Source organism: Triticum aestivum, chromosome 3D (genome assembly GCF_018294505.1).
Source record: "Triticum aestivum cultivar Chinese Spring chromosome 3D, IWGSC CS RefSeq v2.1, whole genome shotgun sequence".
In the NCBI taxonomy this organism is placed as follows: Eukaryota; Viridiplantae; Streptophyta; class Magnoliopsida; order Poales; family Poaceae; genus Triticum; species Triticum aestivum.
In genome coordinates, this window is record NC_057802.1 from 489569993 (window position 1) to 489640447 (window position 70455).

The 70455-nt window shown below is 47.7% G+C and overlaps 5 protein-coding genes and 1 long non-coding RNA gene across 6 annotated transcripts; all 6 read right to left on the reverse strand.

Annotated features, from left to right (window-relative positions):
- Positions 1-12363: 12363 nt before the first annotated feature.
- LOC123079914 (uncharacterized) lies at positions 12364-15755 on the reverse strand. The gene is made up of 4 exons (XR_006438148.1): positions 15243-15755; positions 13936-14509; positions 13140-13260; positions 12364-12647 (listed from the first exon to the last, which is right to left on the reverse strand). It is a non-coding gene; the product is annotated as an uncharacterized lncRNA (long non-coding RNA).
- A 2596-nt stretch (positions 15756-18351) lies between these two features.
- Positions 18352-22712, reverse strand: LOC123079911 (protein NRT1/ PTR FAMILY 5.10). Its single transcript, XM_044502742.1, has 4 exons — positions 22497-22712; positions 22194-22414; positions 19483-19973; positions 18352-19364 (listed from the first exon to the last, which is right to left on the reverse strand). Exons 1-4 carry the CDS (start codon positions 22609-22611, stop codon positions 18542-18544), a joined length of 1650 nt encoding a protein of 549 aa, XP_044358677.1. The 5' UTR covers positions 22612-22712; the 3' UTR covers positions 18352-18541.
- A 4122-nt stretch (positions 22713-26834) lies between these two features.
- On the reverse strand, positions 26835-29850 carry LOC123079912 (protein NRT1/ PTR FAMILY 5.10). The gene is made up of 4 exons (XM_044502743.1): positions 29670-29850; positions 29370-29587; positions 27884-28377; positions 26835-27809 (listed from the first exon to the last, which is right to left on the reverse strand). Exons 1-4 carry the CDS (start codon positions 29740-29742, stop codon positions 27020-27022), a joined length of 1575 nt encoding a protein of 524 aa, XP_044358678.1. The 5' UTR covers positions 29743-29850; the 3' UTR covers positions 26835-27019.
- Positions 29851-42574: 12724 nt separating this feature from the next.
- LOC123079913 (protein NRT1/ PTR FAMILY 5.10) lies at positions 42575-45642 on the reverse strand. Its single transcript, XM_044502744.1, has 4 exons — positions 45475-45642; positions 45173-45390; positions 43459-43952; positions 42575-43375 (listed from the first exon to the last, which is right to left on the reverse strand). The coding sequence occupies exons 1-4, from the start codon at positions 45557-45559 to the stop codon at positions 42616-42618; spliced, it is 1557 nt and encodes a 518-aa protein (XP_044358679.1). The 5' UTR covers positions 45560-45642; the 3' UTR covers positions 42575-42615.
- A 1987-nt stretch (positions 45643-47629) lies between these two features.
- On the reverse strand, positions 47630-49858 carry LOC123076393 (protein NRT1/ PTR FAMILY 5.10). The gene is made up of 4 exons (XM_044498670.1): positions 49774-49858; positions 49461-49678; positions 48551-49047; positions 47630-48474 (listed from the first exon to the last, which is right to left on the reverse strand). Exons 1-4 carry the CDS (start codon positions 49856-49858, stop codon positions 47700-47702), a joined length of 1575 nt encoding a protein of 524 aa, XP_044354605.1. The 3' UTR covers positions 47630-47699.
- A 6689-nt stretch (positions 49859-56547) lies between these two features.
- Positions 56548-58900, reverse strand: LOC123079916 (protein NRT1/ PTR FAMILY 5.10). Its single transcript, XM_044502747.1, has 4 exons — positions 58643-58900; positions 58292-58509; positions 57719-58161; positions 56548-57645 (listed from the first exon to the last, which is right to left on the reverse strand). Exons 1-4 carry the CDS (start codon positions 58794-58796, stop codon positions 56811-56813), a joined length of 1650 nt encoding a protein of 549 aa, XP_044358682.1. The 5' UTR covers positions 58797-58900; the 3' UTR covers positions 56548-56810.
- Positions 58901-70455: the final 11555 nt, after the last annotated feature.

The window sequence follows — 70455 nt, forward strand, 5'->3', positions numbered from 1 at the left end:
CAAACGGCATCACCGTAAACTCGTATAACCCATATCTAGAAGTGAATGCTGTCTTGGGGATATCCTCTGTTCGTACCTTCAGTTGATGGTATCCTGATCTCAAATCAATCTTTGAAAATACTTTAGCTTGTGCGAGCTGGTCAAACAAATCATTTATCCGTGGCATCGGGTATTTGTTTTTGATGGTGACCATATTGAGGGCTCGATAGTCTATGCATAGTCTCAGTGTCCCATCCTTCTTCTTGGCGAACAATACGGGCGAACCCCATGGTGAGGAGCTGGCTCGTATAAACCCCTTGTCCAGTAATTCCTTTATCTGCTTCTTCAACTCCACCAATTCTGAGGGTGCCATTCTATACGGCTTCTTATAAATGGGAGCGGTGCCAGGTGCTAATTCAATGCTGAATTCGATCTCTCGGTCTGGTGGCATACCTGGTAGTTCTTCCGGGAACACATCAGGGAACTCGCATACCACTGGCACTTTTCTTAATTCTGCGATGTCCATCTTGTTCAGTTTTGGTTTCTGTGATCGTGGCCTTTCTTGAGCGGAAACTCTTATTGTCTTGCCGTGATGGTGAGTGAGAATCACTGTCCGATTGAAACAGTCGATGAATCCTTTGTTGGTGGTTAACCAGTCCATTCCTAAAATGACATCCAGTCCTTTACTTTCCAGCACGATGAGATTCGCGTGGAATGGTAGTCCTTCGAACTCAATGACCACTCCCTGGCAGTAACCCTGAGCAATTTGCTTATTTCCGGGGGACTTGATGATCATAGATTTTTCCAAGGGGAGTATCGGAAAACCATGTTGCGAAACAAAACTCTTCGAAACGAACGAATGGGAAGCTCCAGAATCAAACAAAACCGTGGCAGGTACTGTGTTGACAGGGAACGTACCGAGCACGATGTCTGGGGCATTCTGCGCTTCTTCCCTGGTCACATGGTTCAAGTGACCCTTCCTGTGGTTGTTGCTGGGATTGAAGTTGTTGCGCTTGGGGGCTGGATTGTTTCCACCATTGTTCGGCTTGGGTGCCGAGTCTCTTGGCTTCGGGCACTGTTTAGCATAATGCCCTTGTTGACCACAAGCATAGCAGGTGACCCCTGGACGGTATGTGAACTCCTTGTCTCTGGCATGAAATTGTCCGACGGGTCTTGGCTCAGTAGCCGTGGATCTCCTCGTGTCTGTCCTTGGGACCTCAGTCTTGCCTCGGTTGCTGCGGGCAAGAGTCGTCTTGTCCCTCTTCCGCTTGCGGATATCTTCCAGACTACGGCGCTCATTCTCCAGGGTGATGGCCTTGTCCACCAGCGTCTTAAAATCCGGAAAGGTGTGTACAATCAGTTGGCATCTTAATGCTGGTGCCAGGCCGTCCAGGAATTTTTCCATCTTCTTGTTTTCTGTCATGTGCTCGTCGTAGGCATAACGAGACAGTTGGGTAAACTGGCCGTTGTATTCTGTGACGGTCATGCCTCTTTGCTTCAGGTCATCAAACTCTCTCTTCTCGATCTTTAGGATGCTCCTGGGAATGTGTGCCCCACGGAAGCCTTCCTTGAATTCTTCCCAGGTGATGTTGTGTTCCCTGGGGTGCATGTGTAGGAAGTTTTCCCACCATGCTGCGGCTGCTCCAGTAAGGTAGTGTGGTGCATAAAGCACCTTCTCATGATCTGAGCATTGAGCGATAATCAGTTTCCTTTCAATCTCGCGAAGCCAATCATCGGCTTCCAGTGGCCTGTCGGTGTGAGCAAAAGTTGAGGGGCGAGTCTTCTGTAACTCAGATAACTTGGAATGTGGTTGATAGGGTTCACGGTGGTTTCCCATATTGATGACATGGTTCATCATCTCCTGGTGCTGTTGCTGGCTTTGCTCGAAGATACGGCATACTTGAGATAGTGCCGCTTCGCTGTCCTGTTGGCTGGACTGACCCTGAGTGAAATTGTTGCTGGTCTGTGTTCCGTAAACCTCTTCTGGCTGATTGGGCATAGAGCGAGTCCAAGGGCGAGACATTTTTCCAGTCTGGGGTATCATTTGCAAAACCCATGAGAAAAACCGTGTAGCGCAGGAAAACCCTTGCAAAGGCAATAATCAAAAAGGCTTCAAGGTTTTCAAGAAACACAAATGATTTTCACGGAGAAGAAGTGCTTAACACAAATCTTACATGCGAAAGCAAACACAAGATACAGCACTCAGGTTGTGCATACACAATCCTGACATGTTATTAAAAACTAGCGTACTACTCCGGAAGGCAGCAAACACACCAATACAAACTAGCGTACAGATAAAAACAACACATCATACAAGCAGGCATAACACGCGGCTACTCGGTGCTCTCAGTCGGAGATGGTGAAGATCTCCTTCCCCTTGCCGATGGCAAGGCTCAGCGGTCCAGGAGAATCAACCTCCTCCTCTCTAGCTGGTTCCTGGCGTGCGACGCTGCGCTGCGGTGATGGTGCGGGGGCGACTGGCGGTAGAGCGCGTGCGGCAGGCGGTGCGGCTCTGACTGGAGTAGGAGCGATGACTCGGTCGAACTCCTCAGTGGTAGGCAGACGGCGAGCAGTGGCCAAAACGGCCGGTGCATACGAGGCTGAAGACGAGACGAATGTCAGAGGCGGCGCCGTGTGGAGAAGCTCCTTCCTGCTGGCAGGACCGCCCCGGACTAAGTCCATGCGGGCAGCCACAAGATCATCTACGAGGTTGTCGAAAGACTCCTCCAGAGCCTTGAGATACTCCACAACCATCTCGATGGCTTCATCTCGCTCTCCCCGATGGCAGGCGAACGCATAGTGGCTGGTGTAAGGCACATGGCATGGGAGGTAGCGGTAGCGACGAGTCTTCATCGTAGGAAGGATGTCCCGAAGGCGAGCTATCGCCTCACGGGCAGCCATCTGCATGGCATGCCTCTCCGTAGGCATGGCCCTTCCCGTAAAACGGAAATGGCGAGCAGCAGATCGTCCTCCCCTGAATTGCACCACAGCCTGGTGCATAGACACGTCGTCACTGAGCTTGTGCTGATAGAGTGTGAACTCCAGGCGAGCTGCTGGCCCGATCGCGAGCTTGGTGATGGAGACGAGGAGCTTGACAAACCCCTCGGGCACGTTGGTGAACACTCGATTCTCACAGCTGCTGCCAGCCATCTACAAAAGTAGGCAAAAATTCTGAGTAGTCATGTCATAAATTTTATGATGACCAACAGAAAATAGCTACAATTGCAAAATGCTGAAGAAGCACTAAAGACGCTAATAACCGATTAGCGATCGCACCTAGTGGCTTCCTACAGTCAGCCTGGCTCTGATACCAAGCTTGTCACGACCGGTTTCTCAATAAAATAATTATTGAGGAACCAATCCCTGTTACGGACCAGCGAGGAAGAATTCCTTCTCACTGATAGACAATATATTGGTCACAGAAGAAAAATACCAGGAGTACTAAATATAATATAAGGTTGAGCAGAGACTGCCCAACAATTTATTACATGCACGCCGATAAAACAATACGGCGGATAGGGTGGCAAACTACTAACTCACGATAAAAACGGTGGTGGAAATATCATCGCGAAGCGAGTGACATGATTCCGGAATACTACAACTCTTCGAGCGTCGGAGTGAGGCTCGAGAAGACTTATTGCGGGTGGCGGAAGCGTAAACGATACAAGTGACCAATATCCGGGATCGCGCAGGACTGACTGGGACTCCTCTAGGCGTCGGACGCGCTATCAAACTCTTCATCCAAGAGATCGCCTTCGTCAACATCTGGCCAAATCAACAAGCCAGGTGAGTACTATGAAAGTACTCGCAAGACAGTTCGGACATAAAGTATAACAAATGCAAACATGAAGCACATGAATAAGTTAACCTGAGCGATCAGACATAGAGATAATAAATACTGGGTGCCAAGCGAGGGTCTGAATGACGCCTCGAGCGGAAACTGCAGAATAGTAATGTGGGTGCCAAACGAGTGTCTGAAAGACTCCTCGAGCGGAAAATGCGGAATAATAATACAGGTGCCAAACGAGTGTCTGAAAGACTCCTCGAGAGGAAAATGCGGAATAAAAATACAGGTGCCAAACGAGTGTCTGAAAGACTCCTCGAGCGGAAAATGCGGAATAATAATACAGGTGCCAAACGAGTGTCTGAAAGACTCCTCGAGAGGAAAATGCGGAATAAAAATACAGGTGCCAAACGAGTGTCTGAAAGACTCCTCGAGAGGAAAATGCGGAATAAAAATACAGGTGCCAAACGAGTGTCTGAAAGACTCCTCGAGCGGAAAATGCAGAATAATAATGCCACAGTCGGGCGTCGGGGTGACACCACATAAAGGGCTTATATCGAAAGTGAGAAACGAGTACACGCCACAGTCGGACGTCTGCGCGACGTCACATAAAGGGCTTATGTCACAACTCATTAATACAATAGCTCGGAGACATAAATTATCACAAGCATGAGACACAAAATAAAGTTAGTCCATCAACTGGAATAACAATAAATCTGAGATTTTACCGCTTGAGCTTGTTCACCGGGGGCAAGATTTTCACACGGATAGATTTGGATGTAAAGTCTACATTACTGATCATGGATACGATGATTTGGAAAGAATTGACTCTGCAGAGTTTGTACTTAACCACAGCCAACGGATTTCAGTAGTCACGGGGACTAGTTCCGTCTACGGTGTTCTGGAAGGAACACGTCTAACCAGTACACACCCAATTTAACCATCCGAAGCCAGGGATCACCCTCGGCAACATTCAGGAAAAACCCTGAGTCGGGGAGGCTACAACCTCGCGTAGCATGGGATCAAATTTCTATACGCGCGCTATAAGGGGGTGCCCCCCCTCTCGGTCCCAACCGGAAACACCCATGCCCCCTGACCGAATGACTGGCTTTAATCCTGGGCCAAGGTACCATCATCCCGGCCTCTCTGTTTGGTGTGTACACGGAAAGAGGTTACCAACTTACTAAACCGTATCCTGGCAATGAGACATGTGGTAGCACGGAAAGGGGAAGGGACGATAACACGGCTCCAACCATGTTAACGTCGGAAAAGTCGGATGACACAAGGCTGGCATGCTACAACAGTACCACCTTGCTGCCCTTCATGTCACCACATGATTAGGCCACCTCTCATCAGAGGTCATCGCAATTTTGGAACATGCGGGAAAAGATCGATAACGTGGCTCCAACCACGTTAACGTCGAAGAGAGTCGGATGACGCAAGGCTGGCATGCTACAACAGTACCACCTTGCTGCCCTTCATGTCACTACATGATTAGGCCACCTCTCATCAGAGGTCATCGCAACTTCGGAACAACCGGGTCGTTGCCTTACAAGCAACGAGGTATTTATCGACACTCACATGCCACGCACAAACTTTCACATGAACATGCAAAACATCTGCCATATCAAATGTCCAAACATGCTTGCCTGGTTCGGAGAAGTCGGAGTCTAGCTCGGCGAAGTTCGCGGCTCCGTCCCCTCTCCCGGAACCTACGGCAATCACGAAACGGGGTACTAACGTGAAAACCAACACATGCACAGAAACTTTGCCAAATATTTTTCAAATAAATCCCATAAAAAACTAGACAAAATTTGGAGATTGACAGAAAAAGAATCACTCAAAAATACCTTTTCATTAAAAAGTTATAAAGGTTTCTGTCCAGGGACCTTTCTATAATGAAACAGAAAAGTTCCAGGGTTTTAACTGAGAAAACAGAAAACGCTTCGGCTGGGAATGCGCAAGCGCAAGGAGAAAACGTATTTTGCCCGAAGGCGCCAACAGAAAACGGTTCGGGGAAATAAAACAGAGGCTGACACGCGGGGCCCGCATGTCAGGTTTGAAAGCTCGCCGGCACCCGAAGACGGCGATGGACGCCGGCGTCGAACCACGGCGAGTTAGGAGAAACGGAGGGTACCAAGAGCTTCAGTGTCTTCTTCCGCGTCGGTGGGTGGTGGACTCGTCCAACGGGGAGCACCACGTCGACGGCGACACTATCTCCGGCGGACGGCGGTTCGGGTGAGGTTGGGGAACTCCGGTGGAGGGCTGCAAAGAACGAATTGAGGCGCGGGTCAGAACGGTTGATGCAAGGAGAAGCTACTGGCAAGAGAATGGGGGCTGTGGAGCACACACGGGGGCGAATCGGGCTAGATCCCGTGGCGGATCGCGACGGCCGGAGTCGAGGAAGGAGACCCCCTCGCGGCTCTTCCAGTGGCTGGGCGTGCTCTAGGGGAAGTGTAGGGCTGGTGGGTGCTCGAGTTGAAGCTCGGGGCCCCTATTTATAGGCAGATCGACGGGGTGGCCGTGAACGGAGAATCTCCGGCGAGCGATTACGGCGGAGCAGTGGGTTGGCAGGGGGTTTGAGCGGTCGAGCAGCATCAGTGGATGTTACTGGACTCGATTTGCAGCTGAACGGGGTTGGTCTTGGCGTAATGGCGTCTGCCCACGGTGAGGTGACCGCACGGGCTCAACGGCGGCAGAGAGTGCGCTCCGCGCCCTGGGGTTCACGACGAGAGCGGCAGCGCATTCGGGGGAGTGGACGGCCACGCGGCGGGCTCCGGTGGTTTGGGCGGCGCTGGGTGGAGTCGGCGGCGCCGTGTCTCCCGCTGGCGTCCGCAAAGCCGCCGCCGGCGTCGGTCACGGGGCGGCGCACCTTCTGCTGCTTGTCGCCGACGCCCGCAAGATGCCAGGCACTCGTGCGGTGCAGGAACGAGAGGGCGAGGACGAGGAGCAAGGCGACGTGAGGGTACTGGCGAGATCGACGCCCGTTTCTGAAGAAAACGACAGCAGCCACTTGACTGAACTCTGAACTTACTGAATCTTGACAGTGACCAAGCATTGCAGGTGTTCGACAGTAGGTTTTGGTAAAGAGATAAATTTTTCTGGAGCTGTAACTTGGTGAGACGATCACTCAAAGCACCCAGGGGCTGCCTGAATTTACTTGGAATTTTTGGAGAAGGTTTTGAATGAATTTCACCAAATTTGGCAAATCTGGTCCAAACTTGCAGCTGATGTAGTTTGAAAATTTTGAACTGGAGACCAGTGGATCTTCATGGTTCTAGGTTGAGGGTTCAAAGGACTAGGAGGGGAAAGAAGTTTGGTGGTAAAAGTCCAAACAGAAAATGGAGTTCCTTTGTAAATCTCCAAGAGGTAGAATAGAAGGCAGAAAATATTTGAATAGAATTTGAATGGAAAATAAATACATGGGGAGGTTCAACTTGCTGGATTTGATGTAAATCATGATCCAGAGGTGAGGGAGTGTTTAGGAGAGAGGATTTGCACTTATGCCATGGCAAGAAGGAATAGTTGAAAGTGGCAAAGTACTTTCCAAAAGCCATAGTGCAAATTCAAGAAAAGGTTTTCAAAAGTTATTCTCTCAAATGAAAAACATTTTGTCTTGAGCCCAAATGAAGAGCAAGAACTCCCCAGGTCAAAGGCAGATCTTGGGTGAATTCAAATAAAATTTTTGCCATAAAGAAAAATATTTGAGAGTGAGAGTTCTCTTGAAGAAAATTTTTAAATCACCCCCTTCAAGTCAAATAAAAAATCTTTTTGAAAAATTCAATAGAAACTTGGGTGTCACACCAAGTGCTGAAGAGGCATCCCAGGTATTTCTCAAGTCCAAACAAGATCAACTTGGCTATCTCATTCAGGCTACTTTGAGGATTGAGAAAGGTTTGGCCACCCTGACTCAAAATCAAGAGAGTCTTGAAAGGATTATCGAGACAAAGATACATGATCTAGATGTCAAGGTTACAGAGATTCAGACTTCTATGGAGAAGATTCAAGAAGAACTTGAGGACAGGAGTGACAAGACTACCACAAATGCATATCAGAGGGTGCCTAGAAGACAGAGGTCTGCGGCAGTGCCACTGACAGACACTAGGGCTACAATTTCAGCTCCTGCAGCCAGAACTTCAGTTGCCCCTCCAGTTGCAACTCCTCCAGCTCCACAGACTTCTTCAAATGCATTCGTTGCAGGACTGCTCTCACGCCACCTTCGCACTCCGGAGCTCCCGGGGATCAAGCTTAGAGAGCCGCATAACACTATGCATTTTCAAGCTTTTTGGTAACTTGTTGCCAAAGGGGGAGAAAGTGTATAGATCATAGGCTTCGAGAGAGAGTGTTTTGATTCTTTTTGCCTCTCTTGCTACTTATTTGCTTGCTTGTTTGGATGATACTCTATTTTATGCGTGTGTGAGATACTTGTATGGTCATGTGCTTGATCATATCATACTTTAATGTTCGTGCTTGGATGATGATATTCTATGATCATTCACATCTTGTCTTGGTGATGAGTGCATATTCCATATTCTATCATTTTGAGCGCTCCACCAAGATGTATGTGACATGGAAGAGTAACCCATGATCCTAATCGATTATGCATTTGCATTCAAAAGCAAATTTTAAATAATGCACAAATTTAGGGGAGCTCTTGCTTATCACATACTACATCTCAAAGCGACGATGTATTTCATTTTTGTTATCATTTGTCGAAGCTTTGATCTATATGTTGTCATTAATTACCAAAAAGGGGGAGACTGAAAGTGCAACTAATCCCTGGGTGGTTTTGGTAATTCTTAACAACATACAGCTCATTGAACTAATATTCTTTCAAGGTAATCATTTCAGAAAGTTCAATGATTGGCATGGCATGGACTAGAGATGTGGACCCCTCAAAATGCTAAAGACACATATTGGCAAAAGCTCAAGACTCTACATTTTCATTTTAGTGATCCAAGATCACATTGAGTCCATAGGAAAAGCCAATACTATTAAAAGGGGATGAGGTGTTGCTTAATGGCTTGCTTGCTTAAAATGCTTAGTGATATGCTCCAAAAGCCCTCAATCACTTTCTCATTTCCACATATGTCCTAAACCTAAAGTCAAACTCGGCCCCACCGATTTGATCTATCCGGCGCCACCGAGTTCATTTGACATAGCCATAGCCAGAAACCCTAATCAATTCGGTCTCACCGATAGGGATCTCGGTCTCACCGAGATGGGATTTCAAACTCTCTGTTTCCCTTCATAACGTTCCGGTCTAACCGAGATGAGCGATCGGTCCCACCGAGTTCGTAATGCAAACTCTCTGTTTCCTTTTCATAACATTTCAGTCTCACCAAAATGAGCGATCGGTCCCACCGAGTTTGCCTGACCAAGTCTGTGTTTGCTTATTACTGAAATCGGTCTCGCCGAGTTCATGTGATCAGTCTCACCGAGATGAAATTTTGCCCTAACCCTAGCGCATCGGTCTCACCGAGTTGATCATGTCGGTCCCACCGAAAAGCCTAACGTTCCCATTTTGAACCATATTGGTCTGACCAAGTTTCACTATTCGGTCCCACCGAGTTTGGTAAATTGTGTGTAACGTTTAGATTTTGTGTGGAGGCTATATATACCCCTCGACCCATTCTCCATTCGAAGAGAGAGCCATCAGAACGTGCATACACTTCCACTACTCATTTTCTGAGAGAGAACCACCTACTCATGTGTTGAGATCAAGACATTCCAATCCAACCATAAGAATCTTGATCTCTAGCCTTCCCCAAATTGTTTTTCACTCAAATCATCTTTCCATCATATCCAAATCTGTGTGCGAGAGTTGAGTGTTGGGGAGACTATCATTTGAAGCACAAGATCAAGGAGTTCATCATCAACACACCATCTATTAACTTTTAGAGAGTGGTGTCTCCTAGATTGGTTAGGTGTCACTTGGGAGCCTCCGTCAAGATTGTGGAGTTGAACCAAGGAGCTTGTAAGGGTAAGGAGATCGCCTACTTCGTGAAGATCTACCCAAATGAGGCAAGTCCTTTGTGAGCGATGGCCAGTGGCGGAGGACGGATTATTTTTGAGGTGGGGCGAACTCTTAAGCATTTAATGTGTTTGTTCATGCATTACAGCCGTATTAGTCTATGTTTAAAAATCCAAATATCTTATACATTTATGAATGGAGAGAGTATATTTTTTATGCAACTAACGACTACCAGGAAATTTTATTTTCAAATATGCAATTCATTACAAAAAATGCCACCAATCATTATATGTAGATGTAGATTGTCAAACCATTATCTAAAAAAATGACACTAAAATTCAAAACCAAATTATCTATGGCCATTATCTTTGCTAGCCATATTCCCTTCCCGTTCATGGTCTCCTACTGGCCACCGGCCTCACTCGCACAGTGTGCTGCTAATCGCCGGAAACGTGAGTACACGACCACGTCTGCATGCGCGCTCCTTCTGGCCGTTGGCCTCACACGCGCTTGGTTGGCCGCCGCGAACGTGCGAGCTCGCCCCTTTTTCGCTCGACTCTGGATCCTGGAGCTGGCGTTGGGACGATCGATTTTTTTTTTTTAGGTAAGTTGGGACGATCGATAGAGTGGATCGAGCGAGAGGCGTCGGGACCTGCTACTTGCCACGGCCCAGTTGGTTGGGTAATCACGGCCCAACAAAACGTTTCACGCTGATTTTTAAGCCGTTCTATTTTTTAGCAATCGATCATGTTATATATACGTATACACAAAACAGAAACGCCAAAATCAAGGTAGGGCGAGCGCCCAACCTCGCCCTACCGGAAGCTCCGCCTATGGCGATGGCCATAATGGGATAGACAAGGTTGCTTCTTCGTGAACCCTTTATGGATGGAGCCCTTCGTGGACTCGCGCAACCGTTACCCTTCGTGGGTTGAAGTCTCCATTAACGTGGATGTACGATAGCACCACCTATCGAAACCATGCCAAAAATCTCCGTGTCTATATTGCGTTTGCTCCCTCCAAACTCCTCCCCTTTACATTCATATGCAATGATTTACATTCCGCTGCTATACTCTTAGAATTGTATGTGTAGGTTGATTGCTTGACTTGTGTTAAGTTGCTAAAATTTGCGAAGACTTAAAATTAGGAAAAGGTTAGATTTTTATTTGGTCAAGTAGTCTAATCACCCCCCCTCTAGACATACTTTCAATCCTACACTCCTTTCAGTTCATCGCCGATGGGCGAGGCTGCTCTACTACAACGCACCACCCTCCTCCATCAAGACCATGACCTTCGAAAGCCTCGATTTACACCTTGACTAGCACAACGACAATGTGTGCCTCCGTGTCCCGCCATCACCTTTGACACGTGAGGCAGTGCCGATCCCGGCTAACCCCGAGGCAACTGGATCTTCATCAACCCACCAGTCCGCCCTATCATGCACTGGGCGACTCCACCACCACCTTCAATCGCACCGACCACCTGAACTACATTCCTCCTCCAGGGAAATCCGCTCAGGTGCTAGATCCAATCGGCAGCGACTTCCGCCTTCCCCGAGTCCTTATGGATGGGGCAGCGGGGTCAACGTCATCTTCCCGACACACTAGCAAAGATAGGAATTTCAAAGTCTCGTCTGAGCCCCTCGCCTACCGGCTTCCACGGTTTCGTGCTCATGGTAGGGACTAGAACCAATAGCCCCTAAATTTTCTTCTCTGCCAACTGCTACTACTAGTAAGGTACACGTGCATTGCACGCATGAGATTTGGCAACCAAAATATGAATAAATACCACATTACAGCATGTAAGCTTTGAGTCATATATGCATGATGTAGATGTTCATTTAATTCTTATAGTTCATCCCATTCAAAATCAATTAATTTTTATAAAAAAAGTTAATCTATTTTAAAATTCATGGAATTGTGCATTGTAAAGCATAAAGTAAAAACAAATAATGGCAATTCATCTAGAAAAAAGTTTGGGCAATTATAATACAGAAGATTCTAGAACAAAGGAGAAGTGCTTGTGTTTTGAGGTTTGTGCATTGTGCTCAAGTTCAATCATGTAGTCTTTTAGATTGTACATGTGGCAAAATCTGGTGGAATATATAGATAATATCCAACGGCTAGTAGTGCTCGGATTTGCCATCTCTACACCATCGGATTGGCAACGACCATCTTTCAAAGTTACTAGTGGTTGGGCCGCGCCTTTGCGCGCCTCTTGAGGCATTCTTGTGCGCCCCTATCTTTTCTCAGCACATTGGGCCGCCTTATTTGGTCCTCAATGTTGCTCCAGAGCGATTTTTTAAATATATTAGTTTAAATGTTAGACCGATCAATCCAGAATCAAAGATAAGGTCACCTGCGTATGTTGTAAGAGTTCAGATCATGCTTGATCAACCATATTTAGAAACTGAATCGCGCTTAGAGTGTAATTTAAAAATCTTACAGAGATTCATTAGGCCCCTTCTAACTTCTAGAGACAAGTTATAAGTGTACCATATAATAAGATTCAGTCATACTAAAATGGTTCAGTCATACAAAATTTTCGCATCATATGTATTCTTGGCAGTACCAATTTACCTGCTATTTTCAATCATGATAGTGGACAAACAAGGAAGGCTTGAACATATGATCTCGAAGATTTTCTATGAGTGTGTGAGGACCTGAAGGACCCAAAATATAACATCAGCTAGTTAATCAAAGAGGCCTGAATAGAATATGTCATGGGTGGCCTTGAGAAACTGGAAAAGACTATATCTGCAAATCTATTTCCCCATCGACCCCTTCCACAGCAGTTGCTATAGCACTGCCTTGTTCTGCTACCTTTTCCATTCTTGAAATTGCATCACAGAGGAACTTGGCAGTGTCCAACATGGCATTGACCACACTACAGGAAGATGCCTAACTTTGCCTGTACATGAAAGCCATATGACCAAAAATAAATCAAGAAGACAAGATAGAAGAGGTACATAAGAATGACAACAAGATGTCAGTATAAAACATGCTGGAAATTTCTTAACAGAACATTTTTTGTACTTCGAATTACATTATTCCTCTTGCAGTTATTGTCTTTGATTATTAGCCAAGACGTTAACATTACTCATCATGATCTGTCCCCAGTTCAAATTGACTCACATGATTTGTTTTCTCAAATATACGGTATCGTATCATAGGTTTATGGTCACTGTAACTTCGATTATTGAGCAAATACAGTCCTAGGATTACGAGAGCATGCTAACTTGGAACTGTTTAATGTGTTCATGCTAACTTGAACTGGCTCTCACCCATTATCAGACATGAGCAATCGATTAGTGCACAAAACTAATTAAGAACAATCTTACTGAAGGTAAGACTGTCAAGGGATACTACTGATTTGGGTAATGAAGAAAAATAACAAGCAGACCTTGGACCATCTTCTGCGGTGCCTCAGTGGACGATGAGCTGGACATCACAAAAACTGGTCCCACGTCAACATTCGATTCATCAGGCCTGAGACCCTCTGCTATCACTCGATCCGATATGACCTGCAAAAAAACACACAAATCCTTCATAAAACACACAGCTCATCAATAGAATACCTGATGCTGATCATTAATCCCATCAAATTCCTACAGAAAACCCCCAAACCTAAATTGTTTTACTTTTTGTTATATGTTTTGTTTAAACCCAGTCACTCTTTCCAGTTTGTCCTAAATACCGAAGCATGCCTGTCTCATACTTGGCATCCCAAGAAAAATTCAAGAGTAAGATTAGTCTTGATTTAGCCAAGAATCAAATGACATAAATATCAACATATTCACTTTGAAACTCAAGGTAATGGGTGCAAAGGGGCTAACGCAGATCATAATGAAAAGATGCATGAGAAGGACCTCTTGACATATATGAGGATATACCATAGGTTGTAAACAAAGTAGCAATGGACCGATAGTTTCTACAATCATCCTCGAAGAGGAACAAACTTGGTAGAGTAAACAATGAATTTATGATCTTTAGTCTTTACAACCTTAAAATATATTGATCTAAATATTCATAGACTGAAAGTCAAGTAGATTCCCTGCGACAAAATAAATAAAACATAGTAGGCGCAGTGAGTGGACAAACACATTAGCATGGTCAAAAGGAACATCAACATTTTAACATGCCTACAAAAAAGAAAAAATATGGGAGGACACTGTAATATCATGCAAACAAGAAATCACCTCAGATACTTATCCCTTTTCTGGAGAAGAAATGCATCAAACACCTGAGTTGTACAAACAAAAATACGAAATTAGCAACAACTGGTACTTCATTCACAATCACAACCTGCATCATTAAGTCTTGCTAGTCCTTAGAGCTAAAAGTACATATATTAGATTGGGAAGATCACATTCAGTTAATCCAAAATAATCAATGAACTATAAGAAAACAAATTCCTTGGGCAAAATGTACAGATAGTTTTAGAACTGACCAACAACCAACTAATGGGAAATCTAAGATTATGAGATGGTTTCAGAAGAAAATTTCTGTACAACAACCTTCTAGTACATGAAAAAGTTCCTAACATGTTAAGGTTTTCTTGTATGCTCTTCCACTAATATGCCTTTCTGGACATACTAATGAGAAAATTCAGAGGGAAAGCACCGCAAACCACAAGCTCACTTTTGTTTTCGTTTTGTTAGTGTTGCACATGTTCGTACCATGCATGCACAACAATTCCAAACATGTTACCAATCAAGATCACTTGTGTTGTCATCTCTTCCTGAAACTCACACTGATGGCTCGCCTCCTCAGCTACACATGCCATGTCAGGTTTCAGTGAGTACATGTAAATGAAGAAAAGGCCAAGAGCAAAGAAATAAGTGAACAGATGGCATTTCTTGAAGACACTTTTAACAAGGAACATGAAGGTATAGATGTAGAAAGAAGTTTTGGGTCTATCCTCACAAATAACCTGCAACAATTATTTAGAGTTGTTGTTTTTAGCAAGCACTATATCATTGGTCCAACTTTTCAAATTTTCTTTTGCATCTGTATCAACCACCAAAGAACAATCCGAAAAGGTAACATGAATGCACACCACCAGGCAATAAATCATGAATTGCACAGAAAAATAAGGAACAACTTTTGTGCATGCATTCATCAGTGGAGCAAAGAATGTCCATTGCTCCATAGTTATCCGCAGAACCTAAGAAGCATGAACTGGAAACCAATCTGACAGGCTCTGAAACCAGATGTCGATAGGACACACTGTAATCCTTGTAAAAGAACAAATCTTATTTTCTGCTACCCAATTTGATGCTATATTTGTCTCCTGACCAACGGTGGAAAAGAGCAAGGTACCAATAAAGCATGGAAGGCAAAAAAAACTACTTTGCAGGGACCAAGGACATGCCTAGAATCTATATCTATCCATCTCCTTGATAGTAAGAACGCAAGAGCAGAATACGCTATCAACCAAGACAAAGCACCAGAAATATATTCTCTACGAACGACCAAGTAAACAGACAAACAGATGAGAGCTCACCCTGCATAAACGCGAATGGCAGAGCCATGAGAACGACAACCGCAAGGCCCGCAAATGAGTAGCAGATAACATCACAAGTGCCATGATTCTGTAAAGCATAACACCTATTAAAAAAGTAAGAAATTCTAGGAAATGGCAACAGAGGAATTAATACAAATAAACTGCCAGCTTTCTAATTTTCAGGTCAGCAGCTAAAGGCCCACCCTAAATATACCATTATCTAACCACATGAGTAATTGCTAGGATGCTTCACACACAACATGAGATAAAATCATACCTACCCTACCTTTACTACATGCTCTCACTTCACTGCTTCATATACTGGACACTAAACTATTCAAAGATCTAGCATAAATATTGGCATTCAATAGTATGCATCTCAGATTTGATTGCAAATAATTTTATCTTCCATCTCTTTAATGGATTTTCAACAACAAAGTTATATCCTGGTATATGCCTCAAAAAGCAAAAATGAACAAATAATTTTCTGAACGCTAGCACATTCACATTAGAAAAAAGAAATGATGCATCGTATAACAGTATCAATGTGCTTCAATATCACTGAAAAAAATACCTTCCATCGCTTGATTTGCCCAGCGGTGAAAGCCATTCAAGATACAATATGTCTGAATCAACCGAATCATAGCAATAATCCAGTTCAATGTGGGAATATACCCGCGGAGAAGAATGAACATCCAAATATAAATGACAATCTCAAATTATCCAAATATCTTTCTTGAAACACATAAACTGAACAGGAAATCTAATCCCACCTCTCACGAAGTCACATGAAGTGGAGCAACCAATCCATATTTAGAAGTATTGGACAACAAAGAGCAAACTATTAGCATTACTCAGTAGATATATGGTACATCCTTGATAACCGAAGTTTCATCAGTATAACCTGTACATCAATAGGAACAAAATACGGAGTAGCTCTCAGTAACTCATCGAAACAAATCAACCGGTGAAAGCAAGAAACACTAAATTATCTGTGCAAAGGTGTAACTAAACAGAATTACTCTGGGTGAAATAAGAAGATGCATTACTAATACAGATAGCACATTCAGCATGTCATTCTCACAAATCATGGTGGGCATGCTTCCAAAACATTAGTAGTGATGCTTCAAAAGAAAATCACTAATGCATCTAATTAGTCTCGCCAACGCATTAGACAACGAGATAGACAAATGCCAGATAAGAGACGGCGAAAAGTTCCAGGGAATCATTCACAAGGATCGACAAAGTAAATGGGTATTGAAGTTGCAATTGTAGTTCAATGCAAACAAATTTTAACAATTTTAGTGTTTAAGTACACTTCAGGGCTCTTGCCACTAATTTTCAGCATACAAAAACTTACATCACTATCAGTCATGGCACCCCAATGAGTATCAAGAATTCGATTCATGGAGAAGCTTTCATAAGATTCACTGGATAAACATCGCCCTAGTAATAGCAACATAATAGTATATAAAACCAGCAACCTATCACTTGCCTTGTCGTGATAAGGAGATATGTGGAAGAAATTCAACAGGGGGTATTTAAAGAGGACAACGACTACAGGCACCGCAACAAAACTCTGCTACAAACTTGCAGGTCGAACGCGTTGCCATTGACGTCGTCTCCTTGTAGCTGGGCAGCTTAACCCTGTCCTTCTCTTCAAAGTTATCAGACCTCACTCGGTAAACTGGCCAGCCATCCGTCCCATCTACTGTGCAAACAACAGGGAGTAGATCGGATGAGATCTCACAAATAAAATGACCAATTCGATTTGGGCAATCGGCTTGTACCTTGACGACGGGGACCTGGCCGCCGAACATGAAGACAGTTCCCATCTGGAGCAGGAGACGGAAGGTGTCACGGATGTTGTTGGCGTTGAACTCCTTGAAGCTCCCGGCGCAGTCCCGCCCTGGAGGACGAAGGCGTGGCGGCCGGAGTAGCAGCGCCGGGCGACGGCCACGAGGCGCGCCCTTGGTCTCGCCGATATGGACACGGACGGATGAGGTTGTGACTGGTGGTGATGGCGGGATCCAGTCCGGACCGCCGGGGGATTGCGCGCTTGCCTCGGGGGAGGGTGTATTTGGGGGACGGCTGCAGCGGCGAGACGGCGGCAGGTAGGAGGAGGAGGAGGGGCGGCGGGCTGGAGAGGGGAGAAATTGGATCTTTTGCCCCACTTTACTTCTCTACTTGATCATTTGCCCTCCCTAAGAGGTGGGGTCCGGAGCCACTGTCATTGAGACAATCATAGGGATCATCCAACCCTTGTAAAGTGAGGCAAATCATCCAATCTCCCAGGGAGGCGCTCGAGGCGAAGGAGGCGGAGCGAGAGGGTTTTCCTAGATAACTTTTCCACTCTTTCCTGTTTTTATCTTTTTACTTTTCTGGCAACCCACGCATTCAACGTGGCAAGCGCTAGAAGGTGTCATTCACGCGACGGTTATATTCGCACGCTATACAGGGGTATAGACATCACTCATTGCCTACTCGAAGCGTTGCCGCTCCACTACCCAAAACAGGTAAAAATAATCAGCGAACATCATCTGCACAAACGTGCAAAGCACCAGAACCATAACGGGAACAGTTTCTACACAACTATTCAGGTCGCTCGCCCGTGATTCTCTGAACTCACCGTTGAGTACTGAGTGCAGCATTTACAAAAAAAAATGAGACCAACCCAAGGGCTAACCCTCGTTGGCTTTTTTTTATAGGAGAAACTCCGTGAGCACCGCGCGTCCGTGCCGGGACTCGAACTCGGATGGGCTGGCAGCAACCTCAGCTGCCCAGCCAACGGGTCGACGCCCCGTCCTCGAGTGCAGCATTTACCACTTTACTGAACAGAAGAGCTAACACAACATTTCAACGCATTTGCAGAGCACCGTGCAGTTGTGCGACATCGGAGAAACTTTATTTTCAAATTTTCAATGCAATAATTCGTTGTATGCTGCAGACCTCACAAATCGAATGGACAGACCGTGTGCAAACTGACATCTCACCTCAGGGCATTGACGCGCAGGGAAAACTTCCCTGCAGAAATTCTCATTGGATCCGGCAGTGTAACTGTTGAGGGACCTAGCGCTGATTTTGTTCAGCCGGCTGAAGCAGCAACGTCCAAGCAGGCCCGATCATTCGCCTCAACTTACGGTGGTGACTTTACGTATTTACGAAGAATGTCCTATTATATATGTACAACAGCCTAAAGCAAAGCTTCAGCCCATCTTCCAGATTCATGGACTCTGAAAAGGCTATGGGCGACAACCCATGGATTTCAGGCATCTCAGTTCCAGTCCCTTCGCATACCATCATTGTGCTGAAATGCCCTTTTTCTTGTGGACATACACTTGTGAAAAGTAAAGAAAAGCAGCCAGCCCGAGAACACTGAGCACGGCCAGAAGCCAGTAGAAGTAATCGAGATGACCGCGGTTTAGATTGTCCGAGAACCAACTATCTCCGCCGTTGCTGGTTACCCAGTCGATTGCGTACACCAGAATGCCACTGGCGAAGCTCCCGGCCCCGAGTATGCTCAGGTATAAGGCAAGGCCCATGCTGCGCAGATCCTCCGGCACTTGGTCATAGAAGAATTCTTGCAGGCCGACCACTGTGAACATGTCTGCCAGACCGGCCAGGACAAACTGGGGTACCATCCACCAAAAGCTCATCGGAATGGTCGCTTCAGGTTTGTCCACTAGGCCATATTCTCTGGCTATCCTGAGCCTTCTCATCTCCACAAGGGCCGCGACAACCATCAAGACCACAGAGATGGCTAGTCCAGCTCCAATCCTTTGCAAGGGTGTGATACCACTGGGGTTCTTTGAGTACTTTCTGGCTAGCGGAACGAGTATCTGGTCATATATAGGGATTGAGATGATGATTGACACGCTGATCAGGCTTTGTAGGGAAGCAGCTGGTACATGTAGGCTACCTACCCACCTATCTAGTGTACTTGCTTGTTTAGTGAACATCGTCATCCACTGGGCATAAACAACTGCATAGATCAGGCAGGTTGCTCCTATCGGAAACAACTTAAGCACTGACTTGGCTTCATCAGGGAAACATATCATTTCTGCATTATCCTTGGCTTCGCTGGATGTCGATGTTGGCATGCAGTGAGAATCATCAGGTGATCTTCCAATCAAAAACACAGTGTGCATGCACACACAAAACAGAGAGCAATAAAGTCAGTGTTTCTGAATAAAGAACGTCATACGGTGATACAAAGTTTCAGAGTTTAGAACAAACTAACCTCAAACACCATGATGCATGCCAGGTTCTAATTAATGATAAAAGGTATCTGCGAACCTCTCCAAATAGACTTCCATCACTTCTAACAGGGTAAAAGCGGTAAGTCCTGGTCCCAAGCCAGAAAACTGCAAGAGAAAGAGACATGACGACGCACGGGATTCCAAACCCATACTGCCAGCTTATGTTATCTTGAATGTAATTCAAGATTGAAACTGTAACAAGAGTGCCTCCATAAGTCCCAAAATACCACCAGTTGAAGAAGGAACTCCTCGAGGCATATTCTTCAGGGTCCTTCTCATCAAATTGGTCTGCCCCAAATGCTTGCACACAAGGTTTGTGCCCACCTTGAGCAAAGGCCACCATATACAGGGAGATGTAGAAGAAAGGTAAATGAGCAGTCGAAGTCGAGTATAGAGCAGAATCCATGCGGTCTCCAAATTGATTTGGTAGTTGTGTGGCAAGAATTGATGATAGCGTGAGCATGCCCAGGCCCTGGATGGTGGATTTAATTCAGTGAAGGAAGTATTTTAGCACAGTGATGCATAGTGTGTCAATCAAATAATTTTCCAAGTAGACTAAAAAAGGAAAAAAAATCCAGGCTATTACATGAAGGACAAAAGTTCTCAAGCAGCTACTATGATGCCTGAGTAAGTATTGCAGAATTTGTTTTGAGGAAGAATAGTAGGTTTCCTTACTGCGTGTATTTTTTTTATTATATACGCAAAAGGGTTTCCCCCCGCTTTATATTATAAAGCAACGACCACAGAGCAAAGTAACGGGTATTTTTTTAATTTGTAAAATATCAAAACTTTACAGGATATGTACAGGGAAAAGAAAGGGAGGAAATCCTAGAACAAGCCCCAAGGCCTCTAAAAATACAGATTACAAAGGGCTAACCCAGGATTGAAGATCTGAAAGGGATTTCTTCTTGGCTCTATATACTAACAGGGATATTTCTGCTTTGAACTTGGACCTGCATCTATAAAGGATTAGTGAAATTCCGTTGAAACTAAAGTTGTTAGTAGTCCAGATTGCCCAACTGACGAACATGATAATTTCATGGCAAATGGTAGCTGAATTATCTGCCATGTCTGCAATTATGTTCTAAATATCCATATTTTGAGGAGTCCGTTCTGTTAATGAATTTGTGAAGCTGTTTGATCAGTAGACAACCATTTTGCACCCTCAGGTTCGGGACAGCTAGCCCTCCTTGGCTCTTTGGCTTACAAACAAGATCCCAGGCAGCAAGAGGTGGATTTTTCTTTGGGAGATCCTTATCTCTCCATAAGCAATGCCTCGTGTACTTATCCAGCTCATCAATAACCTACTGGTAGATTTTTAGGGAGCTGAGATAAAATATAAGTAGAGATGAAAGCAGAGTTCACAACTTGAAGTTTACTTCCATAGCTTAGATCGTGAGCACAACTAAGGAGGCATAGAGAACTCCTTCCTGGGTTTGGTGGAGCTCAAGGGGAGGCCAAGGTAAGTGAATGGCAAGGACCCTGTCACCAGATATGGTGATGGGAATGATATTGGACTTGGCATACTTAACTCAGTCTAGTTGCCAGAGCAAATTTTCTAGGACAAAAATCCCTGAGGAATTCTAGTTCCATAAACTCTTTCTTAGTTTCCGGGAAGCAAATAATGGAGTAAAAAAAATGGAGCAACCAAATTCCTAAATTTTATTGTAAATATGCACCCATTTATCACTGGAATTCTTAAGATATTTCAATGCTATTTAGCCATGGGGGGAAAGGAGGAGGCACTAAACCACCCAAACCGTACGCTGGGGATTAGGAAAAACAGTGCTGAATCAATAAAGTGCAAGCTTGAGAGAGACCAGGCCAGCTCAATGATGGCAGGTAAGGAAAAAAGCAACATAAATACTAGAAGCCAGGCCATGAGAGGGTTCTCAATGCCACTTATTGTATAACTGGGGAATCCAAGACAAAGATAAAGGCCATACACCAAAAACAAGATTTGCTAGAGAATGGTAACAACATAGTCTGAACTTGATCATGGGCCTACAAATCTGCATACCAAAACTTGCCCCGCACTTTTTTTTTGGAAATCTTCTAAGCTGGTTCATCAACAGCTTTTTAGGAGGCCTTCTACTTCTTGTTTGCTTGTAATTCCAAAACTAAACATCGACACCCTTTTTGGAGGCCTTCTCTTCTTGCTTATTCGAGAAGCAGACCACAAGATCATCGCTCTTAGTAACACACTCACTAGAATGTGTTCCTATGTTTTATGAGATAGCGCACGAATTCTTCGAATGTGGTACCGCCTTTGTTCTATTTTCAGGGCTTGTTGAGTTGTGCCCTCAGCATAACCCTTTCGTACTTTGTGTTGTTGTACCTTGTGTGCGTGTGTGTGCGGTGTAACTCTTGTTGGACCTTGTGGCTGTGGTGGTTTGCTTTATATATAAAGCGGGGCGAAAGCCTTTTTCGGTAGAGTCCCAAGATATCCATTCTTGTACCAAGTACTCTATTCCACTGTTTGCAATATCTATCCTATATGCCAAATTAGCACCGGAAAAAAGGTTCAGACTTACAATTGGCAAAGTCAATTTCAACTATAGCTTTAACTTTTCGAGATTTTAAACCATCCAAAAGTACAAGTACCAGGTGCTCGGCATCAATCAGCAGCTGATCCAGACTGCACGGCTACTCGCTTCGACAACGTGAGACCAGAGCAGTATGGCGCACATACCAGGATGTAGAGCAGAGAGGCACAGACTACGGTCCGGTAACGGCCGAGCCAGGAATCGGCGACGGCGGCCACGCCGAGCAGCGGCAGCAGAAGCGCGACGCCGTTCCAGGCGTTGATGGTCGCGGCGGCCGACGCCGTGGACTGCCCTAGCGGTCCGGTGAGGTAGGCGATGAGGTTCCCTGAGATGCCGGTGTAGGCGAACCGCTCGGAGATCTCCACGCCTGCGATACCGACGGCAAGCGGGTCAAAGAGGATCGAGGCTTGGAGGGCACGGCCGATTGCCTTGCTGGTGCTTCGCGGTACCGATGATGAAGAACGCGGCGGGCCACCGGCCGGAGGTGAGGCGGGATACTGGGCGGCCGAGGTGGTCCACGGCGGCTGCCGGCTGGGGCAGCAGGGGATCCGCCGTGGCGTCCATGGACGTCCACCTGTTCCCCTCCTCTCCACTGGCCGAGGTCGTCGGTTGCTTTGACTCTTTTATTTTTTTTAGGAAAACTGTTGACCTCACTTTTTGCTGCGAGAGCGCAATGGGCGAAATAACAATGATCCTACACCTACGAATATAACATCCTTTGTACGTGTAGCATTGCCCGCCAAATAATATCTTTCCCAAAATTTCCATACAGCAGAAAAGAACTAAGTGGCACTTTTTTTTTGAATAATTTGAATTGCTTACCACATGTGTCACGTGGTGAGCTAAGTGCCACTTTTTTCAAAAAGGATCTGTATTTTTTTTAAAAACTTCCAATCTTCACCAACTGTCAAGGTAGTATAAAGAACGGTAGAAGTAAAATTTATATCCAGTTTTGTAGACCACCTAGCGACGACTACAATCACTGGAGAGAGCCGAAGGTGCGCCGCCGTCATCGCCCTCCCTCGTCGGAGCCGGGCAAACACTGTTGTAGTAGACAGTCGGAAAGTCATCGTGTTAGAACCAGCGCAACAGAATAGCAACCATCCCTGGTGAAGAGAAGCGTAGATCGGAAGGATCCAACCAGCAGACACACAGGCGTAGACGAACGCCGACCGAATCCCACAAGACCCGTCGGAGACAAACCTCCACACGCCTTCTGACGACGCATGAAACATCACCGAGATGGGGGCTAGGTGGGGAGGACCTTATTCATCATCAAGAAACTATCGCCCCTCGTCTTCTTGAGCATGGCACAAACCCTAACAAAACTCAGAAAAAAGGCTAAAAAGATCCCTACTATAAAGTTCACCAAAAGTACAATGCTCAACATAATTCACTCTTCAAGTCTGAAAAGAAAGCACACACTTTTTTACTTTTGAGAACAAGGGTACAAAGTTTGTAGAAGAAATTATCAAGACTATGACACCAAATTAGTATCATTAGATACATCATATCTTATACTCCCTCCGAATTGCCTCTATACAATGTAAAATACATGTATACAGGCCGCATCAATTAATCCAAATCGGAGGGAGCATATGTTTAAGCTTGTAGTTGTTGATGATTTTTCGTACAAATCTTGCCAAAATCATCATCATTTGACTTCAGATAAAAATATAAGCCTTGCTTTCAGAGACAAAGTGAGTAAACACCAAATCGAGGTGCTAGAACCATTGAACGATCACTATCGCCGTCGACGTATCGTTGTTGTCGCTCCGATGAAAACCGGAAAGTCTTTGTGCACGTGCCATGATGACTAGTGCCACGTAGCGTTGAACCCCTAAATCCATCCAGAACTCTTGGCACTAGATCTCGCGCATCATGTACGCATGACGAAAAATCCTAACCTCACTGACCAAGGAGATGACATAAATATATGTCGGAGCTCTATTGACTTCGTCTAGACAGACGAACTCGAGAAGTGTCAGAGCCCGAAATCCAACTCGACGAAGAAGCGCCTCATCCGTCCGAGCACCACCCCTGCGAGGACTAAAAACCCTCGGCATGACTACCTCATGTGCGCACCACCATATTAGTCTCACTAGGACTAAACTCAGAGATGATTATTCATTGATAGTTGTTGTCGGACACGCTGTTTTCATAAGTGGACATACGTACAACTTCAGTAGGTCTAGGGGGGAAGAAAGAAAAATCAACTATTTCACCTCGTGTCATAATAACCATTGTTTTCAGGTTTCAAAGCATAAGCGCAGTAGAGATGTTTTTCATTTAATAAAAAGCAACTGTAAAGAAGACGAAAGAAGACGTTTAAGGGACACTTACTCCAATTAAATTTGATGTCCCATGGTAATATACAAATATGAAAGTTGCGCGTAGTTGCTAGATTCGAAGACAATACGAAAATTAGCCTTATGAAAGTTACTTGTCATGACAAACATGTAGAAGGAAAAAATCACAGGAGCATGCAGGTGTCGAGGCACGCATATTATCAGCCGTGCTCGGCCGCAGCATTGCTTCGCAATCCGCAAAGTCATTGAATTCCGCATGAGGGCACACCAAATTTGAATTTTTAATTTATGAAACTTGTGATTTTTGTTGTTTGTCGTATCAAGTTTCAGCAGCTAAAACTTGAAGAAGTTTTAAAAACTCGTTAAAACGTATTCAAATAGGTATAATTTCAAAGCCTTCGTCACAAGAAACACAAATATGAAAACGGTGCTAAATTTGGACGTTCAATTCAAAAGATACAAAAGATTGAAAATCGAAAGCCAAAAGAAAAATGGGGTTGGTGCCTCCACACTTGTGCGCCACAAATCTCCTTCCATATGTAGAAGTACAATATGAGGTAAAGGATGGATAAGCATGAGCTGGCAGGATGGGCTTGGAAAAGGCAGACATCATGATTGGGCTGAGATATATGTATTGATAAGTTGTCTTAGATACCCTTACAAAATTATATGGTTGTTAAACAAAAAGCCCAGACAACGGGATTTTTTAAGGGCACTGGGGCAGTTAAAAGCCAAAACGGGTTATGCGTGGATCTCGTAAACGCCTCAATGTTCTTACTCCAACCATTGGTTCTCTCAGTCCTTCCTTCCTCTCATATTTATTGGCGGGGCCTAGCATGAAGGTTCAAAATATCAGACATTGGGTTCTTGCCGGTTTGGCTTCGACATATCGGATGATATGTCGATATATTGGAGAGAATATATCTGAATTGTTTTCATTATTTTTGTTCAAAACATGTCATTTAGTAAAACAAAATGTTTGATGTTAATGCTCTAGCATAACAAATTTAGACTCTAATTTTATTAACTTCGTAATCGAGAAAGTCCTTAAGAAAGATTCACAAAATCCGTACTCTAAAATAAAAAAACAATACGTTATATATGCTATTCTACAAAAATATTATGCATGACTTTGATAGTATGATGAAGTAGTAAATACATAGTTGTTTTTTTGTTACTTTTTGATAAAGAATTATTGGCATCTACATATTGGTCTATATCAATGGCCATATCGGCCAAATATATGCCATATCGGTCGATATTTCAATACATATCGGATGATATGTGTAAAATGATATTTACAAAATGATATTTCATACATTGTCAGATCCCCAAAACCAATAAATCGGCCTATATATCGGTCGTATCGGCCTATATTTAAAAGGTTGTCTAGCATTTATTGTGGTCTTCTTGATTCGGGGAGTAAATAGCATAAAACTACTACTTTACAGGCTAGGGTTCCAAAAAACTACCGGTTTTTAATTTTTCTCAGATAACTACCAAACGAGGGGTCGGCTGTTTCAAAAAACCCAAAACGCTGAATGCTTATCAGTTGATCGTGATTATGACAGGTGGGACCCGCACATAAGAGAACCGTTTGTTTGACCGTTTGTTTAACTGTTACCTTACATGTAGGACCCACATGTCAGTATCTATGTAAGTTCTAAAAAAGCAATCAGGTCCCTATATCTTTTAAAAAAAGCAATCAGGTCCCTATATCTTTTTTAAAAAAGCAATCGGGTCCCTGATGTTTTCTGGAAAAAGCAATCAACAATTGCGCGGGCAGCTCGCCGGCCAAGCGAAAGGCGGCGGCTCGGCCGCCGCGTTCCTCGTCGCGACGGCGGGCTTCTCTAGTCGGGCGATGGGCTAGGTGGAGGAGCTCCTGGCCATGGCGCGGATGGCGGCGGCCCTTGCTCGTCGGCGCGCTCCTGGCCATGGCGCGCGACTGGTGGTGGCCTGAGCCACGGGCCATGGCGCGGCTGGCGACGGCCCGAGCCCCTAGCCATGGCGCGCGGCTCGCGACGGCCTGAGCCCGCCAGGGGAGCCGGCGTAGAGGCAGCCACTGGCCCGGCGGCGGCCGGCCCTTGCTCCTGGGCGCGGGGCGTGGTGGGGGTGGCCGTGGTCGGGCCTTTGCCGGGAGGAGGAGACGGGAAAGAAAGAGACAAGGAGAGAAGAAATGGTAGGAGGAAGAAGAGACATCTTACACGTGGGTCCCACAATAAGTTAACGGTAAAACAAAACGGTCAACTAACGGATTGTTTAGGAGTGGGTCCGATCTGTCATAAATCGGTTTAAAACGTTAACAACGCGGAATTTGGGTTTTTTTAAACAGCCGACCACCCATTTAGTAGTTATCTGAGAAAAATTTAAAACCGGTAGTTTTTTGGAACCTTATCCCGTAAAGTAGTAGTTTTATGCTATTTACTCTGATTTGGGAGCGTTGATGCTTATGTTCTTCGGTTCCTCCCTTTTGTGTCGTTGGTTCGAACGTACAGCACAAAGATAAGATTAACTGTTGATCATCATACATTATGAGTTTCTTCATAACCGGCAGTATGCATCTATATATATCGACAATGCACTGTAGGAAGGTGTTTGTAGCGCACTGCAGAGTGCAGCTTTCTATACCACTGGACACCGTTGTGCTTCCAGTTGTTGATGCCCTAATGGAGGACGACTGGCTGCTCAGATTTCTTCCGGTACACATACCGGTTTGCAAAATACAAGAACACGACCACCTCCAAGGCGCTGAGCCCAGCCAAGATCCAGTAGAAGTAATCAAGGTGCGCGCGGTTGAGGTTGTCGGCGAACCAGCTGTCTCCCCCGCCCCTCGTCGTGGCCCAGTCGACCGCCCACACGAGCATGCCGCTGGCGTAGCTCCCCACGCCGAAGATGCTGAGGCACAGGGCCAGCCCCACGCTGCGGAGCCCGTCGGGCACCTGGTCGTAGAAGAACTCCTCCAGCCCGATGAAGCAGAACACCTCCGCGAAGCCGACCAGGACGTACTGCGGCACCAGCCACCACAGGCTCATCGGCACCGCCACGTCGGGCCGGTCGAGCAGGCCAGCGTCCGTGGCCACGCGGAGGCGCTTGGCCTCCACGAGCGCCGCGACGACCATGGTGACGCAGGACATGACCATCCCGGCGCCGATGCGCTGGAGCATGGTGACTCCCGCGGGGTGCCTGGTGAGGCGCCTCGCGAAGGGCACGAGGGCGCGGTCGTAGACGGGGACCAGCGCGATGTAGGTGAAGCTCACGAAGCTCTGCAGCGCCGCGGGCGGCACGACGATGCCCGTGGCCGCGCCCAGCCGCCGGTCCATCGTGCTGCCCTGCTTGGTGAACAGGGTGGAGACCTGCGAGGTGGCTGCGGCGATGACTATGCTTGACAACCAGATAGGAAGCAGCTTAACGAGGAACCTGTTGTCGTCCATGTTCTCACCCGTCGCCAAAAGCCTGCACAAGTAAAAACATCCGCCATTACCCACTCACTATGATACCATCTCTCTGTCACGTCAATTTGCACTCACCGTTGTGTGTCAGTGGTGGCATCGTCAGTTCGGAAAAATGTGAGCTTCTTGGTGAGCTGCGCCAAGGAACTGCTGTTCACGGGCTGCTCTACACGGTAAGTCCTCGTGCCGAGCAAGAAGACGACGAGGTACACCACCATGGTGGCCCAGCACACGGCGAACCCCTCCGTCCAGCCGACATTCTCCTCGATGTAGGTGATCACGATCGCCGCGATGGCGTAGCCCCACGATATGGAGAAGTGAAACCAGTTGAAGTAGGAGCTCCGGGACGCGCCCACGCTGGGATCAAACTGGTCCGCGCCCAGAGCCTCCGAACATGGCATATGGAAGCCCTGCGCCAGCGCTAGCAGGTAGATCGCGGTGTAGAAGAAGGCGAGCCGGGCAGGCGATGATGCCGAGATCGGCGGCGAGCAGGTGCTGGCTGTGCTGTGGCAGCCGGCAGGATGCGGTTGCGGCGTTTGCAGCATGGATGAGACCGTCAGCATTCCCAAGCTCTGCTCATTCACAGCATTAATAAACGGGATATCAAATATGCACGTGAAAACGTTACAGATGGGTCTCCATTTAATTAGGAGTATTTATTTATTCAAAAAAATTGTTTCCAAAAAATTGAAAAAAAAATCTTGAATGTTCACAACCCATGTGTCTACAATCCCAAAAAGTTCAAATCCAAAATTGAAATATACATGGAGAAACATAAAAGAGAGGTCCCCATGTGAACAGTGTCATTTTGTGCATTAGTATTTTTCTGGCACTATTCATCCTATTTTTTTTTAATTTCTCAGTGTGTATTTCGAATTTTGTTCTGAACTTTTTAGGGACAGTAGACATATGTTTTGTGAACATTAAAAAAACTAAAAGATTTTCGACACATGTAAATTTGGTTTTTTGTACCTGGTATCATAGGATATTTCCCCTTGAATACTACCCCCTCCTTCCCATAATATAAGAGTGTTTTATTATGGAACGGAGGGAGTAGCTCTCTCTAGGAAAAGTGTGGTTAGGTCTCAATTGACTGAGACTTAACCATGTCCCAATCAAGTGACATAGTGCATAAGAAAAAAAAACTTTGTACGAATCTCTACGCAAGATCAAAAGAATAGCATCCACAGAGATATATGTGATCAGAATCACTAGCAGCAGTACGCATCGCATGACATGGGTGTCTCATCTGTCCATCATCTTCTGGTTACTTCCCCGCTACCCCGCGCTCTGTTACCTCAACGAGATCGTCGGTCCACACATTTTTCGTTCGTGTACGAAGGATAGGCGACAAGACACTGCATCAATTCGCCGACGGCAATTGAAGCAGACCTTTTGCTGTGGCTGGATGCCAACCCCAAAAGGTTTCGTAGTATAGAACCATTTGTAGCGGAGTAGATTCTACGGCGCAATAATGGCAAGGGAATCAAGGCGCGGCATGGATGGATCATGCTCCAAACATGGTCGGAACAGGGGAGGGGGCGAAGTTTGTGCTAGCACTGACCAGCAGGTAGAGCACGCCGGCGATCAGGACGGCGCGGTAGCGCCCGAGGCGCGAGTCGGCGGCGAGCGCGCCGACGAGCGGCAGCACCAGCACGGTCCCGGACCACGCGTTAACGCCGGCGGCCGCGGCCGCGGTGGACATGCCCAGCGGGCCGGTCAGGTACGTGATCAGGTTGCCCCCCACGCCGGTGAACCCGATGCGCTCCAAGAAGCCGACGGCTGCACGCACGGCGCACAGATGGTTAGCTCAGACTTTTAAACACTCATTAAGCGCGCGGCGGGGAATGATCGGCGAGATTACCGACGATGAAGAGCGCGGCGCGCCAGCCGCCGCGGCGGCCGTCGCGACGCGGGAGTGGCTCGCCTGACTCCATCGCTTCGCGCCTTGGCGCTCTGGCCGGAGGTGGTGCCGGTGCGTGATCTATTATTCAGTGTGTGCCTTCTGCTGGTGTACCTGCAGGTTACAGCTGCTCTGGGCGGTATATTTTTTATTAATATACTACCATCCACGTGGCTCGCGTGATGGAGAAGGGGCCTGTCCAAATCGATGGAATTAATAACTACCCCACTATTATTGTGACTTTGTGAGTGTGGATCAAGGCATGTTCCGTGAAATCAAGTGTGAGATGCAGATCGGTTGGCTCCTCACTTTTCAGGGGCGAGATGCAGATTGTAAACTAGCATTTCTTCTACCAGGCACTCCGGTCGTCGAGTCTACATTACAAGCTCGCATTTGTTGGTGTAGACGTATCGCTTGGAAAAATACAGGAAAACGAGCACCTCCAAAGCCGCAGAAGCCGGTTCAGGTTGTCCGAGAACCAGCTCTCCACCCTGTGATCCTCGTCGCCCAGTCAACCGCCGAGACGAGCGTGCCGCCGGTGTAGCTCCTCACGCCCGCGATGCTCAGGCGAGCCCGACGCTCCGAGCACTTAGTCGTAGGAGAACTCCTAGAAGCCGACGATGGTGAACTCGTTGGCGAAGCCGATCGATCAGCACCAACTGCGGCACAGCTACCTGCCGGCGGTCGATCAGGTCGGCATCCCTGGCCGAGCAGAGGCGCACGGCTTCCACTAGCGCCGCCACAGCCATGGCGACGGACGCTATGGCCATGCCGACGCCGATGCGCCGGAGCATCATGATTGGGTCCCGCTCGTGGACCGGACCGGACCGTGCCGGAGAAGGCAGGCCCGCCCAAAAAAATGTGACCGGTCCGGTTAGTGAAATCAGCCCGAAAGAACATCGTCCGGATTTTAACTGGTCCGCTCGATGAGACTGAGAAAAGGCGCAGGCCCACGAACAACTCCCTAGAGGGCAACGGCACCATCGCCCATCTACTCTCCCAGCACCATAGCCAATGCGAACCAATTTATGATTGGATAGTTAGAGAGACTGTGATATTCCCAGCCCATCAGGATTCAAGTCCTGATGCGCGCATTTATTTCTGGATTCCTGATTAGAAGGCTTGTAATATACTATTTCTTTGTTTATATTTGGAAAAACGTTTCTTTTAATCCGACTGATTCTCCCGCATCATAAGCCGCCTCCCTCCTGCGCCACGTGTCCCATTTTCTTGCTTATCTTCTCGGCCCAATCGATCTCCTGGTGTCCTCGCACTGGATCCCCTCCGCTCCCTCTCTCTCTACCTAAGCGCCTCCCTTTCCGGCAAGCTGCTAAGCCGTGCGCCAACATGCACTGGATGGATGTTAAGAGGTTGCTTGTGAGGCGTGCTGCAATGGCCACGACGACGCTTCCACGACCACGGCGACAAGGCATGTCCCGACGGCGTTGACGGTCAAGCCATGGTTGTGAGGCGTGCTTCAATTTGTTGTGGCAATGCTTCCGTAAGAGAGAAGGAATAGGATGCAACACGAGAGGTTCATTGATCATGCGGTCGGTACATATACTGTTACAAGGCACGAACGTGCAGACTCAATTGTGGCTAACAACCTCCCTATAGAGTAGCTAACTAGCTAAAGACTAGGGATATTTTGTTAGAGACTACAACGGCATGTAGAGGTAGTTAGACTCGCTTACAGCTTCGACGACCATTGACGGCCGCGACAATGCTTCAACGACCGTGTCAACGGGCGTGCTTCAATGGTCGTGGCAATACCTCCATGACTATGACGACTTCGACAGCCACGACACTGCTTCAATGACTAGGGCGACGAGGCATGTCATGCCGACGTTGACGACCACGGCGATGCAACTAGGCATGCTTCAATGGTCGTGGCGATGCTTCGACGACCACGACGGCGGGCTCGCTTCAATGGCAATGCTTCCATGATCATGATGACTTTGACTGCCACGACAATGCTTCAACGACTAGGGCAACGGGACATGCCATTACCGCGTCGACGACCGTGGCCATGCAACGAGGCATGCTTCTATGATCGTGGCGATGCTTCGACGACCACGATGATGCTGACGACTGCGGAAATGCTTCGACGGGCACGACGACGGGCGTACTTCAATGGCCATTGCAATGCTTCCATGACCATGATGACTTCGACGGCCACGACAATGCCAACGACTAGGGCTAAGAGGCATGACATGACAGCGTTGACGACCGCTGCCAAGCAACGAGGCGATGCTTTGAAGACCACGACGATGTTGACGATTGCGCAAATGCTTCAACGACCATGACAAAGCAAATGCTTCGACGACCATAACAACGAGGCGTGCCATGATGGCATTGATGCTCGCGAACATGCAAAGAGACATGCTTCAATGAGTTTTGCGGAGCATCACCGGTGTTGTTATGGAGCGTCTTCAGGTCGTCGGGGCATCACCGGTGCTGCGAGGGAGCATCGTCGAGGCCGTCGGAGCATCGCCGTTCCAGCAATGGAGCATCGTCGAGGCCGTCGGAGCATCGCCGTTCCTGCAATGGAGCATCGTTCGGACCGTCCGAGCATCACCGGTGCTGCGACGGAGCATCGTCGGGGCCGTCGGGGCATCGGCGTTGCTGCAATGGAGCATCGTTCGGGCCGTCGGAGCGTCACTGGTGCTGTGATGCAGCATCGTCGAATCCGACGGAGCATCGCGTTGCTGCAATGCGGCATCGTTCGAGCCGTCGGAGCATCACCGGTGCTGCAACGAAGCATCACCGGTGTTGTGTTGGAGCATTGCCGGCCCGCCGGAGCATTGCCGGTGCTTCAAGGATGGTCGCAGCAACGTCACTGTTACAACCCAGCGCATGGCGAGCTAGCTCGTCGCGTTTTCCTGTGAGAGGACCGGTGACGGGGCTGCCGCAACCTTGGAAACGAAGATGCTGTGCATATCTGATGGCTGGCTGGAGTCGCTGGGGAGAGATGGGTATTTGGGATGGAAGTTATGGTCCAGAGATCAAGCGGCCCTAATTGAAGGAAATCAACGTCTGGCAAGGTGGTTTAAAAGTCCCTGCCATCAACCGGTTTACGCCTAGCAGCGGCCTTATATTTGAGACGTAAAGTTGTGTTGTGATATTATACCGCGAGTCTTCGGGGGTGTCACACAGCGCCACCACCGCGCCCGCCGCCGGCCACCGTCTCTAGGTCGCCGGAACGACACCGTCCGAGCTTCACCGCCGCCGTCCTCTGCCCTGGGACGGGGAACCGCGCGCGGGTATGGGAGGTCCCGCCACCACCAACACCACCCCGACCAAATCCGGGGGCGCCTACCGGCGGCGGCGTGGGGGTGGGGAGGGTGGACGAAGAGAAAAGGGGCTCGCGCCACCCCGGCCGCCTCCTGGGGAGACGGTGCTAGGGCGGAGTCGAGAGGGGGAGGGCCCCCATTTGCAACTGGATGTTTCTAGGGTTCGTGCTGTTGTTTTCTCGTCCGAGACGTGGGGTTAGGTTGTTAACCCGTCTTCCAGCCTTCTTCACTCATGACAGCACACAAACTTCATAATAGCTAAAGTGTTTAACTTGGTAACAAGTTCACAAACAACAATTACTCGCAAGCTCCATTGAGTTCAAATTACTGACATAAATGAAAACATGTGATAATAAGCAGGGACATCTCCACTCTTCAGTCTTTACAGGCCGTTTCTTCATCTTCCTACAAGATGGCAGCAATGATAGAACTAGTAAAGAACACAAAATTTGAATATTTAAATGACTTTACAGCGATGTCACATATTCAACAGTTTCGCACACGGGCAGTGCCTTCACAAGACATCAGAGATATAGAAGTGGGGAAGACTGACATACTGACATTTCAAAGGTTTGGGTGATGGCAAAAAATAGTCACAATATACTCCCTCCGTTCTAAATTAGTTGACGCATATTTAGTACAAATCTGCATCAACTAATTTGGAACGGAGGCAGTGATACTGGACTGTGATGTTCTATTCCAGTTCTGTTACCGACCAACTAGGGTTCTTGATTACACAATGGTTCACGTTCCGAAATCACAGCAGCAACACTACTTTTCTCAGCACGGTCAACGAGTATATGGAGTCATCTAAACAAAAACATGCAACGGCACCACTAATCTTGTACATGGCACAACTAAACGGAGCAAAGAAAAACAAATAGCATACCAGTTTCAAACACCAAACAGATTTGGCTAAGACCTAACAAATTTTAGGAGATACAAACACGAGTGAGCCGCACAAAAACTTGACCAACATACAACTACTAACAAATTTAAGGAGATTGAGACTCGAACCTGGATTTTGGAATGTAAGGCTAAGAGCTCGGTACGTTTCTTGCGGAGTTTCTCCATAAATTCGATGTCGTCAAGGTACTTCAGAAGATAAACACACAAGAAATAATTAGTCAACGGATCAATCAATTTCCCACAAAATGGTTCTTTACCACACAATTTATGGCATTACATCAAAGGACTCTCTTATCCTTTCCTCCTCTTCTCTCAGTTCTTCTTCTTCATCGTCGTCTTCCTGCACCCCAGGAAAAAACACATAATTGACGTTGGCGCAGCAAAACAAATATGCAACTGCAAAAGATGGACCACAGGTAAGTAACACTGAAGATACTAAAACACTAGCTATTATATATATTACCGTACCTTGTTTTGGGCGTCGCGACACACCTCGTCGGTACATGTATCATAACCAAGGGAGAGATCAGTGTGGCCGCAATCAAAATGAGTAGGGGGGTGCTTCAGATGAATACTTACATTGTTCGTACAACCATGGCAGTGAACATCTAAAGGAAGACACGAGTGAGATTTGTCATTTAAGTACATGATAACCAGCCTGGCTCAGATACACGAGAATAGTTGAATACGTGGCAAAAAAATGCATGATTGCAGCAGCACATACAACTGGCTGTGTGTGAACCAGTTCGATTGTGATATTACAAACATAAAGCTATGTATGGTAGAAGATGGCACAATGGGCAAACAGTCAACAGTAACAGCTCCACAATAAACAAGAAACGCATTCACAATTATATCTATTAGCTAATTTCAAATAGTATTCCAAAACTGCTTAAATAAGATAAGAGTGTGTACTACCCTTGCCATCAGGGTTAAACCCCACAGAAATTGTTGAGAAAATATCCTGCCGCAATGTTCTGACCTATATCTAACAGCTAATTTCAAACAGTATTCCAAAAAATGCTTAATTTAAGATAAGAGTGTACACTACCCTTGCTGTTAGGGTCAATTCTGCAGAAACTGCTGAGAAAATATCCTGGCGTATCGCTCTGATCAAGTGTGACTTCGGCGAAGAATTGATTGACACTGCCCACATCATCATCAGCTCCTTTAGTTTTCATAGTGATATTGAGATGATAGTGCCATGCATTGGGACCTTCGCAGATTGATTGCCAATGCACAATATCTTTGAGTTCATACTCGAAACCCTAGAATGAGCGTGGGTTGGATCATAGCCGATGCGAACCAACCTGTGGTTGAATGGTTAGAGGGATTATGGTATCCCCAGCCCACCAGGGTTCAAGTCCTGGTGCTCGCATTTATTCCTGGATTCCTAGTTGGAGGGCTTTTAATATACTATTTCTTTGTTTATACTTGAGTCATAGAGTTGTGTTGTTATATTATACCATGAGTCACTGATCTTGATCATGCATGCTGCGCGGATGTTTAGTGCACCATTAATTTTAGGGGCGTCAGACAGCGCCACCACCGCGCCCGCCGTCGATCGCCGAAACGCCATCGTCCTCTGCCCCAGGACGGGAACCGCGCGCGGGTATGGGAGGTCCCACCGCCGCCAACCCCCCCCCCCCCCCCCCCCCGACCAGATACGGGGGCGCCTGCCGGCGGCGGCGTGGGGGGGGGGAGTGGACGAAGAGAAAAGGGGCTTGCGCCGCCTAGGCAGCCTCCTGGGGAGACGGTGCTAGGGGGGAGTCGAGAGGGGGAGGGCCCCCATTTGCAACTGGATGTTTCTACAGTTTGTGCCGCTGTTTTCTCGTCCGAGACGTGGGGTTGGGCTGTTAACCCGTCTTCCAGAGCCTTCTTCACACATGACATCACACGTCATAATAGCTAAAGTGTTTAACTTGGTAACAAGTTCACAAACAACAATTACTCGCAAGCTTCACCGAGTTCAAATTACCGACATAAGTGAAAACATGTGATAAGCAGGGACATCGCCACTCTTCAGTCTTTACAGGCCCTTTCTTCATCCTCCTACAAGATGGCAGCAAGGATAGAACTAGTAAAGAACACAAAATTTGAATATTTAAATGACTTTACAGCAATGTCACATATTCAACACTTTCACACACGGGCAATGCCTCCATAAGACATCAGAGATAGAGAATTGGGGAATATTGACATACTGACATTTCAAAGGCTTAGCTGATGGCGAAAAATATAGTCGCAATATACTCCCTCTGTTCCAAATTAGTTGACGCATATTTAGTACAAATCTGCGTCAACTAATTGGGAACGGAGGGAGTGGTAGTCGACCGAGATGTTCTATTCCAGTCCTATTACAGACCAACTAGGGTTCTTTATTACACAGTGGTTCACGTTCCGAAATCACAGCAGCAACACTACTTTTCTCAGCACGGTCAACGAGTATATGGATTCATCTAAACAAAAACATGCAACGGCACCACTAATCTTGTACATGGCACAACTAAACAGAGCAAAGAAAAACAAATAGCAGACCGGTTTCAAACACAAACAGATTTGGCTAAGAGCTAACAAATTTTAGGAGATACAAACACCAGCGAACCGCAGAAAAACTTTACAAACATACAACTACTAACAAATTGAAGGAGATTGGGACTCAAACCTGGTTTTTGGAATGTAAGGCTAAGAGCTCAGCACGTTTCTTGCGGAGTTTCTCCATAAATTCCACATCGTCAAGGTACTTCAAAAGATAAACACACAAGAAATAATTAGTCAACAGCCGGTCAATCAATTTCCCACAAAATGGTTCTTTACCACACAATTTACAGCATTACATCAAAGGACTCTCTTATCCTTTCCTCCTCTTCTCTCAGTTCTTCTTCTTCATCGCCGTCTTCCTGCACCCGAGGAAAAAACACATAATTAACGTTGGCGCAGCAAAACAAATATGCAACTGCAAAAGATGGACCACAGGTAAGTAACACTGAAGATACTAAAACACAAGCTATTATATATGTATATATATGTATATATATATATATATATATATATATATATATATATATATATATATATATATATATATATATATTACCATACCTTGTTTTGGGCATCGCGACACACCTCATCGTTACATGCATCATAACCAAGGGAGAGATCAGTGTGCCCGCAATCAAAATGAGTAGGGGGGTGCTTCAGATGAATACTTCCATTGTTCGTACAACCATGGCAGTGAACATCTAAAGGAAGACATGAGTGAGATTTGTCATTTAAGTGCAAGATAACCAGCCTGGCTCAGATACACGAGAATAGCTGAATAAGTGGCAAAAAAATGCTTGATTGCAGCACATACAACTGGCTGTGCGTGAACCAGTTCGATTGCGATATTACAAAAATAAAGTTATGTATGGTGGAAGATGGCACAATGGGCAAACAGTCAATAGTAACAGCTCCACAATAAACCAGAAACGCATTCACAATTATATCTATCAGCTAATTTCAAACAGTATTCCAAAACTGCTTAATTAAGATAAGAGTGTATACTACCCTTGCCGTCAGGGTTAAACCCCGCAGAAATTGTTGAGAAAATATCCTGCCGCAATGTTCTGACCTATATCTAACAGCTAATTTCAATCAGTATTCCAAAAAATGCTTAATTTAAGATAAGAGTGTACACTACCCGTGCTGTTAGGGTCAATTCTGCAGAAACTGCTGAGAAAATATCCTGGCGTATCGCTCTGATCAAGTGTGACTTCAGCGAAGAATTGGTTGACACTGCCCACATCATCATCAGCTCCTTTAGTTTTCATACTGATATTGAGATGATAGTACCATGCATTGGGACCTTCGCAGATTGATTGCCAATGCACAATATCTTTGAGTTCATACTCGAAACCCTAGAATGAGCGTGGGTTGGATCAGTAACGTTGCATGCACAAAGCATTAGCAATAAAATACGGCAATCCTGGTAGTGGGACGACAGAGTGAGGGCGAGCGGGATGGAGAGAGAAGGAACCTCATCGTCGTGCTTCTTGTCCAGTAAAGCTTTAACCAGTCTGCACATTCTCAGTTTCCCTCTCAGCTATTTTCGAACTTGTGGCGACCTTCCTCGTGCCATCTGACCACTCAAGAGATTCACGTATGAGACGCTCCTTTTTTGTTTCCTTGGACCTAATTTTAGATCAGACAGAGCATACGATTAATAGATGTTACGTTCTTCACAGAAGGTAAGAGATTTTTTTTTTTTGAGAGAGAGAAAGAAAAAGAGAGAGCTCAGAACATTACGTGTCAGTGCTACTGCCACGAGCATAGGTATGGAGAGCACTTGCAATTGCATGAAAGCTCTGAAACGGCCGACCTGGCAGCTCTGGATATGAGTGATACACCCCTGAACGATCCACTCTGACGTAGACTGGTGTAGGCAAACGGAAATGCCTCCAGGCCATAACATGGTCGGTGTCCCAATAAGGATTGGGAACCCTGCAGTGGGAAGGCTCGATCGATGAGTAGAAGAACGATTGTATGTTATATTAGAGCATCTACTACACGCACCTCAAAGTCGCCCCATACTCTATCCGTTCGCGAAATTTTGACCTGGACAAACGCCTTAAATGGGCCTCAAACACCTGGACTGATCGGCACCCCTCATATCTAGCCTAAATATGGGACGGACATGTGGCGTCTAGGCACGCCCATCACGTCGTACCCGACAGCCCGACCCCACCGTAAATTGTACCAAATCCACTAAACCCTTCCTCGTCCTTCCGCCGCCCTCCAACCTTTCTCGCGCCAGAGCCCTCGCCGTCCGCCACCCTCCCCCTCCCATCCTCACCACCGGCCCCGACCTGCCGTCGTAGATGTCATCCAGCACGACCTCGACCGCCGCGACGGAGACGCAGTCTGCCTCATCCGTCACCGTCCCTTCCTCGGCTCCGTCTTGCAAGGCGGAGAACGTCGCCCGGAAGATACGGCGGCGGCGACAGCGAGAGAGGGAGGCGGCGGCGCAGGGAGGTTCAGACATGGTCGAGCAGCTGTCTCCCCCGCCGCGCCCGGCACGCACACCCTTTCCATCCGAGCGGCGACGCGGATTACGCCGTCCGACGTCGTTGAGAGTTGAGACAAAGGAGGATTCGACGGCCGGCTAGGCTATTCCGAACATCTTTTCCACCGACGCACAACCTGACAATGGATGTATGTGACTCGCCGCAGCTCGTTCGGGCGCGGATGAGCACGGGCACCAGCGGCACTCGGGCTGCGCTTGACATGTTCGATGGAATGACCGAACAAGAGTCAGTACATTTTCTTTGCTCCTGTCCGATCATATTTGTGCATAAACCACTAGTTCATTTCGCACATGATGAATGCTTGCAAACCACGATCATGTAGGAGGCGTACATGTCGAACTTGATCAAAGACAATGAAGATCCGACCGGAATGGAGTACGAATTGGAGGGCACCACCGCATTTGAAGTTGGGACAACATCCGATCTCAATCCGAGCAAGAAGTAGAAGAAGACCAAGACGGCGAAGGTAAGAGGTCCGGTAGTCTCAAGATATGAGGACATCATGTTGGTCAAAGCTTGGTTGGCCACAAAATGGATCCAACATGCGACACCGGGCAAAATGCGAACACGTATTGGGAGAAGATTTGAAAGGAGTACCATGAATAAAAGGATTATGTGGAACCGCATCCTATCGCGACCACCCACAATGTGGCATCTCTCCAACATCGATGGGGGATCATTCAAGGGAAAGTAAACAAGTATGTCGGCTACTACTCACAAGTGACCAAACGCCCTCAAAGTGGGATGGAAGCGGCAACTCACGTAAGCTCAATTATGGAGGAGGCGGCCCAGCGCCTTCTTGATCGCGGGCAACAACTCCTCCTTGACAACGAGGCGATGTCCGCGCGCGGCGGGAACGACGCATTGATGCGGCTGTACCGACTGCGTGGCGGGAACGCATACTCCTCCTTCACGCGACATCCGATCTGGACGCCGCGATGGTGCAGGGACGAGGCTGGCTCCTCCTTCATGCGGCGTCCGATCTGGACGCCGCGGATGTGCAGGGCGAGGCCGTCTCCTCCTTCACTGGCAGGAGCGTGGATGCCGACTTGGGCTTGACGCGGTGGCGCAATAGGGACAGCAGCTCCTCCTTCACGCACATTGGCGATGGCGGCGACGGCCCCATGTAACGGAGCGACCGCTCCGTCATTATCTCGATCTGACGGACGAAATCTTCGTCCGCCAGAGCGGCCTCCTTGAGGAGTCGGGGCGGCTGCTGCGGTGGCTCATGCGGCTGTTGCGGCGGCGCCTAGTCCTCCTCGTCACCGGAGGATATGACGATCTCCTCCTTGGCGGAGGAGCCGGCCTCCATGGACGCTGGCGGGCCGGGAGAGCGCTTCCGCGACGCCAAGAACCATCGGAGGAGGAGCTTTCGCCTACTCCGCCTGCGGGTGCGGAGCACCACGACTTCAGCATCGCCGGAGCTTGTGTCGAAGAGGAAGAGGGAGGGGCTCGGGCGTGAAGATGGGGAGGAAAGGGGGCCAGTGCTCGAGGAAAGGGGTGGTGCATCTCCGGCGCATGGTTTAAATAGCCGCGACGAGGCCCAAGCGAAGGGGCGGTCCGCTTCAATGCGGCGCAGCGGCCGGAGTTGGTTCCTCGGGAACCTGCGTCCGTATTGAAGCGGCGGCTGCCGAGAGGTCACGTCGGTCAGCACCGCCCTCTCTCTCTCCGGTCGCATCGTGGCATCAATGCCGGCCTCCGCGTGCTCTGGGTCAGCATGAATGCGGTGCAGTAAGCAGCACGTGCATCGAAAGAAAAGTGTGGGAGGGGCGGTGACGGGTTTTTTGATGGGCTGGGTCGGTCAGAAGCGGGCATGGAATTGGTCCGGACTCTAGGAAGCCTACCCGCGTTTGTCTTTGGTTTACTGGAGGAATCGTATCCGGACCGACCTGCGGACCGATACATGGATCACGTTTGATGACTTCGACGGACAAATTCTAAAACTGAATACCATAAAATATATCATGGCGTGATGTGACCTGGAACCTTGCCGCGAGAAATCGGACTGAAATGTAGCTACGAATCACCGTCCACAGACAAAACAATTCGATTTCGACAAATCACAAACAGGAAATGATTAAGGGCCAAGAGCAAGATCTTACGTGGAAGGTGGCGTCCGCCCTTTTGGCTCAACGGATCTGATCCTTACCGGCGGGGGTGGTGTGGGGTGCCCCATCCTCTCTTTTCGCTGCTGCCTGTCCTCAACAGATCCCGGCCCTGGGGTGTATATTTAAAAATATTTATGTATTTTGATATTTTTTGAATTATGAAAATGTTTGAAAATTTTAAATATGTATATAATACAATTCAAAATATTATTTAATTATACAATCATTTCAATAATTATATGCACATTTGTATATTTCAATATTATTATATTTAAAAATATTCATAATTTAAGATTTAATCGTTGACATGAATATTCAATCTTGTCTAATATTTAAATTATCTTTTTTTAATATAACGCATGTGTACAAATATTCATAAATATTTAGTACATGTTTGTATGCATCATTTTTTATAACTTAAATATAAGCCACGAGTGTATATTTTTTATTCATTAATTTTATTTAATATACATTTAAATGTACATATTGACTAAATAATTTTATGAAATAAATGGGTGTATATTTAAAAATATTTATTACCAATTGTCATCCGTATCTATAACATTTATGACACACGGACATAATTTTCATTAATGTTTTACAAATATCTTAAAAAATAGTGTGTGCAAAATGGGTCGCACCATCTGTAACCCATTTAAGCTCGACATGCGTCCTCGTTCAATACGTATAGCCTAGTTATCCAGTGGGGCGTTCTGGTGACTGGACTCCATGAAGCCAATTTTTTTGGAAAATAAAATAAAAATCAAACCTTTTATGTTAAAGAAAAACTGATTAAAATATGCAAGTATACAAGGATGAAATGTATATGTGTTTGCAATTCAAGATGAAATACCTTAAAATGTGACATGTACAAAAAAATCATGGACTTCGAAGACGTAATGTATCATGTGTTGAAAAGCCCTTGGTTTTTTTTCACAGCCCACATTATAATGTATTTGTTCTGAAAATTTACACACATGTGCATTATGCTTCCATATATATCTGTATTTCTTTCTGAATTTTTAAAAATGATTTTTTTTATGAATTATGAATTTTGCAAGCCTCCAAAAGTTATCTATACAAGTCATTCCAACAGAAGGGTGGAGTATACCTTCAGTGTTAGTCATTGGTAAAAAAAATGCCACATCCACAAGGGCTTTTGTGAGGAAGAAGAAAATCCAAGGAGTTTGTCGAAAAAATCAGGCCACACGGCCCTTCTCCGTGTCCCGTGGCTGACAGCCGGCCTCACATGCCTAGTCAGTGCAGATTTTCTGTATACAAACACAGTAAGCAAAGTATGTGCACATCCGAGCCAAGTTTTACCACTTTGATTTATACCGCAATTTTTAACATCAAATTAACTGTTTAGCCCACTATGTATACCGCAACTTTTAATACCAAAGTAACCGTTTACCCCACTAGTGTAATTGAGTATTTTTTTTTAAACAACGCCTAACGAAGGGTACATGCTATTAGGCGTCGGTGGGAAAATGCCAAATACTCGTGAAACTGATGGAGGACGTACGGATCATTACTCAGGTTTGTGTCGGTAGGCATATTGTTTTGCAAAGTACAAGAACACGACCACCTCTAAAGTGCCGAGGCCAGCCAGGATCCAATAGAAGTAATCGAGGTGCGCACGGTTGAGGTTGTCGGAGAACCAGCTCTCTCCCCCGCCCCTCGTCGTGGCCCAGTCGATCGCCCACACGAGCATGCCGCTGGCGTAGCTCCCCACGCCGAAGATGCTCAGACAAAGCGCCAGCCCCACGCTGCGGAGCGCGTCCGGCACCTGGTCGTAGAAGAACTCCTCCAATCCGATGTAGCTGAACACCTCCGCGAGGCCGATAAGGACGTACTGCGGTACCAGCCAGCATAGGCTCATCGGCACCGCCACGTCCGGCCGGTCGAGCAGGCCCGCGTCCTTGGCAACGCGGAGGCGCTTGGCTTCCACGAGCGCCGCGACGGCCATGGTGATGCACGACGTGACCATCCCGGCGCCGATGCGCTGGAGCATGGTGATGCCCCGGGGGTGACCGGTGAGGTGCCTCACGAAGGGTACAATGGCGCGGTCATAGACAGGGACCAGGGCGATGAATGTGAAGCTGATGCAGCACTGCAGCGCCGCAGGCGGCAGGACGAGGCCCGTGGCCCCGCCTAGGCGCCGGTCCATCGTGCTGCCCTGCTTGGTGAACAGGGTGGTGATCTGCGAGATGCACGCGGCAAACACTAAGCTTGACAACCAGATAGGAAGCAGCTTAACGAGGAACCCGTCCTGATTTGTCTCCAAAAGCCTGCACAAGTAGACACAACCGCCATTACTCACTGTGATGCCATCTGCCAGTCAACAGGTCAATTTGCACTCCCAGGCGCTCACCGTTGGGTGTCAATGGTGGCATCAGGTCGAGAAAAGACGAGCTTCTCGGCGAGCCGCCCAAAGGAACTGCCGTCCATGGGATGCTCTACCTGGTACGTCCGCTTGCCAAGCAAGAAGACAGCGAGGTACACCACCATGATTGCCCAGCACACGGCGAACCCTACCGTCCAGCCGACGTTCTCTTCGACGTAGGTGACCGCGGTCGCCGCAATGGCGTAGCCCCACGAGATGGAGAAGTGGAACCAGTTGAAGTAGGAGCTCCGGGACGCGCCCGCGCTGGAATCGAACTGGTCCGCGCCCAGGGCCTCCGAGCACGGCTTGTGGAAGCCTTGCGCCAGCGCTAGCAGGTAGAGCGCGGTGTAGAAGAAGCCGAGCTGAGCAGGTGATGATGACGTCGAGGGCGGCGGCGAGCAGGTGGTGGTTGTGTCATGGCAGTCGGCGGGACGAAGTTGTCGCGTTTGCAGCATGGATGAGACCGTCAGCATTCCCAGGCTCTGCTCATCATCAGACATCAACATTAGTAAACGCGATGTCAAATATGCACGCGAAAACGTTACAAACGAGTGTGCAAACTGCAACAACTTAAAAGTCAAAAGCAAAACATCTCTAGCCAATCCCTAAAAACTTTTAACTGTTCAAAAAGAGTATTTTAAGGAGTTAACCGTGTAGCATAATCCTCAAAGAACAATGGTTAACTTTTCAAAATTTTAAGATGATATGCAGCTCAGTCTATTGAAAATGCTCATAAGATAGCGTATATGTATGCGTGCTTATACGGGTGAGTTTATGCGTGTATATATGCACGCTTGCTTTTGTACCGTGGTTAAAAAAAATTGTTCAAAACCCAGCTCAACTCTCTCATTTTTAAGTGACCGCATATGTCTCTCCTTAAAAAAATCTTTCTCCTTTTTTCTATGTGATACCTCCTCCAATTCCGGGTCGCCGGAACCCGCCGTTCGCCACCCTGGTGACCAAAAAAATGAAATCTCCACCACCCCCACGCCTCCGGCCACTACGAACTTGGGTGATTCACAGATGGGGCCATCTCGACATCGCACTGTTTGCGCTGGTACTCGTGGGAGTGGACTGGGACGTCCAACTGATGTTGTTGTCATACCCGTGAACCAGTGTGTGTGCGCGCGCTCCGTGTGTGCGCGTATTGCGTGTTACTTCCTTTATTTCAAAATGTAATGTGCCCATGCTTTTAAAAAATACGAATTCAGTGATATATTCAGTGATATAATTTTTGCTTCCGCCACTCTTGGTCTCGTTGGTTAAATTTACGATTAAACTTGAATCTCGAAAAGAGCGGGCGCACTACATTTTAAAATGGAGGGACTACTATAACTTAAACTGCACGGCTTGATTACTTTCCTAGTTCAGACTCATCACATGGATGGCTGCTGATCTGTCCGTCCCCTTCCAATTGCCCAGGTCTGGATTCTGGAATCTCAATGAGAGCGTCGATTCAGAATTTTGTTGTTGTTGTTGTTGTACCATTGTATGAGGCGACAGTGAATCAATTTCGTGACGGCGATTGAAGTAGACCTTGCCAGAATCAATTCGTCGCGCGAAATTCTACGGCAAGAGTGAATCATAGCCACCTCCACCACACGACTACCTACCGCGCAATGACAATGGAATCAAGGCACGTCGTGGATATGAATATGATGCTTGGAACAGAGAAGGGAGCGGAGTTTGTGCTAGCACTGACCAGCAGGTAGAGCACGCCGGCGAGTAGGACCGCCCGGTACCGCCCGAGGCGCGAGTCGGCGGCGAGCGCGCCCACGAGTGGCAGCACCAGCACGGTCCCGGACCAGGCGTTCACGCCGGCGGCGGCGGCCGCGGTGGACATGCCCAGCGGGCCGGTCAGGTACGTGATCAGGTTGCCCCCCACGCCCATGAACCCGATGCGCTCCAAGAAGCCGACGACTGCACGTACGGAGCAGACATGGCAGTTCAGACTTCATACATCATCCATGGCAAGTCAACGCGGTGAATGGCCGGCGAGATTACCGACGATGAAGAGCGCGGCGCCCCAGCCGCCGCGGCCGTTGCGACGTGCGCCTGAACGTGAGAGGGGCCCGCCTGACTCCTCCATTGCTTCGCGCCTTGGCTACCGGCCGGAGGTGCGCCGGTGCGTGATCTATACAGTTTGTCCCGTCTGCGGGGCGTACCTGGCCGGAGTAGACAGCTGCCCACGGTGGTAGTACGTATATTTATTAGTACCATGTGGCTCGCGTGATTAAGATGGGCCTGTCTAAATCAAATCAGTAACTATTTTTGTATTATTATTATTAGAAGGGAAATGTTTGTGGCCGGGACGCCGGCCGAACCGTTGCGCCGGTCGCGCTCCGCGCGTTGGATCTTTTTTATCCAAAGACGCTGTGTGCGTCACGTGTTACCAGACCCATATATTTTTTACTATTCCTTTCCCAGTTTTTGCTGCAACCGCACGGGGAAGGCATTTCGGTGCGAGGAGGCAGGGCGGCTGTGTTTGGCGACGAGGTCGTTGGTGCCTGGAGATGAGGAGCGGCGGCGGCGGCCCAGGACGGATCTTGATTCTCCGGCGATCTATGCGCCCCCTCCTCCCCCCCCCCCCCCCCCCGGCGGATGGTAACTCTCCCCTCGTGCTCTACCTTTGGTTGTTGTCTCCCCCTCCCCCATTGGCATTAGGGTTATGGTGCCGGGGTTGTCGTTTGTGTTCCCGTGGGCCGCCGCCGGCGTCGGCGCAGATGGGGACGGGGTGGTGTTCCCACGGGTCGATGGAGGGAGCAGGGTGGTGTTCCCACGGGCCGAGGGTGGGGGCGGGGTGGAGGATTTGATGCTTCTGGTGGCTAGGGATTTGGGATTGGAATTAGGATTTTTTGTTCCTCCACGAACTACGGGATTTTTTTTGTTCTCGCACATATGCTAGGTTGTGACAACGGCCGCCGCCGCTGACCGACCACCGCGGCCGCCATGGCGGCCGGAGGGGCAGGGGCTTCCCGTGCGCAGGTGGATACGGACTGCATAGAGCAGAATATAGCTCTCCTGCCCATTTCCCCCAACAAGTGTTGCAACATTTCTATTGGCATTGTCACTGGCCACATGGGCATTTCCATGATTTGGAGCTGCACCATCCGTGTTCAGCTGCAAGGAATCATCACTGTCAGTTCCCGGAGTATCATTTAGATCAATGCCATCCACTTCTTCTTGGTGTGCAACATTTTGCAGATCATCATCAGGGAAAATTGATGGCTCGACAGCAACATTCTGCAACAAAATCACGTCCAAGTCAATTTTTATTTTGCTGCGTGAAAAAACATGCAAAAAGCGCGAACAAAAAAAGTGGACGCAGCATGTCAATCACAATTCCAAAACAATTCCTGCATACAGCATTTTAGGACGTAGCATGTAACATTCAGCAAGTAGTATGTAGCAAGTGCAACACATACTTGTAACATTTTACTAGCAGACAGCAGGAAAAAACATCTTACTAGCATTAATTGACAACATATCAGAAATACTACACAAAAATCAAACACAAGTATGTTGACAGCATCTCTTTTTTAATCTCATGCCCATCAATTGAAATCAAAGGTTGCAACATTTTATTGTGAACGAAAGGATCTAGGGTTTGCAATTGGAATTCATACCAAATCAATTTCATCCCGGCCATGCCATGCTGCATCTTGGAAGACCACACCAGGGTTGTAGTACCGTTGCAGCACCGGTCCACTACCACCAGGGTCTTGCCGCCTCAGGGGACTTCGGCCATGAACGGCAGCGGAGCTCGACCCAAATCCATGGCGGCGAGGAGGTCATTACGGATGTAAGACATGGTTGAAGCAAGTCCAAGGCCGCTTGATAGATGGGGGAGCCCCTCCTCGAGATGATTCGGTCGCGGGGAACCAAAAAAACGGCGGGTCCGGCCGCCGCGGGTCGGGGACGGGCAGACGGGGGGAGGGGGGAGGAGGGGGGATCCAGCTCCCCTGTTTTCCTCGTTGTGGCGGGTCGTAGCACGGTTGCAACAAACATGTTCTTTTTTGCTGCAACGGTTCGTTCGGTACAGACTCGCGCGCAGATCTGACGGTTCACACTAACCGCATCGGACGGCTGGGGCTCGACCGGCCCAACAGTTGAGCCCGTGCGCCGGCGCAGATCGCTGCCCTATTAGAATGCAGTACAGATCAAGAAATGTTCCGTGAAGTGAAGTATGAGATGCAGATCGGTTGTTTCTTCCGGGCCGAGATGCATTTCTACATTACAAGCTCGCGTTTGTTAGTGTAGACGTATCTCGTGGAAAAATACAAGAAAACGAGCACCTCCAGCGCGGCGACCCCGGCCAGAGCCCAGTAGAAGTAGTCGAGGTGCGCACGGTTGAGGTTGTCCGAGAACCAGCTCTCCCCCGTGCGCATCGTCGCCCAGTCGACCGCCGACACGAGCACGCCGCTGGCGTAGTTCCCCACGCCCATGATGCTCATGCAGAGCGCGAGCCCGACGCTCCGGAGCGCGTCGGGCACCTGGTCGTAGAAGAACTCCTCCAGGCCCACCATGGTGAACACGTTGGCGAGGCCGAGCAGCACGTACTGCGGCACCATCCACCACAGGCTCATCGGCACCGTCACCCCCGGACTGTCGACCAGGCCGGCGTCCCTCGCCGCGCGGAGGCGCGCCGCCTCCACGAGCGCCGCGACGGCCATGGCGACGGACGCGATGGCCATGCCGGCGCCAATGCGCTGGAGCATGGTGATCCCGGAGGGATGCTTGGTCACGCGCCTCGCGAGGGGCACGAAGGCGCGGTCGTAGATGGGGACGGAGGCGATGATGGCGAGGCCGACGAAGCTCTGTAGCGCCGCCGGAGGCACGACTAGGCCTGTGGTCGCGCCGATGCGCCGGTCCATGGTGCTGCCCTGCTTGGTGAACAGAGTGGACACCTGCACGATCACCATTGCATACACGACGCTGGTCATCCATATCGGAAGCAGCTTCACCATGACCCCCTTGCCTTCCTGCTCTTTTGGCCTCAGTAAACTGCACTGGCATAAGCGTAGGTTAATCACAGTAATGACATCTCCAGCGTGGCAGCATAAGTGGGCATCGAACTTACCATTCATCGTCCATGGCGGCGCTGCGACGGAAGACCCTGTCAGTCCATGTACGCGCCGTGGCTGCCAACTTTTCCGTGAGCCGTGCGAGAGCACGGCGGTCGCGTGGCTGCTCTGCGATACGGTACGTGCCCGTGCCAAGCAAGAACATGGACAGGGACACGAGCATCATCGCCCAGGACGCGCCGAACCCGGCGGCCCAGCCGACGTTGTCCTGCACGTAGCTCAGCGCGACGACGGCGACAATGAAGCCCCACGACATGGAGAAGTGGAGCCAGTTGAAGAAAGAGCTACGGGACGCGATGCTGTCGGGGGAGCTCCGGGGGAATTGGTCCGCGCCGAGGGCCTGCGCATTGGGCTTGTGGAAGCCCTGCGCCAGCGCCACCACGTAGATCGTGGCGTAGAAGAACGCCGCGCGGGGAGGGGACGCCGGCGGCGATGCCGCTGGTTGAGGTTGACGTGGTGGTACCATGGATGACACCGTCAGCATCCCGAAGCTCTGTCCACAACATAATTTCTGCTATATTGAGCTGTTGGTATGTACAATTATTCACTGAACTGTAATGAACTGAATAACTAGGTTCAGACCATGTCGATTTCAGGACAAGCGTATGTTTTTGTCATTTTAGGCCTAAGATTTTAGGAACAGATCCAATTTCGTCATATAAAGATGCCACCGTGATCCTAAATCCCTTGTGTAAAGATCCATTCGACAACACAAATGATTAACATCATGTTCGCGCATAAAGCGACGTAGCAGTGATGTCACACGCACTGGAAATTAAGAAAACGATGCTAAACCTACCATTCCATCCTATAATATTTCAGAAATGAAACAGACGGCAAATGGACGATCGTGGAGGGAGCTAAAAGACACACAAAACGTCAAGAATTGAGAGCGGGTTCACCAACCACGAGGTAGAGCACGCCGGCGGCCACGATGGCCCGGTACCGGCCAATCCAGGAGTCGGCGGCCAGCGCGCCGAGAAGCGGCAGCATCGACGCCGTCCCGGCCCAGGCGTTCACCCCGGCCGCGGCCGCCGCGGTGGACAGACCCAGCGGGCCGGTGAGGTACGTGATCAGGTTGCCCTGCACGCCGTAGAACCCGACGCGCTCCACGAACTCCACCGCTGCAGGGCCATGGCCATGGCGCGGGGGAACAGCTAGCCGTGGTCAGTGGAACTTGACTGCTTGAGAGTTGAATTCAGATGGAGGCGTACCGTACCTATCAGGAAGAGTGCTGCTGGCCATCCGCCGGGTTTGCTGGTGGTCGACGGCTCACCCGGAGGCAGGAGCACGCCAGAGTCCATTCCTTCCCGTCAGTGAAGGGAAGGGAATGCTGCGTACAATGTGCTAGGTGGCCTTAGGGGATGTGTTAAGTGAAAGCACACTCCTGCCGGCTTATGAAAACGTTAACAAAGTTGTTGCTTGCATCACGTACTAGTAGTTGTATCTTCCTTTTGCAGTGAGTGTATTAGTAGGCCTTGTCCTCGTTATATATATAAAGCAACAGCCAAACAAGCTATACGGCCGAATGATGCAAGGTGATGAGGTAGCCTTCGCAGAACGCCGATCTCAGGACAACGGGGTCACGCAACGCATGCGACTACACTACTATTGGAGCACAGGAAGATCTAAGTACCACGCCACCCAAGAGGCCGGGGCAGGAGGTAATTCTTCCTCCTTTCTTCTTCTTCGTTCTCCCAAATCTCTCCAAACACTACCACAACTTTGTCTGGATCTCTTTACTCGTTCTTTTTTTTTTTGTGACTCGTTCGATTCCAGTTCAGACCCTTCTGCATGATTGATCTACGAATGTTCCTCCTCCGGTCTCTAAATTATTTTTGAAGTATTGTACGCAGAGACATATCTTGAATATATGAACCTTAGAAAAATATCCACATGCTCAAAAAAGTGTTCATGTATCTCATTAAAAAAAGCTTGAATACTTGAAAAGCGAACAGAGAAAAAGAAACAAAACAAAAGTGAAAAATAAGAAGGAAAAAATAGAAAATGGAAAAGTAAATAATCAGACTATAAACATGAAATAAGCTGAAATAAGGAAAAATATAAATATTTTATGGTTAAAAAAAATCTAAGGTTCCAATCTATGGGTCTTTTCATCATATGGTTAAAAATGTTTAATATGTACGAAAAACAAGTAGAACATATATTTGTAAAATATTAAATATGCATGAAAGAATGTTCCTTATGTATGCAAAAAATGTAAAATGTGCATGAAAAAAATTAAGCAACAATACATATATTTTTTAAATTAGTTATGTGTTTGAAAATTTACACGTGTATAAAAAAATCCTGTTATATATGAAAAATGCACAATATATATGAATAAAATAGACATGTTTTTTTTGAACCGGGCACAACCCCTTTCCATTACTTATCATAACGGAAAAACACATAGTTCAGTACCACCATACTTCAAGAAGACCAACTAACTTAAGGAGGCTAGAAAGGGGAGAGCGAGTTCAAAGCACCACTGGGAAACCCACCGCGAGCACTCGTCATCGAGCAGCCCACTGTGGGACGAAAATCCAGTGACACCATAGACATGTATTGACAAGAACAATGAAAACTGATAAAGAAACAAATAAAACCGAGGAAAAACTGAGAAAGAAACAAAGTAAAACAAAGAAGAAAAGAAAAAGGAGAAAAGTTAAAAAAGAGAGGAAGAAAACGGATGCAAAACCGCTCTACAACGTGTCCCTTGCTGGGCTGATTCATTCAGGGTTCAGTTAAGGGCAGATCCCTTCCAAGTTCCTTTTTTTTTAGATTCAGAGTTCTCTTGGATGCATAATATTGTCAGACTAAAGAAAAGTCAAATGATTCATTCAGGTTTGAAAAGATCCCTTCGCAGTTTTTCTTTTTATGAGATTCAGTGTTCTCTTGGATACACAATATTATCAGGCTAAAAAATGTCGAATGATCCATCCAGGTTCAGTTAGGAAAAGATCTCTTCCGAGTTTTTTATTTTTATGAGATTCATAGTTCTTTGGGATGCACGATATTGTCAGATTAAATAAAGGACGGATGATTCATTCATGTTGGGTTAAGAAAAGACCCCTTCCGAGTTTTTTTTAATGTGTTTCAGTGTTCTCTTGGGTGCTTAATATTGTCAGGCAAAACACAAGTCGAATGATTCATTAAGGTTCAGTTAAGAAAAGACCCCTTTCGATTTTGGGGACTGCTAAAACTCACTCGACTGAGTTTTAGTCAAGTCTCAGTCGATGGTGTTTAGTCGCTAGGTGCGATTTCTGTCTTTCTCTCGGACTGCTTCCTTTGAATCGCATGCACGCACGTGGGCTTCGCCCTTGTAGCCATCGTTTAATTCATTGTATGGGCTTATCTGGTCATCGGGCCTCAAAGGCTTGTTTGTTTTCTCATTTTTATTTTGTTTTTTTAGTGTGAGTGTTTTCCTTTTCGCGGCCGATGCATGTCGCTGAACTTTAACGTACCCAGCCGCCATGCCTAAATAGTACATACTGTTTTTGGTACGAATTTTTTCTGTTTTTTACTATCGTTTTGCTATATTATTTTTTCCGGTTTTAAATTTGTTCCCTTTTTTGTTTTTTGTTTTCATTTTTTGTTTTTATTATTCTTATTATTGCAAAAATATTGCCACCTTGTTGCACATACATCTACATTGATCAAGCACAATTACATGTCTATTCTCCTTGTTCAATTTATTTATTTTTCTTAAAAAAAGTACTGTTATGGGCACGGTTCGATAGTATGGAGTCGCACATCATTCACACACAATTGTAAGCATGTCATCCGTGTGCGCAACTTATTTATTCTTTCCAAAAATATTAGTCATCGACCAACTGCAATTGTCGCACCTAACTGCAACTCTTCATGTAACTGCAAATGTCATCCCCGACTACAGATTTGTAGTGTATGTCGGTGGGGAGAGGGCAGTTCCATGTCACTACGCATGCAAATTGCAAGTGTCGTCCCTAAGTGCAGCTGCATGTCTACAACGACACCGCAACTATGTGGTGTTTTACCGAGGAGAGGACGGATGCATGTGTGCTACTACCTCCGTCTTGGTTTATTGGTCCTCTTCATATTTTGTGTCAAAATTTGACCGTATATTTTAACTAACAAAATGTCAATGCTTCATATTTTGTTTGTCTTGTTTGTTAGCGAGATGCGGTAGATCTGAGGGGATTTTGGGTTCCATGTTTTGTTTTGGATCAAGTCCAGAGTAGTAGCTTGAAGCATAGAATTGATCCCCTTTTTCTAGTCAAGCAGTGGAATGTAGTGTGTCCTCTTTTTTGTATGATTTTTCCTTCAAACTTTTTGCATGTTTGAGGATTATTACTAAACCCAAACCCCCTCATATCTCTTACTGAACCCAAACCCAAAGCCCCTCAAATTAGTAGCATGTTTGTGAATCAGTAGCATGGTTGAGGATTATCTTTTGTTTGTGGAATGGAGTGCCTCGGTCTATTGTTTTATTTTATTTTAGATTTTGCTGAAATCCTATTAATCACTGGAAACAAGAGAGATAATTACTGGGAAATCAGTAGCATGTTTGTGGAATGGAATGGGCATGTTTATTTGTTTTTCAGATTTTTGAAGGAACCCTATTTAATCAGTAGCATGTTTTTTTAATATTTTCTCGGTAAACAAGGAGTGGGCAAATTTATTTGTTTGTCAGATTTTTTGGCTGAAACACTATTAGTCTATAGCATGTTCAAATCTCTTTTTTTTCTGGAATCAAAGAGAATGCCTATTAATCAATAGCATGTCCAAATCTCTCTTTTGTCTGGAATCAAAGAGAATGATTACTGAAACTAAGTTTCTAGCAGTAGCATGTTTTTTCAGTTTTTTTTTTGCCGAAACCTATGAATCAGTACCATGTTCAATATCTTTTTTTTGTATGGAATCAAGATAAAGATTACTGAATGCATCACTAGTAGTGGTATGTTTTTAATATATTCTTCTTTTTTTCTCTACAACCCAATGTAAATATATTTTTGCTCACCAGCTGTCGATGGATATGATAAATCATCATTATCTTGAAATCCTTTTTTTAAGCATGCAAGTTTCTCGCTAAAATCATTAGTTGAATATGTATGTCTCTCTAGCACAAATTTTATGTTTGGTGCCTTTTTTATGTGCACAGGAGATGGCTTGCAGAGTTTGTCTGAGCCCTTGTTTCCGCGAGAGCAGGGGAAGCGGCATCAGCATGTATGTCTTGAAGGAGTTCAAAAACGAAGGGGCAATTCCGCAACCTTTGTTTATTTTTTATTGTATTTTTTGTCATTTTCTGATCCTTATTTTTTTAGCCATTATGACGCATGTAGAATGCAGTTTTTGTAGAATTCATGGGTTGATGTTCATGTTCAACCCATGTAGGATCCATGTTCAATCTAAATTTAAAACAATTGGATAACACTTTCTACAGTTGTCTGTTTGTCTTCTCCAACATGGTCGCAACTGGGCTTTTGTTTTGTTCGATGAGGACAGCGGTGAGAAGGGGGTGCGGTAGTTGCATGTCTACACTAGTCATGCAATTGCAACCATCGCAGCCAACTCCTACTGCATGACTTTTCAATATGGTTGTAACTATGCATTTTTTTGTCGGGGGCGGCATTTTAGTCATAGATACAACTGGTCTTTTTTGTTTTGTCGGGGGGCGCATCAGGGATAAGGGGGGAGGGGTCCAACATGGTTGTAGCTGGGGCCTTGTTTTTGTCAGAGGGGCTACGGGGAAAGAGGGGACCAGTTACATGTCCAATTGTAGTCATGCAACTACAAACCTTCACCACCACCTACAACTGCAAGTCTTCCAACATGGGCGCAACTGGGCTTTTGTTTTTGTTGGAGGGTGCGACGAGAACGGAGAGAGGGGCCCAATTGCATGTCCAACTGTAGTCATGCAACTGCAACCATCACCCCTGCTTGCAACTGCAAGTCTTCCAACATGGTAGCAATTGGGCTTGCGGGAAGAGAGGGGGGCCAGTTGCATGTCCCACACTAGTCATGCAATCGCATGTCTTCTAACTTGGTTGCAACTAGGCTTTTCGCTTTGTCGAAGGGACCGATGAGGAGGGGGCCAGTTGCATGTCCAACCATAGTGACGTGGCTGCATGTCTTCTATCTTGGTTGCAATCGGGCTTTTGTCTTCTCGGAGGGACTGCGAGGAGAAGGGTCAGTTGCATGTCCCACACTAGTCATGTAACTACAGGTGTCGTGCCCCGACTGCAACTGCATGTCTTCCAACATGATTGCAACTGCATGCCTTCTAACCTACTTGCAACTGGGCTTTTTGTTTTGTCGGAGGGACCGACGAGGAGAGGGGACGGTTGCATGTCTCACACTAGTCACGCAACTACATGTCTTTCCAACATAGTTCCCAATTGGGGGCCTTTGTTTTGTCAAAGGGGGCGGCGAGAAGAGAGCGGGGCTAATTCCATGTTCAATTATAGTCACGCAACTACATGCCTTCCAAAATGGTTGCAACTGGGGATTTGTTTTGTCGGGTCGCGTGGGCAAGGAGATGAGGTCAGTTGCATGTCTAATTATACTCATGCAACTGCATGTCTTACAACATGTTTGCAACTAGGGGGCTCTACTTTGTCGGAGGGGGCAGCAGGAAGAGAAGGGGGCCAGTTGCATGTCCTACACTATTCATGCAATCGCATGTCTTCTAACTTGGTTGCAACTAGGCTTTTCGCTTTGTCGAAGGGACCGATGAGGCGGGGGCAGTTGCATGTCCAACCATAGTGGCGCGGCTGCATGTCTTCTATCTTGGTTGCAATTGGGCTTTTGTGTTGTCTGAGGGACTGCGAGGAGAAGGGTCAGTTGCATGTCCCACACTAGTCATGCAACTACATGTGTCGTCCCCCGACTGCAACTGCATATCTTCCAACATGGTTGCAACTAGGGCTTTGTTTTGCAGGAGGCGGTAGCAACGTGGTAGGAGTGGGGTAGATGGATGTCCGACTCTAGCCATGGAACTGCAAGCGTTACCCCCACCCCCAGCTACAAGTGCCTCTCGCAATTGCAACTTCAACTCACTGGTGTTTTGTCCAGGGGAGGGGTAGCAGTTGCATGTCTACATTAGGCAAACAACTACAAGTATCGATCCGACTTCAACTACATGTATTCAACGCAACTCCAACTTAGCGGCATTTTTTATTAGAGGAGGGGACAATAGGCCGCAAATGCAAGTGTCGCCCCTATCGCGGTTGCATGTCTACCACTATTTCTATTTTTCTGCTTTTATTTCTACTTTTATTCTTGTAGGTCTTTTAGCTTTTCTAAATAGTGGTATTTTTTCTTTCAAACGTGCCACCCAATTTTACAGCGCCCCGTGTGCAACAACATATGTTATAGCTTGCAAGCAACTGCAAGCGACACTAGCAGCTGGGCATAACTAGGGTGCGGGCAGGGCGGGGGCCTAGGAGCTTGGGTGTCCCGGTATGTGAAATTTATTTTCAATTTTTCATTTTTGGTTTTGTAGTTTCTGTTTTTTCTTCTATTTATTTTTGCGTTTTGGATTTGTGTTATTGTTTCTTTTCTAAATTAGTGATGTTTTGGATATTTATCTAAAAAATAATGCCACTCGATTTTGCGCACACATGGGCCACACATTGTTTCTTAATTTATTTTTCTTCCTTTTTGTGTCAAAAATATGTGCTCAAAGAAATACAAACACACTACACTTTTTTAAACAACTACACTTTTTATATGCATTATGTTTGTTTGAGACACACCACAGTGCAATCGGCTGGGAGAGTTGACACAGACACCCATATATTTTGACAGCCCAAATACAAACAAAGAAAAAAAACCAATCTAAAAGAAAACGAGAGAACATAAAACAATAGGAGGCTGCCCACGTACAAGCAAGAAAAAAAGAAGCCCAACACAAAACAAGCGATTTGAGAGAACAAAACAAAGGACAAAAGCAGCCCACCTAATAAGACAAGAAAAAAAAAGACAAAAAGAAAGCCTCATACACGTTAAGTAAGCCCAGAGGAAGTCTAAGTCGACTGAGTCCTAGACAAACCCTTCGATTTTTTTAATGAAATTCAGATTTCTCTTCGGACGAAGACTTGCTGCACAATATTGTCAGTCTAAATACGACTGGAGAAAATTTGAACCCCAAAATTTATGACAGTCTACCGCGAGCGCACTCTATAACAATCTGAAATTTTTGTACTGTACTTGTTTTGAAATTTTTTGCACTTGCTACACCTCTCTGGCGTAGTACTAACCAGAATTAATAAGTTACACCAATGTAGCATCAGCATCTGCATCACCTCCCCTGTAATCGCCATCGTCGCTCTTCTTCTTGTACACATAGGCTCGCGAGAAGAAGAAGAATGCGACGAGCTCGAGGACGCAGAGTCCGGCGAGCAGCCAGTAGAAGTAGTCGAGGTGCGCGCGGTTGAGGTTGTTGGAGAACCAGCTGGCGCCGCGCTTCGCCGTGGCCCTGTCGATGACGGAGATGAGGAAGCTGCTGAGGAGGTGGCCCACCCCGAAGATGCTGAGGAAGAGCGCGAGGCCGAGGCTGCGCACGGCGTCGGGCACCTGGTCGTAGAAGAACTCCTGGAGGCCGATCATGGCGAACACGTCGGAGACGCCGATGAGGACGTACTGCGGCACCATCCACCAGAGCGTCATGGGCAGGTGCGCCTTGGGGGCGTCCACCAGGCCGGCGTCCCTGGCGACGCCGAGCCGCCTCATCTCCACGAGCGCCGAGAGCACGACGGCGACGAGGGAGAGGGAGAGGCCGGCGCCGACCCGCTGCAGCATGGTGATGCCCGTGGGCCGCCCCGTGTAGCGGCGCGCGAGCGGCACGAAGAGGCGGTCGTACACCGGGATGAAGGCCACTATGCTGACGCTGATGAAGGTCTGCAGCGCCGCCGGCGGCACCTTGAACTTGGGGCCGATCCGGCGGTCCAGCGTGGCCGCCTGCTTGGTGAAGAAGGTGGAGGTCTGGGAGAAGATGATGGCGTAGATTATGCAGGACGCCCAGATGGGCAGCAGGCGGAAGACGCTCCTCACCTCCTCCACCAGGTCCTCGTCGGAGTTCTTGGCCTCCACCTTGCCGCTCGCCGGACTGCACCAACGGTCATCACGTCAGAGGATGCACATGATCAAAGTTAGATTCAACCATGGATAAGCGTACATACTTGGTGCGGTGCTTTGATCTCCAGCTCTTGATGAGCACCAGGAGCGCCTTGCCGACGCGGGCGACGGGGCTGGGCTCCTTGGTGGTGTAGTAGCGGTAGGAGGGAGTGCCAATGAGGAAGACGGCGAGGGAGACGAGGATGACGATGCAGGGGATGCCGAAGCCGAGGCCCCAGCCGACGTTGTCCTGGACGTAGCTCGAGACCATGGTGGTGACGGCGGTGCCGGCGCACATGCCGAAGTACCACCAGTTGAAGAAGGAGCTACGCGCCACGTTCTCCTTGGGGTCCTTCTCGTCGAACTGGTCGGCCGCGAACGCCTGCGCGCAGGGCTTGTGCGCGCCCTCGCCCAGCGCCACCAGGTAGAGCGCGACGTAGAAGACGGCCACGTGGCCGCCGGAGCGGAAGATGTGGAACGCCGACGACAGCGACAGCGTGCCCATGCTCTGGATTGAATCGAACGCAAGAGTCAGACAGAGTTGGAGATCAATCCTACTATCCGACGATTCATCCAGCCTAACTACTTGTCATGGACTCTTGTGGCTGGATTGGAGTCGGGAGTCGCGACTGACTTACCACGACGAAGAGGATGGAGGCGAGGACGATGGCCCGGTAGCGGCCGAGCCAGGCGTCGGCGACGCAGGCCACCGGCAGCGGCAGCATCTGGGAGACGCCCTTCCAGGCGTCGATGGACGCCGCGGCGCGCGCCATGGGCTGGCCCAGCGGCCCCGTGAGGTACGTGATGAGGTTCGCCGCCACGCCCTTGTACGCGAACCGCTCGGCGATCTCCATTGCTGCATGCGCGAACAAAACAGCAACACGAAACGAAACAAACCTACCGGTCAGAACTCGAGCACCGAATAGGCTCGGCGGTCACCGCACGTGCTAGCACAAGAGAGAGATCGGCGCGCGCGCGCGCGTACGTACCCATGACGAACACCGAGGACTTCCAGCCGCCGGTGGCGGCGCGGGAGGCGGGCCGGCCGCGGTAGTCGACGGCGCCAGCAACGGCGTCCGCCATGGCGGCGGCGCTGTCCTCCGAGTGTGCGTAGGCGTAGGCGAGCAGGCTCCGGTGATGCATGGTGTATGTCAGCTCGCCGCTTTATGTAGGCGGGACTGATGGATCGATCGATGGAGACGGTCGTGCCCTGCCACCGCCAGGCGTCGCGTGCAAGGCGAGACGTGTCCGGCTGATCGCGAGCGAGCAGTGCCCAGATCGATGAACAGCATTTATGACCGGATTTTTGCCGAAAGGCACCTCTCCTTTCTCAGGATATCTTTGTTTTGTTATTTGGTCCAAATTTAGGGCAGACGCCGTAGCTTCCTGCCGAATTACAATTCGTTATTATCAAAATTTATCCCCGTTCTTCAAATTTCACGAGATTTTACGTCCTGCCTTGTAATAGTACGAATTTATGTCCTGCCTTTTATACGCGAGGCGTGGCACGCCCGTGCGCGCCCACCAGCGCCATGCGAAGGCCACGAGCGCGGGGATTCCCGGCACGCGCGAGCTGGGTGCGCCGGGGTCCTGTTGGATCGGATGGGCGGCTGAGATTCACCCAGCTCGAAAGGGGTGGGCACGTACGCAAGTGCTGAAGTGCACCCGGACCCTAACCGCACGCACCCCCCGTTTCCCCCGATTCGAAACTGATGGTAACTAGCAGCTGCCATAGGAGAGGCGCTTGCTTGCTTCTGACTTGTGAAAACTTTTGAGGAAAAGCAACGGACAGGAACTGTTGGCAATCGGATCACGGTATGGCCTCTGCTAGGAATGTTGTACTCCACCACGATTCGTGTGTGTAGCTAGCTAGAAAATGACCTCGGCTGCTCGAGGTCCCCGGTCTGAAATTCTAGTGGAAAATACGGGACAGAAGGCACATGATGTACGCACGCATCGATCCTCTACGTACACATTCCCGGTTCCTAGTTCCCACACACTTGCTCTTATGAGAATATTGGAGACTTTCCGCCCCACCGAGTCATGGTGATCAACATCAACTGATCTTCCTTCCTGGGTCTTGAATGGTCGTTCAGCACGCCTCAGAGTAGGAGGAATCTAGCTTTTGGTTTAACATCCAATGGTTACGCAACTGGCTAGCAGCTCGATACAAGCCGATCGATGTCACTCGGCCTCCACCGCAGCTGCCGGTCAGCCATGCCGGCCTGCCTAGCTAGCTAGCTAGAACCCTACCTTCATCGGCGTTTTTCCTTCTTTCTTTTCTAGGAGATTCAATTCAATGGCGTGCGAGAAAGCAAGAGATATTTATGCATGCATATCTTGGATCATGTCGCCGATTATACACTATCTTCTGTGCTTACCACGTGCTAAGAGCCGGAGAAGTTTGTTCTATATCCACCCGTTCGGGGATGCCGGCACTGCACGCTTTTGATCAGGATCAGTCCTCTACAGATACACTGAGCACTTTGGCGTGCATGCGTGCGTGCTTTTGCATATCGCCCCTGCTTTTTATATTCGTGTATGTATGTTCGGTTTTTAATCTTGAATTGCATCTGCCTCACCAAACATGATTAGGCTAAAAGTGTCTAGTGCTCTCAAAGCTACAACTACAATATAAGGCACACATATGTAACATTCTTTCATGGAATCATAGTCATTAGATGTTTAGATTTGTGTAATAGATGTAGTACAACTTTTGCTTTTTCAAACATGAACGTACTACTCCCTATTATTTAGATTTGTGTACCTGTGTCTCAACTACAGATAGTATGGTACGTAGGGGCATAACGTTGCATAAGAGTGGACAATTCTTTCACTATCGAGATCGTGCTGATGCCTTGACAGTTCCAACATATTTTTTTTCTTTCAAAAAGGAGGTTGAGACCCCGGCCTCTGCATCATGATGATGCACACACGTTGTTATTAAATTATTAAACACAACTGAGCTATTACAAGAAAGTATGAATAAAACACCTACAACTAAGTTGACTTCTTTCGCAACAGCTCCTTCAAAAAGGGGTACACACCTTCGTGTCATCGTCGCTACGTCCGGCCAGTGAGTGCCAGGACATGGATTTTCATCCTAGTTGCCCAAACCAACCACTTAAGGCCAATACATCAAACAACAAAGACAACACCTTCAACAAGGTAACGACGCAAGTTCGTCGTTGTTGATCCCGACCAATAAAGGCCGGAACATAAGTTTTCACCAGAACATGAAGTGGTGTTCCAAACATCATCTTGAAGACGGATATTTTGAAAGTCATCCCAGCCAGTACTCCAGCATAGTTGCTCTAGTAGATGGGGGGGGGGGACAGTTCCAACACATAGCGCTTGTTGATCCCTACGGCCCTCTGCCGGGGAGGCCGCTAAAGATGTTGTTGTTTTGGTTTTCTTCTCTGGCATGACATTGTTCTGCGCCTTCTTTTTCTCATGTTGAGGAATACAAGCTCGGGGGGGGGGGGGGGGGGACGAACTTTCCAACGGTCGGGTCCAACGCAGGCACCTCTTCTCTTGGTCAAAGATGTCCGTCGCTAGCCATCCAAAAGCTCTGGTCAGCTCCTCCCTCTGATCAAGTACCCCGATTGCGGCTAGGTGATGAAGTACTAGTTTCGGCTAGTGCTAACCACCCAAGATGGGCATTCTACGAGTGCATCATTTGTTGTGGTTTTGCTCTGCACTATGGGCTCACCTTTGCTTGTTCAATGTGGGAGTTTGATTTCACAAAGGATGTGCTTTTTTGGATATTTTGGGGGGGGGGGGGTAAGGGAGTCCTGGATTAGGGGGTCCTCGGGCGTCCGGGCTATGTGACATGGGCTAGACCCATGGGCCGTGAAGATACGATATGGAAGGCGTTCCCCCGTGTCCGGATGGGACTCCCCTTGGCATGGAAGGCAAGCTTGGCGTTCGGATATGAAGATTCCTTTCTCTGTAAACCGACTTTGTACAACCCTAGCCTCCTCCCGTGTCTATATAAATCGGAGGGTTTAGTCCGTAGAGGCAATCATAATCATACAAGCTAGACATCTAGGGTTGAGCCATTACGATCTCGAGGTAGATCAACTCTTGTAAGCCCTATACTCATCAAAGTCAGTCAAGCAGGAAATTAGGTATTACCTCCATCGAGAGATTCGGGGCCCCCTACCCGAGATCTGCCGGTTTTGACACCGACATTGGTGCTTTCATTGAGAGTTCCTCTGTGTCATCGATAGAGGGATTGATGGGCCGCCTTGTCATCAACGACAGCATCACTTCTGGAGGAGCCCTAGTTTCAGGGCAGACCTGAAGGAAATATGCCCTAGAGGCAATAATAAAGTATTATATATTTCCTTATATCATGATAAATGTTCATTATTCATGCTAGAATTGTATTAACCGGAAACATAATACATGTGTGAATACATAGACAAACAGAGTGTCACTAGTATGCCTCTACTTGACTAGCTCGTTAATCAAAGATGGTTATGTTTCCTAGCCATAGACATGAGTTGTCATTTGATTAACGAGATCACCTCATTAGGAGAATGACGTGATTGACTTGACCCATTCCGTTAGCTTAGCACCCGATCGTTTAGTATGTTGCTATTTGCTTTCTTCATGACTTATACATGTTCCTATGACTATGAGATTATGCAACTCCCGTTTACCGGAGGAACACTTTGTGTGCTACCAAACGTCACAACGTAAATGGGTGATTATAAAGGTGCTCTACAGGTGTCTCCAAAGGTACTTGTTGGGTTGGCGTATTTCGAGATTAGGATTTGTCACTCCAATTGTCGGAGAGGTATCTCTGGGCCCACTCGGTAATGCACATCACTATAAGCCTTGCAAGCATTGTGACTAATGAGTTAGTTGCGGGATGATGTGTTACGGAACGAGTAAAGAGACTTGCCGGTAACGAGATTGAACTAGGTATCGAGATACCGACGATCAAATCTCAGGCAAGTAACATACCGGTGACAAAGGGAACAACGTATGTTGTTATGCGGTCTGACCGATAAAGATCTTCGTAGAATATGTGGGAGCCAATATGGGCATCTAGGTCCCGCTATTGGTTATTGACCGGAGACGTGTCTCGGTCATGTCTACATAGTTCTCGAACCCGTAGGGTCCGCACGCTTAACGTTACGATGATAGTTTTATTGAGTTTTGATGTACCGAAGGAGTTCGGAGTCCCGGATGAGATCGGGGATATGACGAGGAGTCTCGAAATGGTCGAGACGTAAAACTCGATATATTGGATGACTATATTCGGACTTCGGAAAGGTTCCGAGTGATTCGGGTATTTTTCGGAGTACCGGAGAGTTACGGGAATTCGTATTGGGCCTTAATGGGCCATACGGGAAAGGAGAGAAAGGCCTCAAAAGGTGGCCGCACCCCTCCCCATGGTCTGGTCCGAATTGGACTAGGGAAGGGGGGGCGCACCCTTCCTTCTTTCTCCTTCCCCCTTCCCTTCTCCTACTCCCACAAGGAAAGGAGGAGTCCTACTCCCGGTGGGAGTAGGACTCCCCCCTATGGCGCGCCTCTCCCCTTGGCCGGTTGCCTCCCCCTTGCTCCTTTATATACGGGGGCAGGGGGGCACCCCAGAGACACAACAATTGATCCTTGAGATCTCTTAGCCGTGTGCGGTGCCCCCCTCCACCATATTACACCTCGATAATACCGTTGCGGAGCTTAGGCGAAGCCCTGCGTCGGTGGAACATCATCATCGTCACCACGCCGTCATGCTGACGAAACTCTCCCTCAACACTCGGCTGGATCGGAGTTCGAGGGACGTCATCGAGCTGAACGTGTGTAGAACTTCGGAGGTGCCGTGCGTTCGGTGCTTGATCGGTCGGATCGTGAAGACGTACGACTGCATCAACCGCGTTGTGATAACGCTTCCGCTGTCGGTCTACGAGGGTACGTGGACAACACTCTCCCCTCTCGTTGCTATGCATCACCATGATCTTGCGTGTGCGTAGGAAATTTGTTGAAATTACTACGTTCCCCAACAAGACCCTTCGGCTTGGCAGCTTCACCATGGGCGCCTGTTCGGCCTTTAAGCCAAAGGTGGCCCCCAAGTCGCCAAAAATCATCTCCGCATCGGCCCCGAATACTCCGACAAGATGGATCCGGCAGATGTAGCATCTTTGAACGAGCTGCTAGATCGCATCGCCACCTTGGGAGTCGCAACTGACTATGATCGAATTGGGCTTAAACCCGATCAGAGAGAAATCAAATCTCCACCAATCACCCATCTAGTAGCGGTTGTGGAGGAACAGGCCAACAATAACTCTTCTCCTACATTGAGAATGAACTATGTTCGGATTTCGGAGCCCGGAGGGCCGGATACCCGTCTCCGGGAGGACACTCCCTGTTCTCCGAACATAGGACCGGACGTTAAGTCTGAAAACTCACCAAACACTCCGGAGCCCGAGCTGGTGACCTCGGAAATTCATCAAACCCCGGATTACACAGTGGGTCAGGACGCGAATTTAAGCCTGCCCACCCACCACAGAAAATATTCCCCAAGCAATTCCGGTCCCCCGGACATATGCGATCTAATGTATGTGCGGCAGCAGCCTCAGGAAACGGTCCATCACTTTTGGGCTAGATTCCTCCTTGCTAAAAACAAGATCGAAGATTGATGCGACGACGACATGATTTCCGTATTCGGCAACAACTGTACGGACGAGGGAATCCTTAATGCCCTCAACCGCCATCGCGTACTGCACTTTGCAGATTTGGCACACATAGTACATAAGTACTGCGCAATGGAAAGCGCTTGGAAAACTAAGACAACCCGCTGGGAACCGCAGTGTTGGGAATCGTAGCATAATTTAAAATTTTCCTACGCTCACCAAGATGCATCTATGGAGTATACTAGCAACGAGGGGAAAGGAGTGCATCTACATACCCTTGTAGATCGCGAGCGGAAGCGTTCCAATGAACGTGGATGACGGAGTCGTACTCGCCGTGATCCAAATCACCGATGACCGAGTGCCGAACGGACGGCACCTCCGCGTTCAACACACGTACGGTGCAGCGACGTCTCCTCCTTCTTGATCCAGCAAGGGGGAAGGAGAGGTTGATGGAGATCCAGCAGCACGACGGCGTGGTGGTGGATGTAGCGGGTCTCTGGCAGGGCTTCGTCGAGCTTCTGCGAGAGAGAGAGAGAGAGGTGTTGCAGGGGAGGAGGGAGGCGCCCAAGGCTGTGTGTTGCTGCCCTCCCTCCCCCACTATTTATAGGACCCCTGGGGGGGGGGGCGCCAGCCCTTGGGAGATCAGATCTCCAAGGGGGGCGGCGGCCAAGGGGGAAAGGGTTGCCTTGCCCCCCAAGGCAAGGGGGAACCCCCCCACCCTAGGGTTCCCAACCCTAGGCGCATGGGGGGAGGCCCATGGGGGGGCGCCCAGCCCACTAGGGGCTGGTTCCCTTCCACTTTCAGCCCACGGGGTCCTCCGGGATAGGTGGCCCCACCCGGTGGACCCCCGGGACCCTTCCGGTGGTCCCGGTACAATACCGGTAACCCCCGAAACTTTCCCGGTGGCCGAAACTGGACTTCCTATATATAATTCTTCACCTCCGGACCATTCCGGAACCTCTCGTGACGTCCGGGATCTCATCCGGGACTCCGAACAACTTTCGGGTTTCCGCATACATATATCTCTACAACCCTAGCGTCACCGAACCTTAAGTGTGTAGACCCTACGGGTTCGGGAGACATGCAGACATGACCGAGACGCCTCTCCGGTCAATAACCAACAGCGAGATCTGGATACCCATGTTGGCTCCCACATGCTCCACGATGATCTCATCGGATGAACCACGGTGTCGAGGATTCAATCAATCCCGTATGCAATTCCCTTTGTCAATCGGTATGTTACTTGCCCGAGATTCGATCGTCGGTATCCCAATACCTTGTTCAATCTCGTTACCGGCAAGTCTCTTTACTCGTACCGTAATGCATGATCCCGTGACTAACGCCTTAGTCACATTGAGCTCATTATGATGATGCATTACCGAGTGGGCCCAGAGATACCTCTCCGTCACACGGAGTGACAAATCCCAGTCTCGATCCGTGCCAACCCAACAGACACTTTCGGAGATACCTGTAGTGCACCTTTATAGTCACCCAGTTACGTTGTGACGTTTGGCACACCCAAAGCACTCCTACGGTATCCGGGAGTTGCACGATCTCATGGTCTAAGGAAAAGATACTTGACATTGGAAAAGCTCTAGCAAACGAAACTACACGATCTTTTATGCTATGCTTAGGATTGGGTCTTGTCCATCACATCATTCTCCTAATGATGTGATCCCGTTATCAATGACATCCAATGTCCATAGTCAGGAAACCATGACTATCTGTTGATCAACGAGCTAGTCAACTAGAGGCTTACTAGGGACACGTTGTGGTCTATGCATTCACACATGTATTACGATTTCCGGACAATACAATTATAGCATGAATAATAGACGATTATCATGAACAAAGAAATATAATAATAACCATTTATTATTGCCTCTAGGGCATATTTCCAACAGTCTCCCACTTGCACTAGAGTCAATAATCTAGTTACATTGTGATGAATCGAACACCCATTGCGTCCTGGTGTTGATCATGTTTTGCCCTAGGGAGAGGTTTAGTCAACGGATCTGCTACATTCAGGTCCGTGTGTACTTTACAAATATCTATGTCTCCATTTTGAACACTTTCACGAATGGAGTTGAAGCGACGCTTGATATGCCTGGTCTTCTTGTGAAACCTGGGCTCCTTCGCAAGGGCAATAGCTCCAGTGTTGTCACAGAAGAGAGTCATCGGGCCCGACGCATTGGGAATCACCCCTAGGTCGGTAATGAACTCCTTCATCCAGACTGCTTCCTGTGCTGCCTCCGAGGCTGCCATGTACTCCGCTTCACATGTAGATCCCGCCACGACGCTTTGCTTGCAACTGCACCAGCTTACTGCTCCTCCATTCAAAATATACACGTATCCGGTTTGTGACTTCGAGTCATCCAGATCTGTGTCGAAGCTAGCATCGACGTAACCCTTTACGACGAGCTCTTCGTCACCTCCATAAACGAGAAACATATCCTTAGTCCTCTTCAGGTACTTCAGGATATTCTTGACCGCTGTCCAGTGTTCCTTGCCGGGATTACTTTGGTACCTTCCTACCAAACTTACGGCAAGGTTTACATCAGGTCTGGTACACAGCATGGCATACATAATAGACCCTATGGCCGAGGCATAGGGGATGACACTCATCTCTTCTATATCTTCTGCCGTGGTCGGGCATTGAGCCGTGCTCAATTGCACACCTTGCAATACAGGCAAGAACCCCTTCTTGGACTGATCCATACTGAACTTCTTCAATATCTTGTCAAGGTATGTACTCTGTGAAAGACCAATGAGGCGTCTTGATCTATCTCTATAGATCTTGATGCCTAATATATAAGCAGCTTCTCCAAGGTCCTTCATTGAAAAACACTTATTCAAATAGGCCTTAATACTTTCCAAGAATTCTATATCATTTCCCATCAATAGTATGTCATCCACATATAATATGAGAAATGCTACAGAGCTCCCACTCACTTTCTTGTAAACACAGGCTTCTCCATAAGTCTGTGTAAACCCAAACGCTTTGATCATCTCATCAAAGCGAATGTTCCAACTCCGAGATGCTTGCACCAGCCCATAGATTGAGCGTTGGAGCTTGCATACTTTGTTAGCATTCTTAGGATCGACAAAACCTTCCGGCTGCATCATATACAACTCTTCCTTAAGGAAGCCGTTAAGGAATGCCGTTTTGACGTCCATCTGCCATATCTTATAATCATAGTATGCGGCAATTGCTAACATGATTCGGACGGACTTCGGCTTCGCTACGGGTGAGAAAGTCTCATCGTAGTCAACCCCTTGAACTTGTCGATAACCCTTAGCGACAAGTCGAGCTTTGTAGATGGTCACATTACCATCCGCGTCCGTCTTCTTCTTAAAGATCCATTTGTTTTCTATGGCTCGCCGCTCATCGGGCAAGTCAGTCAAAGTCCATACTTTGTTTTCATACATGGATTCTATCTCGGATTTCATGGCTTCTAGCCATTTGTCGGAATCCGGGCCCGCCATCGCTTCTTCATAGTTCGATGGTTCACCGTTGTCTAACAACATGATTTCCAGGACAGGGTTGCCGTACCACTCTGGTGCGGAACGTGTCCTTGTGGACCTACGAAGTTCAGTAACTTGATCTGAAGCTTCACGATCATCATCATTAACTTCCTCCCCAGTCGGTGTAGGCACCACAGGAACATTTTCCCGCGCTGCCCTACTTTCCGGTTCGGAAGGGGTGACTATCACCTCATCAAGTTCCACTTTCCTCCCACTCAATTCTTTCGAGAGAAACTCCTTCTCCAGAAAGGACCCGTTCTTGGCAACGAAGATCTTGCCTTCGGATCTGAGGTAGAAGGTATACCCAATGGTTTCCTTAGGGTATCCTATGAAGACGCATTTTTCCGATTTGGGTTCGAGCTTTTCAGGTTGAAGTTTCTTGACATAAGCATCGCATCCCCAAACTTTTAGAAATGACAGCTTAGGTTTCTTCCCAAACCATAATTCATACGGTGTCGTCTCAACAGATTTCGACGGAGCCCTATTTAAAGTGAATGCGGCAGTCTCTAAAGCATAGCCCCAAAATGAGAGCGGTAAATCGGTAAGAGACATCATAGATCGCACCATATCCAATAGAGTGCGATTACGACGTTCGGACACACCATTTCTCTGAGGTGTTCCAGGCGGCGTGAGTTGTGAAACTATTCCACATTTCCTTAAGTGTGTACCAAATTCGTGACTTAAATATTCTCCACCACGATCTGATCGTAAGAATTTTATTTTCCTGTCACGTTGATTCTTGACTTCACTCTGAAATTCCTTGAACTTTTCAAAGGTTTCAGACTTGTGTTTCATTAGGTAGACATACCCATATCTACTTAAATCATCAGTGCGAGTGAGAACATAACGATATCCTCCGCGAGCCTCAACACTCATTGGACCGCACACATCGGTATGTATGATTTCCAATAAGTTGGTTGCTCGCTCCATTGTTCTGGAGAACGGAGTCTTGGTCATCTTACCCATGAGGCATGGTTCGCACGTGTCAAATGATTCGTAATCAAGAGACTCCAAAAGTCCATCTGCATGGAGCTTCTTCATGCGCTTGACACCAATGTGACCAAGGTGGCAGTGCCACAAGTATGTGGGACTATCGTTATCAACTTTACATCTTTTGGTATTCACACTATGAACATGTGTAACATCACGTTCGAGATTCATCAAAAATAAACCATTGACCAGCGGGGCATGACCATAAAACATATCTCTCAAATAAATAGAACAACCATTATTCTCGGATTTAAATGAGTAGCCATCTCGAATTAAACGAGATCCAGATACAATGTTCATGCTCAAAGCTGGCACTAAATAACAATTATTGAGGTTTAAAACTAATCCCGTGGGTAGATGCAGAGGTAGCGTGCCGACGGCGATCACATCGACCTTGGAACCATTCCCGACGCGCATCGTCACCTCGTCCTTTGCCAGTCTCCGTTTATTCCGTAGTTCCTGTTTTGAGTTACAAATATGAGCAACCGCACCGGTATCAAATACCCAGGAGCTACTACGAGTACTGGTAAGGTACACATCAATTACATGTATATCACATATACCTTTGGTGTTGCCGGCCTTCTTCTCCGCTAAGTATTTGGGGCAGTTCCGCTTCCAGTGACCACTTCCCTTGCAATAAAAGCACTCAGTTTCAGGCTTGGATCCATTCTTTGACTTCTTCCCAGTAACTGGTTTACCGGGCGCGGCAACTCCCTTGCCGTCCTTCTTGAAGTTCTTCTTACCCTTGCCCTTCTTGAACTTAGTGGTTTTATTCACCATCAACACTTGATGTTCTTTTCTGATTTCCACCTCTGCTGATTTCAGCATCGAATATACCTCAGGAATGGTCTTCTCCATCCCCTGCATATTGTAGTTCATCACAAAGCTCTTGAAGCTTGGTGGAAGCGACTGAAGGATTCTGTCAATGACCGCGTCATCCGGGAGATTAACTCCCTGCTGAGTCAAGCGGTTGTGCAACCCAGACATTCTGAGTATGTTCTCACTTACAGAACTATTTTCCTCCATTTTACAGCTAAAGAACTTGTCGGAGACTTCATATCTCTCGACCCGGGCATGAGCTTGGAAAACCAATTTCAGCTCCTCGAACATCTCATATGCTCCATGTTTCTCAAAACGCTTTTGGAGACCCGGTTCTAAGCTGTAAAGCATGCCGCACTGAACGAGGGAGTAATCATCAGCACGTGATTGCCAAGCGTTCATAACGTCTTGGTTCTCAGGGATTGGTGCTTCACCTAGCGGTGCTTCTAAGACATAATCTTTCTTGGCTACTATGAGGATGATCCTCAGGTTCCGGACCCAGTCCGTATAGTTGCTGCCATCATCTTTCAGCTTGGTTTTCTCTAGGAACGCGTTGAAATTGAGGACAACGTTGGCCATTTGATCTACAATACATAGTGTAAAGATTTTAGACTAAGTTCATGATAATTAAGTTCATATAATCGAATTATATAATGAATTCCCACTCAGATAGACATCCCTCTCGTCATCTAAGTGAAACACGATCCGAGTTTAACTAGGCCGTGTCCGATCATCACGTGAGACGAACTAGTCAAAATCGGTGAACATCTCCATGTTGATCGTATCTTCTATACGACTCATGCTCGACCTTTCGGTCCTCCGTG

Bases quoted from the DNA above. Each gene is read 5' to 3' on its own strand.
- LOC123079911 (XM_044502742.1), bottom strand. From the start codon at position 22,611: ATGGACGCCACGGCGGATCCCCTGCTGCCCCAGCCGGCAGCCGCCGTG. The intron at 22,415-22,496 runs GTACCGCGAAGC...TCGGTATCGCAG, and splicing joins CGCCGCGTTCTTCATCATCG to GCGTGGAGATCTCCGAGCGG. The intron at 19,365-19,482 runs GTTAGTTTGTTC...TTTGATTGGAAG, and splicing joins CATGCATCATGGTGTTTGAG to ATCACCTGATGATTCTCACT.
- LOC123079912 (XM_044502743.1), bottom strand. From the start codon at position 29,742: ATGGAGTCAGGCGAGCCACTCCCGCGTCGCGACGGCCGCCGCGGCGGC. The intron at 29,588-29,669 runs GTAATCTCGCCG...CCGTGCGTGCAG, and splicing joins CGCCGCGCTCTTCATCGTCG to CCGTCGGCTTCTTGGAGCGC. The intron at 28,378-29,369 runs GTCAGTGCTAGC...GTGAATGAGCAG, and splicing joins CCGGCGTGCTCTACCTGCTG to AGCTTGGGAATGCTGACGGT.
- LOC123079913 (XM_044502744.1), bottom strand. From the start codon at position 45,559: ATGGAGGAGTCAGGCGGGCCCCTCTCACGTTCAGGCGCACGTCGCAAC. The intron at 43,953-45,172 runs GTCAGTGCTAGC...GATGATGAGCAG, and splicing joins CCGGCGTGCTCTACCTGCTG to AGCCTGGGAATGCTGACGGT. The intron at 43,376-43,458 runs GTGAGCGCCTGG...CTACTTGTGCAG, and splicing joins GCCACCATTGACACCCAACG to GCTTTTGGAGACAAATCAGG.
- LOC123076393 (XM_044498670.1), bottom strand. From the start codon at position 49,858: ATGGACTCTGGCGTGCTCCTGCCTCCGGGTGAGCCGTCGACCACCAGC. The intron at 49,048-49,460 runs GTTGGTGAACCC...TGTTGTGGACAG, and splicing joins CCGGCGTGCTCTACCTCGTG to AGCTTCGGGATGCTGACGGT. The intron at 48,475-48,550 runs GTAAGTTCGATG...ATGCCAGTGCAG, and splicing joins GCCGCCATGGACGATGAATG to TTTACTGAGGCCAAAAGAGC.
- LOC123079916 (XM_044502747.1), bottom strand. From the start codon at position 58,796: ATGCATCACCGGAGCCTGCTCGCCTACGCCTACGCACACTCGGAGGAC. The intron at 58,162-58,291 runs GTAAGTCAGTCG...GATTCAATCCAG, and splicing joins CCTCCATCCTCTTCGTCGTG to AGCATGGGCACGCTGTCGCT. The intron at 57,646-57,718 runs GTATGTACGCTT...CCGTTGGTGCAG, and splicing joins AGATCAAAGCACCGCACCAA to TCCGGCGAGCGGCAAGGTGG.